Here is a 72,089-nt window from a genome sequence, read left to right on the forward strand (position 1 = left end):
CTGTAACATAACAAAATGTGGAAAAAGTGAACCGCTGTGAATACTTTCCAGATGCACTGTATATTGGTTGTGTAAAACCACTTTTGTAATAGTTCCCAGAGTTATTTTTTTGTCCTGTGCATTATTCACGCCAGGTGCAACAAAAGTTATCTCTGCTGAATACAAGTGACATAAAGTACACCAACTCTGCTCTGAGCTTCTCTGCATGTAAACACTTTTTCTCGGGGCATATGATATATGCCCCGCTGAAGCATTGAGACTGCAATCAATACTCTATGAGGGGTATTCAATATGAAACGTTAATTTCACTGTCGAAGTTAACGTTTCATATCGGAGTTTTTACCTGCGTTAAAGTATGGTGCGCGCTCCCGCTTATCCCCGTATTCAATATAAAATGAACGAAAACGGGAAACTCCGAAGTTGGATTTGCGTAAAGTTACGAATTTTTCCTTAAAATAATTGTAAGACCCCCCTAAAGTTGTAAAAACATGGGGGAACACTATGGGTACCCCCGTTTTAGCCTTTAATTGAAAGTCGGGGATTTAAATAGCCGCAGCAGGTGTTTTTTTCCCGACATTGAAGAAGTTTTGCAGAAGAGCACTTAGGTTATTGTTTTCGTTTTTTTAAGTGGTCCCATCAAATTTGGGGTACATGAAAATGGGTACTAGCATATATTGATGTCCCTAAAGTAAGTTTTTAAAAATTCTGCATTTGTGCACCTGCCGCTATAATTCTATTCTTCAAAACACCTGCCGCATACTTGCAGAATAGCCCTGAACCTATTTCCCTATTGTTAAACAATTTTTTCCCATTTTTTTTTTTCACCCCAATTTTTAAATTAATTTTTTGGGGTGTCCCTATTTTTTTTTAAACTTTTTTTGACACAGTTCTTTTTTAAATGTCAGTCCCAGGGGTGCAGGCAATTTTTTTTAAGCCTGCACCCCTAAACCCCAATTCTGCACTTTTTTTCGACACCAATTCAATGGTGAAAAGTTATCCCCGTTTTTTATCAAAGACTTTTCAAAACTGCGATAAGTCTTTGATATTGAATACAGTGTAAAACTAAAACCTGCGATAATGACGTCATAGCTCCGATATTAACGCAAAAACGATGTTATCGCACCCATATTGAATACCCCTGTATATGTGGTATTATCCATTGATGCCTGGATGCTGTAATAATATATCAGTTTTACCCTTTTCCAGCACTAATATAGCACACAAGTGCATTTAATTATACTTATTAAAGAAGGTATGATCTATAAGGATTTTCTCAAATATAGATCATATTTTTAAAAATTTAAATATACATATTTTTAATGATTGTCTCTCTTCTTAAAATCATGAAGTAATAGAAGAACTATTTTTTCTGTTATTCACAATTTACTGTATTAACAGGAAGAGCAGGTTCTATAGTCATAACAATTACTAGTACCGTAATGGAAATGTTTCCCAGTTTCAAGATGGCCACTGGAGCCTCGGAGGATTTCTTGCTGCACGAATTAAGAAAACTCCTAATACAACGTTATTGCACGATGAGCTACTTAGAAGACTTAAATTATGTTACAGCAATACCCGTTAGTATCTGAACTTTTAAAATGTAGTCAATGCCGTATAGTAGCAATAGAACTACATTTCCCAGAATACACTGGTTCAGGAAGTATTAAGAAAATAGAGAGCCAATCATCGCTGTTTATGTGACTTTTTTTGTCACATGACTCGCTAGATTTGACCCTTTCCCTCCTATTAGGTGCTGGCATTCTGCCCTCACACGTGATTATTCATTACACTTGAAGTTCTGGTTTATGCTGCTGTAATATGACGTTACTGCTGTCTACAAAGTGCTGACAGGCAATAGGTGAGTGTGTTTTATTTATTTTATCTTGATGCAATTTTAGCCAAATCAACCATATATGAGACTAAATTGAATGTTCTCTGCTATTATAGTATTATTCTTATTAATAGGAGACCTCTGATTACAGTTACACTACCAAAAACGTGGAAAATATCCACTTCAAGGATGGTTAAACAATATGTGGCAATCCACTATAAGTACCAGCATCTCTTCTTGTCCCAGGGATTCCTTGTAGCTCCACAATGGTCAGAGAGCCATCTATTGCCCACTTCTATGTACAACAGAGAGTTTCTATGTTCAAGATGACAGTCCTGTACCAGCCATATATATGCAGGGGATGTAGTTAAAATACCGGCAGAAGGGAATCCGGCTCCCGATATACTGACGCCAAAATCCTGTCCGCTGGCAAAATGCAGATGCTGCTATTCCGAATGGGAATAGGATAACTGTGTCGGCATACCCAGGGATACCCACCTGGGTCCACTTTGCAGTTTACAATTGGGAACAAAACAGTAGTAAAACAAGACAGACTCAGCAGGGATCACTATTCTGCTTCTACGCACGCAGCGCAGTTGCTAATATCAGCTTGATATGTAAATATTCTGCAGAGCAGCGGGTAAGCAGAGAGAGAATAGATGCCATGCGCATGCGGGGAGGAAGCCCGTGGGCAGCCCAGCATCTCGGAGATGCTAGGCACACCCATTAGTGATGTAAACGTGGGCGTATCGCTAGACCATTTTTTGAAAAAGGGGCTCACGGAAGTGCCGGGCTGTCAAAGACAAATATTGGGAGGTATGCATAAGGACGCCAACTTCCCCTTACATCCGTATACTTGGGCAACATAGCGAAACAGTCGGTAGCATCGGACCCATACGCACAGTTAAGGCAGATCAGACCTCACTCAGGAATTGCTTACTTCAGCGCACGCTATGAGGCCTCAGGCTGCTTATGGTATCGCAGTGGCTAATTTTATGCACGCCCGTGCAACGCCGTCCCAACGCACTGGCACGGCTACGTTCGGCTGACCACCCCCCGTCACCACCCACAAACGGCACTTCCTGTCATTCACTCTGAGATGGGTCTGCATAGCCTCTGCAGTCCCGATCGCGGCCTCTGGCTCGCATACGTGCACTTAGACGTGTACGCCGATTGCGTGCGTATAAGCAACTGCGATCCTTGGCTCTGAGTGATAACTGACAAAGAGGTAGGAGGGCCCCGAATGCCAAGACACACACTTCTGCATTATTCCACCTACCGTACATAACTGATGTCAGTATATATAGCTGCACGGCACCTTTCCGTTTTAAGAAGTGTCTCATGCAGTCTGCGTGCAAGCCTGTTGTGTGACTTGATGTGTGTATCATGTTACCATTCTTTTTGTGGTGTCTCTGGTTTTCAATGACCATTTTGTCACTAACATCTCTTGCTGGGCCGCTTGGTCATGCCTGCTGTGAACTCCCGTTGCAAACCAGCATAGTATCAGTCATGCTTGCCTACCTCCCGATTTGGTCGAGAGCCTCCCGAAAAACCGGGTGCCGCCCACAAGTGCCTGTCACCCGCCCAGCCACTCCCCCTTGTTCTGGCCACACACAACCCCGTCCTGCCGATCTGACTGCTCCCTCCCGGAAGGACCAGCCAGAAAGTCGGCAGGTATGATTCTAGCTGTATGACCACTAAGCTCTTGCACATGATTCCTGGGCATTATGTACTGCTGTATACACCTCTATTGCTGGTTTTATGCTACTAGCCCGCCCATCCCTACCCGCACCAGGTGTCACAAGAGGTAGGGACACCACTAGACATATTTGTGTAAACAAGATGAATGTCGACATGGTCACCATCAATAGTTTGACCTTGTTGACCTGATGACTGTCGACATGGTAACTCAACAAATCATCATGCCACACCTGTACTGATCAGCACTGCAAGGTAACTAGCAGAGCGCTGACTAGGGAATGCTGGGAAGCTGGCAGAGCACTAACTCGGGAATGCTGGCAGAGTGCAGGGCAGCACTCTAGATTGTAAAGGAGGCTACACCATACTTGCCTACCCTCCCGATTTGGTCGTGAGCCTCCCGAAACTCGGGTGCCACTCCCGACCTCCCGGGAAGGCAGGTAATCCTCCCGGCTGCCACCCACCCCTCCTATCCCCCCTGCAATAACCCCTGCAACCCCCACAGCGGAGGGGACCGGTGATGCGATTCGTGACATTTTGGCCCCGCCCCCTGCTTCACAATGCCTATATTATCGGCAATGTGTAGCTAGGGCTTGGCCAAACTGCCGCAATCGCGTGGCCCCGCCCCCACCCTGCCCACAAGTTCCTGTCACCCACCCGGCAACTCCCCCCCCCGTCCTGCCGGTCTGGCTGCTCCCTCCCGGAAGGAGCAGCCAGAATGTCGGCAGGTATGGGGTACCCACTGGAGCGATGTCGGGGCTATATGCCGTTTCGTAATGATTTATCGCCTATATCGCTCAGTGGGTGCGTATTTTTACACGGCCCCTAGCGACGGTAGCCACCTGCTGGATCTCAAACCTAGCATTATCACTAGCGGCCAGTGCATTGTTAAATAATGACGGAACAGTGATCATTCCGTCGTTCAGTGTGGGCGCACAATCACTGTTCACGGGCATTCGACATCCGTCGGTCTAGTGTGTACCCAGCTTAAACTCCAGTGGGGCAAGGACTGATATGAATGACAAATATTCTCTGTACAACATTGCGTAACTGGTGGCGCTTGTGTGTGATGAGTTGTGAGGCAGAATATATATATAATACATAAATACCATCAGTAGGCAATGATACAGTTTGATAAATAATTAGCACCAACAAATGAATAAATGGCCTGATTCAGCAGCGATCGCAAATGCAGATCGAGCGATTGTTAGCCATTGTGCATGCATAGCGATCGCACTGCGATTACAGACGCACAGAAGAATAAATTGCAGAGTGAGTGACTGGCTGTGAGCGTTTGGGGGTGGTGACGGGGGAGTGATGAGAAAAAGCACGCTTGGGCGTGCATAAATTAGCCACTGCGATTGCATACGCAGCTTGAGAGCCCACTGCATGTATCGAGACTTGTAGAGTCTGCGGCAGGTCAGACCTGTTTTATATGCTGCGTGAATGGTCGATGTGGGTCGATACTACCGATGTTTACACAGATGAGCCTCAGCGGACGGATATGAGAGAGCAGTAGTGGGCGTCTTTATGCCGGCTGAGCTTTGGCAAGCATTAGCATTATTTTCGCAGCTGCGTTGCGTTCTTTTACGCAACTGTGATCGCAATTGCAATCCGTACTGAATCAGGCCCAAAGTGACTAAAGTGCTTATTACTATCTGCCGTCATTAATGATCTCTGGTCCCCTGTCTCCTCTTACCAGTGTCCCGCAGTCAGCTGTCATTAGCAAAGGATCCCAGGTCTCCTTTTGTCTCGTCTCCCATGCTCTGCTCTGCTCTGTCCTCCATTGACTGCTAATGTGTATCAGGCTTCTTATATGTCCCTTCATATCAGAAATATATAAAATTAGAGAGACTACATTTTTTTTTTCCTAATATATCTCTTCCCCCACAATACCCACCATATACCAATCACCACTCACTGATTCCCATATGTCAATCATGCAGGAGAAGAGTGCCATATCAATCACAAGGCTCTATTCGCAAGGTAATTTGCATATATGCAAATTATCTTGCCCACAATGCATCTAGTTTGTTATTGATGCACTCTTTTCCTGTGTTGACATATAGAAATTAATAAACAGTGCTGTCGACTCTGAATATGAGATCCAAAGAGCTGTCACTATCAGTGAAGCAAGCCATCATTAGGCTGAAAAATCAAAACAAACCCATCAGAGAGATAGCAAAAACTTTAGGTGTGGCCAAATCAACTGTTTGGAACATTCTTAAAAAGAAAGAACGCACCGAAGAGCTCAGCAACACCAAAAGACCCGGAAGACCACAGAAAACAACTGTGGTGGATGACAGAAGAATTATTTCCCTGGTGAAGAAAAACCCCTTCACAACAGTTGGCCAAATCAAGAACACTCTCCAGGAGGTAGGTTTATATGTGTCAAAGTCAACAATCAAGAGAAGACTTCACAAGAGTGAATATAGAGGGTTCACCACAAGATGTAAACCATTGGTGAGCCACAAAAACAGGAAGACCAGATTAGAGTTTGCCAAACAACATCTAAAAAAGCCATTACAGTTCTGGAACAACATCCTATGGACAAATGAGACAAAGATCAACTTGTACCAGAGTGATGAGAAGAGAAGGAAAGGAACTGCTCATGATCCAAAACATACCACATCATCAGTGAAGCATGGTGGTGGTAGTGTCATGGCGTGGGCATGTATGGCTGCCAATGGAACTGGTTCCCTTGTATTTATTGATGATGTGACTGCTGACAAAAGCAGCAGAATGAATTCTGTTGTGTTTCGGGCAATATTATATGCTCATATTCAGTCAAATACTTCAGAACTCATTGGACGGCGCTTCACAGTGCAGATGGACAATGATCCGAAGCATACTGCAAAAGCAACCAATTCGTTTTTTAAGGCTAAAAAGTGGAATGTTATGCAGTGGCCAAGTCAATCCCCTGACCTGAATCCGATTGAGCATGCATTTCACTTGATGAAGGCAAAACTGAAGGGAAAATGCCCCAAGAACAAGCAGGAACTGAAGACATTTGCAGTAGAGGCCTGGCAGAGCATCACCAGGGATGAAACCCAGCGTCTGGTGATGTCTATGCATTCCAGACTTCAGGCTGTAATTGCCTGCAAAGGATTTGCAACAAAGTATTAAAAAGTGAAAGTTAGATTTAGGATTGTTTAGTTTGTCCCATTACTTATGACCCCTTAAAAAGTGGGAGGCACATATAGAAACCGTTGTAATTCCTACACCGTTCACCTGATTTGGATGTAATTACCCTCAAATTAAATCTGAAAGTCTGCAGGTAAAGCACATCTTGTTTGTTTCATTTCAAAGCCATTGTGGTGGTGAATAGAGGCCAAAATATGAAAATTCTGTCAATGTCCCAATATTTATGGACCTGACCATATTAAAAGGAGAAAAAGAAATATTCTCCCTATTTCTACAGGTGTATGAATTAAACTACCCCCAGTGTGAGTTAGTTTTTTTTTTTTGTACCAGTAGAAGCAGTCATTGGAGGGGGGTGCCAGTCCCTTGGTTTGCCAGTGGCGCTCGGACCCCTACATACAACCCTGTCTGTATAAACCACTTCACAAAACAGAGAGCATTCTAGTGACCACTACACAATACACAGAGCATTATAGCAATCAAATCACATTAGAATCTTTATCTCTCCCATCCAAACTTGCTTCTAGGGCTGTCACAGGAACTAGCACCACTTCTGTGTTGAATTTTGTTTGAGAGCCTGGGGTTGAAGCCTGGAAGAGTTTGTAGCCTTAACTCACTAAGTACAGCACTGTACAGTTTTGTCATTTGGTTCCGTAGGACTCACAAAAGGCATTTCATGGTTCATAGGAACCCTCCCTGAGATGCTGAGAGAACTTCTGGTGCCTCTCATTTTTGGTTCTTGGACACCAGACCGGAGGAGTGGCTGCTTAACACCACTGGGTCCTTTCTGGTTGTTGCAATGGCCTGCAATAGACACACTGGTAAAGTGCACACAGCAAGAATCTAATTATGTCAACAAGGCAGCGCACTGGGCTTGTTGCATAAATAGTTTCCCACATCATAAGAGTTTATGCGACAAGAGACCTCATCACCTTATATAGTATTGTGGTCACAGATTGGGATGGCAGTGCCTGAAAGTTAGTACAAAGTCACATTTAATGTTCCTTTTGGACTACCCCCTTATTTACAGTTTTTAGTTTACTCTTGTAAAATACTGTTCATTAAAGTATCGATTGTGCTACATAAATATTGAGACCAAGATACTACTGGGAGTGTATGACATGTTATTGGTTTTATTAAAGTGAGGACACACACACACAATGATGTCTTTATTGGCCATGTTTTCTTATTGAAAAACCTCTAAATACATTATTATTCCTACTTTTTCCGCAGTCTGGAGCTGCGAGTGAAAAGCTGCATAAAATTGAGATCCACGTTATCTTAACATGTATTTCTAATTGAATAGTGAAAAGTCACGTCCACTGGTTTTTAACCCGCATTGAGCATTTGCAGCAACTCTCAGCCATTAGTGTCTAAATAATTACTAACATTGTTATCAATTTTGTCTCCCAGTTGTTAAAAGCAACACATTGGCTCCTTCATTCATCTGCTTGGTCAATTCTCTGTACAAAGAAATGTTTTATGCTGGCTGTGTATAGCACAGAGGTGGGGAACCTTTTTTCTGCAGAGGGCCATTTTGATATATATAACATTATTTGCGGGCTTGGTGCAGGCCACACCCCCTCCATGTGATGTCACACGGGGGCGGGGCCACAGTCGACGGTGATTACACAATGCCCGGAGCATCCTAGGGATGCTCTGGGGAGCTGTAAGGGCAGCAGTGTGACCGTCTGAAGGGTCCTAAGGATGCTCCAGGCGGCACTGCTGCTTAGATTCTGGCTGCAGGGTGCCATTCTAGTCAGATGAGGCTAGCAGAAAAAAGCTCAGGGGGCCAGACCAAATGATTCCGGGGGCCTTATAGGGCCCCCGGGCCTGAGGTTCCCCATCCCTGGTATAGCACATAGTGTCGGCATTGAACCACAGTTACCCTACTCCCCAAATTAGCATTCATGGCAAGTACAGTATTACTCCTAGCTGGTATAGTTTGGGGTCTAAAAGCCTTGGAGAAAGATAAGATGGATGGAGATAAAGTACCAACCAATCAGCTCCTAGCTGTCATTTTTAAAACACAGCCTGTAAAGTTACAGGAGCTGATAGGTTGGTACTTTATCTCTCTCTCCAAGGCTTAGTACATAGAATCCACAACAGTCTCTTACCTTATTCCTAACCTAATACCTTGAAGCAATACCCATGGCTGTCAGTCTGTATTTGTTTTTAATATCTATTGTTAAATGGCCATATAGAAATAAAAGAGCTCTGTATTTTGCTACCTATAGGAACTATAGCAAAGCAGCCTTAGGCACGTGTGCACACTTTTACATCTGCAGTTTGTTCTTTTGATTGACATTCTATGGTCAAGTTGGTGTGTGACTGTGTCCGTCCTTTTATGCTGTGGCTGGACCCGATTAGTCAGGGCTGACCAGGACCAATCCCATGCCTGGTCAAAAATAAATATGTGAAGACATCGAAAGATACAAATATTTTAGAAGGACCATTAAGGCCATCAGCATATGGGTAAAGTCCCAGTAAGTCCTATGGCCACTCCACCCCTCAGCAGGATATCTGTGGAGAGGGGGCTGAGGGAGGTAGATATAGCTATATAGTAAGAGTTGTGGGCTTTTTAGGTTCACATTATAGTGAGGTAGGCAGGTTGAGGAGTTGTTTCTGGGAGAAGAGCCATGGTGTCAAACAACATTTTAAACTTAAAAAGTTTGAAAGTTTGGTACTTTTCCTAGGAAAACAGCATGTCTGCGAATATAGATCAGTGTCACTTTAAGTAGATTAAAATAACATTTAAAATATTTAATTCCAATATATTTAAAGAGAAAATATTTCTTTAAATTCTACAATAACATATGCAAACATACATTTTATTAACAGTTTCTTTATCCATTTTGTGCCTTATAAACCACTATAATGACATATCTACATTCATTGGTTAACTTTTATTTAACTTTTCCTATTTATGTATAGACAGGTAAATTCATGGTTCGGGCTAATTCATTTCCTTGCTTTTGTACGTGATAATGCTTCACGTGTGATAACGCAATGCATTTTTAGCTTTGTGATATTATATTCTCTACCTTTTCACGATATCCTGTCCAAAAAGGATTCTTCTTGCCTATGGGCCTGATTCAGAGTTGTTCGCAAACCCAACAGTTTGCGTACAACTCCAATGGTTCCCGATCGGCACATGCGCAGGATCTGTTTTGCCGAAGCCATTGACTGTGCCTTCCGTACTTTTCGTGTGGATCAAAAGGTCTACAGTATAAAGGTAGACAATGTTTAGGTAGACACCACAAATTTAGACAGGCAATAGGTCGACACACTAAATGTCAACATGTAAGAATGTCGATAGGTACAAATGTTCCACATGGTCAAAGGGTCGACTCACACATGGTCAACACAAAAATGGTTGACACCATTTTTTTTTCTAGCCCTAATCTTAATTCTAACCCTCCCCTTGGTGCCTAACTATAACTATCAGGGTAGGTGCCTAACCCCTAACCACCCCTCCTGGTGCCTAACCCTAACTGTCGGGGTAGGTGCATGACCCTAACCGTCCCTTCTAGTGCCTAACCCTAACCCTCCGGTAAGTGCCTAACCCTCCCTCCTGGTGCCTAACCCTAACCGTCGTGGTAAGTGCTTAACCCTAACCCTCCGGTAAGTGCCTAACCCTAACAATAAAAAAGTTTCGACCATTTTTGTGTCGACCATTAGTGTGTCGACCTATTGACCCTGTCGACCAAATGCCTGTCTAACTTGTGGTGTCTACCGAAACATTGTCTACCTTCTTAATGTAGATCTAAAGACCGGATACCGTGCATTTCACGGCCCTCCTGAGTAACGCGTGGGTTACTCAGATGGTCAGTGTTCACGCGTATGATGGAACGGTCCTCGGGCGCAGTTGCCAATCACAGATGCCTCCTGCGGCATCAACATATTATTGCACAGGCGCTGCGTACAAATTCGCAGCGTATGTACAATGTACATTCCCCCTACATTAGATGGGGAAAGAAAAGAGAATATTTAATTTAATAATAAATTGGTAAACAGGAGTTTGGTTAGTGTGTTTTATCTGTGCTTTATTTATTTTCCTTGGTGTAACTACATGTCCCAGTAAGCATTGGCAGCCATTAACTGGAACAATTTTACCAAGTTCGTGCTGGTCTTTTTGCTCATTCTAACTAGGGATGTGCAGGCTCGGATAGGTTCGAGTTTGCACGTGGAGTTCGGATTTTTCCCTCCAAAAAAACGGAACTCAGAACGAGGCAAAACGTCATCTTACATGGACGAACATCATCATTCCTGGACAAAAGACCAGGAATGATGATGTTCGTCCATGTAAGATGACGTTTTGCCTCGTTCTGAGTTCCGTTTTTTTGGAGGGAAAAATCCGAACTCCACGTGCAAACTCGAACCTATCCGAGCCTGCACATCCCTAATTCTAACACAGTAAATAAAATGTAACCAAAGTGGACATTTTTTTTTTTTTTGTATTGTGGTTCTTGCTTCAGTGTTAACTCACATTTCTGCAACCGTATGGGACTGACCATGGGTTGGAATGAGATAAAACCAGGTCAAAATCAGGATGATATTGACCTCCTAAGATTTCATGTAACTGCTAGACATACTTCAAATATTTCAGAGCAGTCCAAAGGTAACAGCAATCCTGCACCTACACCTACACCTACACTCCAGGTAGCCAGCAATATACCTATGCCCCTACACTACAGGTAACCAGCAATATGCCCCACAGGTAACAAGACTATGCCCCTGCACCTACACTCCAGGTAACCAGCAATATGCCCCACAGGTAACAAGACTATGCCCCTGCACCTACACTACAGGTAACCAGCAATATGCCCCACAGGTAACAAGACTATGTGCCCTTGCACCTACACTACAGGTAGCCAGCAATATGCCCCACAGGTAACAAGACTATGTGCCCCTGCACCTACACTACAGGTAGCCAGCAATATACCTATGCCCCTACACTACAGGTAACCAGCAATATGCCCCACAGGTAACAAGACTATGCCCCTGCACCTACACTACAGGTAACCAGCAATATGCCCCACAAGTAACAATACTATGCCCCTGCACCTACACTACAGGTAACCAGCAATATGCCCCACATGTAACAAGACTATGCCCCTGCACCTACACTACAGGTAACCAGCAATATGCCCCACAGGTAACAAGACTATGCCCCTGCACCTACACTACAGGTAACCAGCAATATGCCCCACAGGTAACAAGACTATGCCCCTGCACATACACTACAGGTAACCAGCAATATGCCCCACAGGTAACAAGACTATGCCCCTGCACCTACACTACAGGTAACCAGCAATATGCCCCACAGGTAACAAGACTATGCCCCTGCACCTACACTACAGGTAACCAGCAATATGCCCCACAGGTAACAAGACTATGCCCCTGCACCTACACTACAGGTAACCAGCAATATGCCCCACAGGTAACAAGACTATGCCCCTGCACCTACACTACATGTAACCAGCAATATGCCCCACAGGCAACAAGACTATGCCCCTGCACCTACACTACAGGTAGCCAGCAATATGCCCCACAGGTAACAAGACTATGGGCCTGATTCAGAGCCGGATGCAAGTGGCTGCTCGTTCGCTCCGAGCGATGTTTGCCCAACTGCGCATGCGTATGGATCATAATACGCATGCGCGAACCAGTCATTGCAGACGAAAATCGTTTGTTCGCTAAATTGCGAATGCCTGCTATTTTGAGTGACAGGAGGAGGCGTATGTGGTTGGTAACAGGGGAAAGTGCTTGAAAACGGGGAGTGGAGATCCGAACGCAGGCGTGCTTAAAGGTCAAAACGGGCGTTTTATGGGTGTGCATAATTAATACAGCAGCGTCATTGACCACGTCACTGGGTTGTTTTATAGTCAGAACTGCTCGCATGATTGTGGTAGGAAAAACCAACCACAAGAATAGCGAGCAGTTCATACGCTGGTCGATGTACTCGATTAATCTAATAAATAGCGGACATGACGTAGGATGTGAGCGGCCAGGGGGCGTAGTTATACAAAAAACGATCGCATGTTTTGTTCGCTCGTTCAGACATAGAGGCGTGAACAGACCGCAAAGAGCGAACGGTTCATTTGAATAGCCACCCCCTTTTCCTGAACGAACGTCCGTAAATTGCGTCCGGCTCTGAATCAGGCCCTATGCCCCTGTACCTACACTACAGGTAGCCAGCAATATACTTATGCCCCTACACTACAGGTAACCAGCAATATACCCCACAGGTAACAAGACTATGCCCCTGCACCTACACTCCAGGTAACCAGCAATATGCCCCACAGGTAACAAGACTATGCCCCTGCACCTACACTACAGGTAACCAGCAATATGCCCCACAGGTAACAAGACTATGCCCTGCCCCTGCACCTACACTACAGGTAACGAGCAATATGCCCCACAGGTAACAAGACTATGTGCTCTTGCACCTACACTACAGGTAACCAGCAATATGCCCCACAGGTAACAAGACTATGTGCCCCTGCACCTACACTACAGGTAGCCAGCAATATGCCCCACAGGTAACAAGACTATGCCCCTGCACCTACACTACAGGTAACCAGCAATATGCCCCACAGGTAACAAGACTATGCCCCTGCACCTACACTACAGGTAACCAGCAATATGCCCCACAGGTAACAGGACTATGCCCCTGCACCTACACTACAGGTAGCCAGCAATATACCTATGCCCCTACACTACAGGTAACCAGCAATATGCCCCACAGGTAACAAGACTATGCCCCTGCACCTACACTACAGGTAACCAGCAATATGCCCCACAGGTAACAAGACTATGCCCCTGCACCTACACTACAGGTAGCCAGCAATATGCCCCACAGTTAACAAGACTATTCCCCTGCACCTACACTACAGGTAACCAGCAATATGCCCCACAGGTAACAAGACTATGCCCCTGCACCTACACTACAGGTAACCAGCAATATGCCCCACAGTTAACAAGACTATGCCCCTGCACCTACACTACAGGTAACCAGCAATATGCCCCACAGGTAACAAGACTATGCCCCTGCACCTACACTACAGGTAGCCAGCAATATGCCCCACAGGTAACAAGACTATGCCCCTGCACCTACACTACAGGTAGCCAGCAATATGCCCCACAGGTAACAAGACTATGCCCCTGCACCTACACTACAGGTAGCCAGCAATATGCCCCACAGGTAACAAGACTATGCCCCTGCACCTACACTACAGGTAACCAGCAATATGCCCCACAGGTAACAAGACTATGTGCCCTTGCACCTACACTACAGGTAACCAGCAATATGCCCCACAGGTAACCAGACTATGCCCCTGCACATACACTACAGGTAGCCAGCAATATGCCCCACAGGTAACAGGACTATGCCCCTGCACCTACACTACAGGTAGCCAGCAATATACCTATGCCCCTACACTACAAGTAACCAGCAATATGCCCCACAGGTAACAAGACTATGCCCCTGCACCTACACTACAGGTAACCAGCAATATGCCCCACAGGTAACAAGACTATGCCCCTGCACCTACACTACAGGTTACCAGCAATATGCCCCTACACCTACACTACTGTACAGGTAACCAGCCAGCAATATGCCCCTCAGGTAACCAGACTATGCCCCTGCACCTACACTACAGGTAGCCACTAATAGGCGGTTCAAATCCGACAGCGGAAGCCCGGCAGAGGTGAAGATCCTGATCGCTAATAAGGTAAGTATAACTAACCAAATTTTACCCTCTAACCTTCCCTTAGGGGTGCCTAATCCTAACCTCCCCCCCAAGTGTCTAACCCTAACTCCCCTCTAAGTGCCTAAACCTAACCCCCCCTTCCCCGCAGCCTAACCCTAAGTCTCCCGTGGAGGGTGCCTAACCCTAACCTCCCCCAGGGGGGTGCCTAACCCTCCCTTCCCCTAGCCTAAACCTAACCCTGGGGGGGTGCCTAACCCTAAGTCCCCCCGGGAGCCATAAAACCTAACCCCCCTTCCCCTGGTGTCCGCGCCCAGCTTACTTTCGTTCGGTATGCCGGGTGTCGGGCTCCCAGCGTGGGTCTAATGACAGATACTATTCGACGCCTGTCATTAGTACCTTGCCGGGATTTGACAGTCGGGAAGCCGGCGGTCGGTGTTTAGACTGTCAGCTTCCTAACTACATCCCCCAGCAATATACCTATACACCTACACCACAGGTAACCAGCAATATGCCCCTACACCTATACTACAGGTAACCAGCAATATGCCCCTACACATATACGTACTTCAGGTAACTAGCAATGTACCCCACAGGTAACCAGCAATATGCTCCTGCACCTACACTACAGGTAACCAGCAATATGCTCCTGCACCTACACTACAGGTAACCAGTAATTTGTGCCTGCACCTACACTACAGGTAACCAACTATATGTGCCTGCACCTACATTACAGGTAACCAGTGATAGGTCCCCATGCCTACACTACAGGTAACCAGTGATAGGTCCCCATGCCTACACTGCAGGTAACCAGCAATATGTGCCTACACTACAGGTAAACAGTGATAGGTCCCCATGCCTACACTATGGGTAACCAGCAATATGTGCCTGCACCTACACTACAGGTAACCAGCAATATGCCCCTGCACCTACACTACAGGTAACCAGTGATAGGTCCCCATGCCTACACTACAGGTAACCAGTGATAGGTCCCCATGCCTACACTACAGGTAACCAGTGATAGGTCCCCATGCTTACACTACAGGTAACCAAGTCTCCATGCCTACACTATAGGTAACTAGCAATATGTGCCTGCACCTACACTACAGGTAACCAACAATTTGTCCCTGCACCTATACTACAGGTGACCAGTGATAGGTCCCAATGCCTACACTACAGGTAACCAGCAATATGTCCCTACACCTACACTACAGGTAACCAGTGATAGGTCCCCATGCCTACACTACAGGTAACCAGTGATAGGTCCCCATGCCTACACTACAGGTAACCAGGTCCCCATGCCTACACTACAGGTAACCAGCAATATGTCCCTACACTACAGGTAACCAGTGATAGGTCCCCAGGCCTACACTATAGGTAACCAGCAATATGTCCCTACACCTACACTACAGGTAACCAGTGATAGGTCCCCATGCCTACACTACAGGTAACCAGTGATAGGCCCCCATGCCTACACTACAGGTAACCAGTACCTACAGGTAACCAGTGATGGGTCCCCTTGCCTACACTACAGGTAACCAGTGATAGGCCCCCATGCCTACACTACAGGTAACCAGCGATAAGCCCCTGAAGCCCTGCCCCTACATTACAAGCAACCAGTGATAGGGACCTGCACATACATCACAGGTAAAAATAACCAACTTGAAAAGGATGAATTGTGCTGGTAAGAGATCTACGCAAACCCGATGGTCACTATGGTGGTCCGATGCTGCGTTTTTGGACGTATCACTTGGATCGCAGATGCTGGCAGGAGGCGTCTTTTTCCTACAGACGCCACCTGCTGCATTACCATATGTTACCAAATGTTGCTATCTGTGTCCATCTCTGAATCAGACCCGATGTTAGGTGCAAACCCTTCAGTCATAGCAATTTTAAATTTAATTATCCAGTTTTGGTCCACTCAATCGTTAACAACGCTTTTGACTTTTGTATCTAGCGCCAACAGATGGCAAGAGCTAAGAAGCAGATTTGCCGTGTTCTGCTGGAGTACTTTGATAAAACATACACAAAGGAACTTGGGGACCATTGGCGCACAGTTAAGTAAGTTTAATATTTAAATAATTTTGACATGGAGCCATTGTGTAAATGATATGTAGTCTTACTATGTTCTTTTGCTTCTTATATAGCACAGCATTCATTAAATAATTATTTATTATCATTAGGGAAGTGCTTACAACGCCGGACCTCTGGCAGTATGCAGTGTTGCTGAATAATTTCCAGAGCACCTCAGGATCTGAGCTGGAGAAGCGCCTCGTGGTGCATGGATACCATCAGCTGTCTCTTGAGACTCTTTCATCCTATCCAGAAACATTGAAGTGTTATATCCACCGGAAACCTAAAAAGTTTCCTTCTCAGCGCCACCAGCCTGGAAAGATTAAAGAGTACTACTTACTGAACGCCTCATCCCTGCTTCCGGTGCTAGCGTTAGATGTTAAGGATGGGGAGGCGGTCCTGGATATGTGTGCTGCCCCTGGGGGCAAGTCAATAGCAATGCTGCAGTGTGCATCACCAGGTAACTGATTTACATGAAATGTGAAACCAACCTTTGGCCTTCATAAGGTTTAAGTGTACTGTATATGTTTGTTTGGGGGTTTTTTTTGCTTTAAATTGATCATGTCCCACCTCTGTTCCTTTTCCCAACTAGAAAATTCTACATTCTATTTACAATTTCACAAGATTGTAAATGATGGTAGCTTGCCCAATTGGAAGCCATTTGAGACATCACCTGTCCAATCGGGAAAGTGTGGTACCTAGGGGTTAAACTTTGTTGGGGGAGGTAAAAATGTGATGTGTCCCCTTTTTTATTAATAAAATGTTATGTATATACATACATAGTAAAGCAAGATAGGCGTGACTGTGCATTCAGGATATAATTCACTGTACTATTTTCTTGCATCTTTATTGAACCCCTCTAATTCTCTCCCTTCCACCAGGCTCATGCAATTCCGCCCCTGTAATTAATCCTATATCTTTGGGTATGCAGCCACTCATGTAGCCATCAGTGTGCTGGAGAACAGCCACCATTTTCTTGTAGCACACATCCTCCTTATTCTTCTCCCTAGTGTCAACCCCCCCCATGGTGACCTAGACTCATCAGGGAGTCAGGGAGACTGCTTCTGTGGCTTTTGCATAATTTTGCACAGCAGCTGTGTGAATAGCGTCCATCTCTGAATCAGCCCCCATGTTTTTTTTTCTGCTGAGCAAACTCAATTTTGTACCATTCATTTGAATAGGTGGGAATGAGTGAGAGCCGAAAGCCTTTTGAAACGAATGGGAAACACTCAACCAAACACAATTAATTCTGGCTGCTTGTAAATGGCTGGGCTGGTGTTGTTTGAGAGCTATTTCAGATTCTTATGATTTCTGTGATCTCTTTGATAATGATGGTTATTACTGACTAGCTGGGATACCCTTCATTTTTTACATTGTTCTTGCCTATAACCACATTCCATTGATCTTTAAAAGGACCCTACTGTTTGCTAAGCTGGTTTAGCCCTGAAAAGGACCTATCTGTCCATTTATAGAATATTTAGACACAGTTACTTCAACACTGAGCTTCACTGCAGAACATAAATTAGTGCAGAACAGACATATTTGCTGAGCAGAAATCTCTGCAGACCAACATTGGAGACCATGCCATATGAAAATGTGCTTGTAGGAAATTAGTAACTGGCATTGCAGGTGCAGTGTGACAGTTGATTCAGGGCCGGTTCCAGGGCTAATGGCGCCCTGTGGCGGCCGAGGGCTATGCGCTCCTTATCGCATGCGAGTGAAATTGGAGGCGTGGCCTAATTACCATAGGCCACGCCTCCTTACGTGACGTTTTCTGAGCGGTGTGCCCACATGGCACGCCTCCTGCGCATGCACGCAGCATCCATTCAGACTCCAGGGTCCTGACACCGCCGCACAGCTGCGGCGGTGGGGGTCCCCAACCCCCCGATATGACCACCCACGGGCCACTTTCCCGCTGCAATTTGGATGCTGTGGAAGGAAGCACCCTCTATAGGTGGCCCCCTGTTCGACCACTCAGGTCGAACACCCCTAGATGCGGCCCTGAGTTAATCCTAAAACTCACTGTTCTTCTGTTGGACCTCTACCTGTTGCCTACTGGTACATATCAGCCTGGGGTTGGGTACGGGATGCTGCCGTTCGGCATCTCGGTGGTCAGAATCCTGACAGGGTTAGGATACCCACACTTGTCGGTCAGTATCCTGACCCTCTCTCTACCCCTAAACCTAGACTCCCCCTCTAGTGCTTAAACCTAACCTCCCCCTCCCAGCACCCTAAACCTAACCCTCCCCCCTTAGTGCCTAACCCCAGTACTTACCGTTGGGATGCCGGCGGTCTGGATGACGGTGTCGGGATTCTAACACCGGCATTCTAAGCGTCGGCATTCCGTCAGTATTTTGACCTGATCCCTCAGCCTGTGCCTTCAGATCAGTGCAGTTTTAAGCGCTGGAAGACATCCTGAGCGAACTTTCAAATTAGAGACTCCATGGCCTATTTTGTGGGCACTATGTAGACCTCCATGGCGATGGCGAACTTCAAACATAGCCAGAAACCGAATCCTGGTCAAACTACACCACCATGACAAATTTGGTGGCCGTGCATAAGGGACAAACAGACAGACACACACTTTCTCACTTAGTTATATACAGTGCCTTGCAAAAGTATTCACACCCCATTTGAATTTTTCATGTTTTGTTGCCTCACAACCTGGAATTAAAATGGATTGTTTGAAGCTGTGCATCATTTCATTCACAGAACATGCCTACAACTGTGAAGTTGTGTTTTTTTTATATTGTGAATCAAACAACATTTAGGACAACATAACAGAAAACTTCAGCGTGCATAACTATTCACCCCCCTAAAGTCAATACTTTGTCGAGCCACCTTTTGCAGCAATTATAGCTGCAAGTCGCTTTGGATAAGTCTTTATGAGCTTGCCACATCTTGCCCCTGGGATTTTTGCCCATTCCTCAAGGCAAAACTGCTCCAGCTCCTGCATGTTTGATGGTTTCCGCTTGTGAACAGCAATCTTCAAGTCTGACCACAGATTCTCAATTGGATTGAGATCTGGGCTTTGACTAGGCCATTCCAACACATTGAAATGTTTCCCCTTAAACCACTCGACTGTTGCTTTAGCAGTATGCTTCGGGTCATTGTCCTGCTGGAAGGTGAACCTCCGTCCCAGTCTCAAATCACAGGCAGACTGAAACAGGTTTTGCTCAAGAATATCCCTGTATTTAGCACCATACATCTTTCCCTCGACTCAAATCAGTTTCCCAGCCCCTGCTGCTGAAAAACATCCCCACAGCATGATGCTGCCACCACCATGTTTCATAGTGGGGATGGTGTTCTTGGTGTGATGGGATGTGTTGGGTTTGCGCCAGACATAGCGTTTTCCTTGGTGGCCGAAAAGTTCAATTTTAGTCTCATCTGACCAGAGCACCTTCCTCCATACATTTGGGGAGTCGCCCACATGCTTTTTGGCAAACTCAAATCGAGTCTTCTGATTTTTCTCAATAAAAGTAATGGCTTTTTTCTGTCCACTCTTCCATAAAGCCCAGCTCTATGGAGTGTACGGCTTATTGTGGTCACATGCACAGATACGCCAGTCTCTGCTGTGGAACTCTGCAGCTTTGGTCTCTGTGCTCCCTCTCTGATTAATGCCCTCCTTGCCCGGTCTGTGAGTTTGGTGGACGGCCCTGTCTTGGCAGGTTTGTTGTGGTACCATGTTCTTTCCATTTGATGATGATGGATTTGATGGTGCTCCGGGGGATCATCAAAGATTTGGATATTTTTTTTATAGCCCAACCCAAAATTGTACATCTCAACAACTTTGTCCCTGACTTGTTTGGAGAGCTCCTTGGTCTTCATGGTGTGATGCCTCTTGCTTAGTGGTGTTGCAGCCTCTGGGGCCTTTCAGAAAAGGTGTGTTTATACTGACAGATCATGTGACACTTAGATTTCACACAGGTGGACTTCATTTCATTAATTAATTATGTGTCTTCTGAAGGTAATTGGTTGCACCAGAACTTTTGAAGGGCTTCATAGCAAAGGGGGTGATTACATATGTACATGCCAATTTTCAGAATTTTATTTATAAAGATTCTTTTTTATATGTATTTTTCTCATTTCACTTCACCAAATTAGACTATTTTGTGCAGATCCATCACTAGTATGCCCGTGGCGAACATTTTGCCAAATTGAACCCAGAACATACGTACAGAAAATGCTTCGCTAGATAATGGTTAGATCATATGTTAATATGATGGAATCGGGTAATAAAAGATGTGTGTGAAACATAACCGGCTAAGCCACACCCTTGTATAGTTTTGGGGGATTTTTTTATTGTAACATTTCGCCAGTTTGTAAGTGCGATGATATATTTGGCCATGGACTCTGAAGCAAAATGGACCGTTTCCAGGGGGTATTGCAAGCTGAGCCCCTATAGATGCAAATGATACTCCGCCTCACCGTCTCCTAGCCTCCCGCCAATCAGCGGCTGCCGGCAGCTCTCGTGGAATGTAGAGAAAAGAGGCGTTGCTTTCAAGGCGCAAACCCGGTTCCGATTGGCTGGGAGATGCGAGCCTGGAATCGACGTGTTCATATATTTGGCCATGAACTCTGAAGCAAAATGGACTATTTCCAGGGGGTATTGCAAGCTGAGCCCCTATAGATGAAATTGATAATGCATGGTTACTCCGCCTCACCGTCACCCAGCCTCCCGCCTATCAGCGGGCTGCCGGCAGCTCTCGTGAAAAGCAGAGAAAAGAGGCGTTGCTTTTGAGCTTGCAAACCCGGTGCTGATTGGCTGCGATTTGCGAGCCTGGAATTGATGTGTTGGAGAAAGTAGGTGAGGGAAGAGCGCCCTCTACGGAAGCAGCCTCACGTGTTGTGCCGCCCGTGCCCCCTCGCTCATTATGTAATAGCTACATCACGCCACCAGGCGGCTAATCAGTAGCCGAACTGGACAGATTGTAAATAGTGTCCGCACATGGCTAGGGTGCCGGGTCCATGTGAGAGCACAGACCACCAGTAGTGCGTGAGAACAACAGCCACCAGCGGTCACCCCTATCCCGCTTCCCCCGGGTCACTGTGCCGACTCTGTGTTCTGGTCATTTTCTTGACATTTTAAGGTTAGTTATACCAAAGCATTTATTATGGTTTTTGTCGATTTGTTTTTTTTTCATCAAATGTTATACAGTTTTATTCCAAATTCTGTAATTTATTGCTGATTGACATCCGTCGCAAAAGAATCACATTAATATCTTAATTAGTCTTTGAGATATATAAATACCAAAGAGCGTTCCGGACAAAGGGACTAAGCAAATTTGATATTTCCGATTATTTATGTAGCAGCATCTTCAGAAACCCGGTAAAAGAGTGAGAACATAGAAAAACAAACATTTAGCCAATAGGTACATTAAAGCTGCTCATACACTGTATACAATCGGGAAGCCGGCTGCCGGAATCGACTGCTTTATCCCGGCGGTATAAATGACCAGCGCCTATATCTAGACGCCTGTCATTTCCCCGACGCCGGGAGACCGGCGCCCGGCATCCCAATCAAAGGGATGCCGGGCGCCGCGAGCGGACAGTCGTGGTGGGGGCGGGTTAGGTTTAGGGCACCCGGGGGGGGACTTAGGGTTAGGCACCCCCCCCCCCCCGGGAGGGTTAGGGTCAGGCTAGGGGGAGGGAGGGTTAGGGTTAGGCACTCCCAGGGGAGGACTTAGGGTTAGGCAGCGGGGAAGAGGGGGTTAGGTTTAGGCACTTAGAGGGGGGATTAGAGTTAGGCTCAGGGGGGAGGTTAGGGTTAGGCACCCCTAAGGAGGGTTAGGGGGGTTAGGTTAGATTAGTTGATACTTACCTGACCACGATCGGGATTTGCTGTTTTGTCGGGCTGCCGCTACCGGGATTCGAGCTCCCAGCCATGCGGCAGCCGGGATATCGTACCGATTCCCCATACACAGGCACAACCTAAGCCCAAACAACTATATCTGTTTTCAGTCTGTTCACACATGTGACTGACCAAACTGGATGGACTGGGTGTCTGCGCCAGTGACCGCACGCACTGGAAGATACTAATTATCCGCCACCAAGATTTTGAGGATGGCCAAGTTGACATTCTTCCAGAGGCTCTTTTGTTCCTCTTACGACCCCCATTTCACTAGAAGCTAGTAACACCAATTTGGGCCTCATGCCTCGGTGACATCACTGGTTCATAATGAATTTATGGGCTGCCTTTTGAATAAACTCACAAAATTTATTTATTTATTTATTACCAGTTATTTATATAGCGCACACATATTCCGCAGCGCTTTACAGAGAATGGCTGCCTCCACTGTGTGGAAGACAGGGGCACTGTAGAAGAACCGCATGTATATCTACAGCCAAGGTAATTTCGGAGTATGACAAAAGTAGTTAATTTTATGCATTTTATTTTAAAATCCATGTTGTTTTGTTAGATTAATGCACATTTTCAGTCATTTTGCTACACTATTTTGCAGAAATGTGAATATGACCAAAGTTTATCTGCCGCCTGTGTGGTTATACGGACATATCGCAATCTTAGAAATGACATTTTAGAGAGAGTGATAGTGGAGTCAGTCAGGCGCAGGGGAGACAATAGTCCTTATCTAGCTGCCAAGATCAACTAGCTGTCAGAATCATTGCTCTGTACTCTCACAGCCTCCTGATAACTGCATCTGAAGTGCCTCCTTCCTGCAGTGATTAATGTTACACACTGTCAGGCCAGAACTGCTTAGTAGGGTCTTAGGGGGAAATGAGCTGAAAGGAACATGACCACTTCCAGCATCCGCATCAGCACTTTCCATATTTTTACTGTGTAATTAATTAATGTCGTAGACGTTTACCTTTTGGTTAATTGTTTTGTTTCGTTTTTTTTTTTTTTTTTTGCTTCAAGGTGTATTGATATGTCTCGTGATGGCTCCAAGGTTCTTGGTTCCTAAAAGATGCAATGTCATCATAATTGTATTAAAAATATTTGTTACAGCTATAATCTTCATTATTATAACCATAAAGTGCTCCGTAGTCATTTTGGGTGCTAAATTAATATTCATTGCATTGCAGCCTATCAATTCATGACCTTGAGGCATAATGCACAGCGGAGGAGTTTTATCAAACCTTCTTTTCTAGATATTATTTTATATATTGAAATAGATGAAGGAATGCTAGAATCTGGTTGCTATAAGCAACCACGGTTTGATAAATTTCCCCCACTCCTTCTTTAGTGATGTCACTAGTAAAGTGATAAGTAGAATATTGTCCCCTAAAAAATGTCTGCCTCTAGTAAGTGTAGATAACCGATATACTTTAAGGTATAATAATAATGAAAAATATTTTTAGACTTGTAGGTGCTTTGTATAGCTTTTTTTTTTTTTTTTCTTTCTGTTGAGTGAACAAGAATAAACACATGCGGAAGATCTCTTATGCACAAATAAATCTCTGCTTTGTAAGTCCTATATTTTGTCTTGATAGACTGGACATTGGGGAGTATCTTCATAGCATATATAAGTGCCATGCCTTGCTAGGCAATTCAAACTTTTTGTCTTTTATTAGCAGCCTTTGAGTCCGAGGACAAGAAGAGAAACATAGGCAAACGCAGGGGGGCTTCCGTCTGCCTAGAAACCCCGTCCCCAGCACACACCATGACCACAATAGAAATAGTAATATAATAGAATGTTACTAGCGCTGCATGTTCTTCTCAGTATCACAAATGAAATGATTAGCACCACCTGTGTATCTTTTAAAATGTGTCAACCAATAATAAATATATTATACATGTGCACCAACTAGGATATGTGGAAAACATGCACTGTTAGGGTTGCACTGGTATAGATCATCAATAGGGTTAATTATTAATACTGTATAATAATACACTATCCAGTACATAAGGAGACCAATATGTACATATATATGTCCAGGGCAGTGCTAGGTTCTTCTGCCGCTCCCCCAGACTCCCGGACTTGCCCCGATGCTCTGGAATGATGCCCACATCTGAAGAAAAACATCCTGCTCAGACAGGATGGACCTTACTGCCACATCAAATGGATTACTGTGATCGCTGGTCCTGTATATGCTATAATTATGCAACACAATATACTTTGTATGTAACATATTAAAGCTGGATAAGTACTAATTCTGCCCACTTCATGGGCTGTCCACACTCACTCTAAAATCAAGCATTTGGAAACCCCCCTCTAGAAGTCCTGCGTTTGCCACTGAGAAATGTTTTCTTGTTTGTAATGTTCTCCGTTATACTTCACTTTATAACAAAATTGTAGTTTATTGAGGATGAAACTCAACAAAGCCCTTTAATACTTGAACTATATACTGTATATGATTATTTTTTTTATTTACTGTTATTAAAGGTTGGTGGGAACAGTTACATTGGGCCAAATGTAATAGGTGAGAGCTTATAAAATGTGAGAGTTTAGCAGTAAACTCTCATATTGGCCGAGTTTTATCTTCAAAATGGGAAAATGCCTGGACGAGAATTTAAATCGTGAGAGTTTTTTTTTAATCTAAAAACATGCGAGTTTGCAGGTTCTCGGACTCTATTACATTGGCCGAGTTTAAAAAGTGTGAGAGCTTACTGCTAAACTCACATTTTCTAAACTCTCACCCTATTACATTTGGCCCATAGTGATATATACATGAACACATGTTACAAATGGTCAAAACAGTGTTACAATCCAAAGCCACAAACAGCAAAAAGAACCAAACTCACTATAACACACAGATTAGTTAACGCGAATCAAGCAAACATGCATTGAGGAATAAGAGTAGGAGCCGTAAAGATCTAGATCCAATAGGGAAGGAAATAGTTATTCTTTGCATTAATATGTAACTAATCCCAACCCTTATTAATATATTCAAACTATTAAGAACAAATCGTATTAAAAATAACATCCGTCAGGAAAAATATAATGACAACATTGTGAAATATTTATGCTGCTGCCAGAAAGGTATAAATAAGCCTTATTTACTGATTGTGTTTAATTATGGAGTTGTTTTGCCCAGGGCTGCTTCATTGTAACGAGCCAGATATCAGTAGATCGCGGTGGCTGAAGCAGACATTGGAATCCTTTGTGCCATGGTCCCACATGGATGTCATCACTACCTCTGAAATGGACGGAAGGCTGGTAGGGAGGGTGCATGCCAATTCATACGACAAGGTTTGTATTGTTATGGGGCAGTTTTGTCTTACGTGAAAATGATGGATGCTGTGTTGCAAGCGCTTTAAACAAGCAGCACAATTTATTATCCATAAAAGAACATTGAGGGAACACAATACAAAGGGCCCCAATAGTAGCTCTTACTCCCACACATCGGCTCTTATGTAGGTCTCAAAGAGACATTCAATTGTTCACCTTATTACTGTGTACACAGCGGCTCACATTATGACTGTTCACACATCCTGAGCAGCTGTTGATAAGGTACAATTAGTCCTAGTCAGAACTGCCCTTTGTTCCCCATATCCAGCCTGTATCTAATCCTGTTACATACATCTAAGAAACATTTCCGCAATATGCACACATCACATACAAGACGATACAATAACTTTAATACATGCACTTATTATCTCCTGCATCAACTATTGCAATAGCCTCCTTATTGGTCATCCCCCAACCAGACCTTCATCCCTACAATCTAGAGTTGCTGATTTTCCTTATAAAAAGGTACAAAGCCATTAACAAAAATGTAACAACGTACATCTCTTCATTCGTCTCATGTTATCTCCCAACGCGACCCCTCCACTTTGTCCAAGATCTGCCCCTCTCATCCATGCTTCCGTCCCCGATTACAGGACTTTTCCTGGGCTGCACCCACTCTGTGGAATCTGCACCCTCGCGGAGCAAGACTTTTCTCCAACCCTTCACTGTACTAACCTCTGTAGGCTACGCTACACAATTACAGTTCACACAAACTTACACTTAGGGGTCAATTCAGTTAGCCGAGAGGGGGGGGGGGGGCGATTTGCCATTGTAATGGCGTGGAAACGTCGCCAACGGCACCTCAACTCGACCCTTTGTGGTCCGATCTCATCCCCTACGGCCTGCAAACAAAAATCTGCGAGTCCGGAGGTATCATAAGTGCGGCATATAGATGACCAGTTATTCTCCTTCTGTATTCAGAAACCCTCTGACCCCCGACTGGATGACATAGTCCCACGGAGCACCCTTCCCCATTGCTATGTCCTGGCAGCAGTATTCTACTGTGTATGTGGCAGTTCACCTCAAGTTTTAAACTCCTATTCCCCCATAGACTGTAAGCTAGCGAGCAGCACACTCTCCCCACCTAGTACGTTACTACCCAATCTTGTTTTATTACTGTGTTTGTCCCTAATTGTAAAGTACTACAGAGTATGCTGATGAATATGGCCTGTCTGTTATCACTATATTAGATAATTAATTTTTACTCTCTGGAAAAAACATGCATTATAAACTTATTATTTTATTAGAATTTTGGTCAGCATTGCCAAGTTATTATTTTTCCTTCATACATACAGCACATTGTGTACCAGTTGGAAATGTACCAGTGCCCCTGACAATATAACAGATAAAATGTTCTATATTCAGCCTCAGTAGGAAGCATTATAGGTCACATGTTTTATTACTGTATGTTTATATGTACACTGGGTTTATAATGCTTTCTGCTGCTTACCATACATTTCTTATGCCACAGGTGTTAGTAGATGCTCCTTGTTCCAATGACAGGAGTTGGCTGTTTTCCTCTGATTTTGAAAAGGCAACAGAACGAATATCCCAAAGGAAGGTACTCCCTGTTATACAAACGGAGTTACTCAGGTACACATTGACTGTTGCATTATAATACTTGTTTCGATATTTTTCACTTAGACAATTATGTTTTATCATTCATTTTGGAGTTTGGAGAGAGTTTTGGTCATTTATCCCACAACTTGTACATATGAGGATTCCAACATCTCCCCTGGGCTTTTACAGGACAACACAAGTGTTCTTGTCACATCCAAAACAACAAGGGTACAGCGCGGGTACAAAACTTCATGGTAGGGATTTATTAATCCCACTGCATATGCTGTGTACACAGGGCAATGGTATCTGCGGTACAAAGATAGTGTAAGGAAAATGATGAGGACACTTCATGTTGTGTCGGTGTGAGAGTCTGGGTTTGGACAGAGCAGACAGTCTGGTGGTTTAAATAACAAAGTAAACAATACACCTACTGATATTACACAGGAAGGCACAGTGGTTAGCATTGCTGCCACACAGCTCTGGGTCATAAGTTAATTTCCCAACCCTCGTACCTCTTTGTCCGTTATTACACAGTCTTCTTTTATTACTGTTCTTTTACTGTATTGTTCCCAATTATAAAGCACATGTTACCTCCATTGGGGCAGGTGCAGGGAATGCTATACATGATAATTATTCTCTGTGCAGTGCCGCTTAATTGGTGGTGCTATAAAATATATGATAATAGCAATAATAATGATTACAGACTTGTGTTATACAATGAAGGACGCTCCAGCATACATTTGCAGAGTGAACCAATACATTTCAGGGCTTTCTGCATACATTATATGATTTCAGTATAAGAACAGCAAATTGTTAATACTTTATGATTTCAGGTGTTAATTCATACGACATGCAAGTGACTCTGTTATCCTTTAAGCTGCATACACACACAACGATATCGTTTAATGATAATCGTTTGAAAAAATCGTTCACTTTCTGAGTCAAACGATGAACGATTATCGTTCATGCGCGTTCACGTTTGTAGTTCAGTCAGACTTGTCAACTGAACGATTTTCATTAAGGGAATATGCAAACATTGGCCCTCATTCAGAGCCGGACGCTATTTGCGGTCGTTCGTTTAAAAACAAGGGGTGGCTATTTAAATGATCCGTACGCACATTGCAGTGTGTTCACACCTCTAAGTCTGAACGAACGAGCAAAACATACGCTCGTTTATTTGTTAAAAACGCCCCCTGGCCGCACGCATCCTACGTCATGTCCGCTATTTATTAGATTAATCGAGTACATCGACCAGCGTATGAACTGCTCGCTATTCTTGTGGTTGGTGTTTGCTACCACAAATTTGCGTGCAGTTCTGGCTATAAAATAACCCAGTGACGTGGTCAATGACGCTGCTGTTTTAAATATACACACCCATAAAACGCCCGTTTTGACCTTTAAGCACGCCTGCGTTCGGATCTCCACTCCCCATTTTCAAGCACCTTCCCCTGTTACCACCCACATACGCCTCATTCTGTCACTCAAAATAGCAGGCACTCGCTATATAGCGTACAAAGGATTTTCGGCCGCACTGACTGGTTCGCGCATGCGTACTAAAAAGCGTACGCATGCGCAGATGTGCAAACATCGCTCGGAACGAGCGTACTGCCGCTAACGAGCGGCTCTGAATGAGGGCCATTGTTTGTAGTTCAAAAAAATCGTACATTACACTTTAAAAAAATCTGACAGATAATCGGTCATAAACTCGTTCATAAAATCGTTGGTAACAAAATAGTTGTGTGTGTATGCACTTTAAGGGTTGGATTGAGTTGCAATCTGCATGTCTGTTTTAAGTGTGTGATTGTTCTTTATCTAACCTGTGTTATTTTGTATAGTGTTGCTGCTAACCTCTCTCTCCTCTGCTCCCTTACATTTCCCAGCGTCTGGCAGCATCGCACACGGAGGCATGACCTCTGCTTCTAGCATTTGTCTCTCTTTGAATTATGCTTCCCTACCGGACTGTGCTAAATCCATTAACGTTTCTATGCCAGCCACTTCTCTGTCTCTCGCCTAGCCAGCGCAGCTAAACGTTAATAGGTATTTTCAGAAACTACTATATAGATGACAGCTTTGTGGTATTCCAGGATGGCAGTGTGGCATTCCAGGATGGCAGTGTGGCATTCCAGGATGGCACATTATGGCCATCGACTTGAATTAAATTGCCACCCAAAGAGTCTGCAGTTAACAAATCTCACATTCCCTGTAACGGAAAATAATAACAAGCAGAACCAATTGACAGGTAAAAAGGTGAATGGAAAATACCTATTTATATTAAATTAAATTTTTTCCCATTGCTTAATATGTGGAGTATGCTGGTTTTCTTAGCTCTCTGTGCTGGATTGCTACGGTGGCCTGCAGAAGTATTCAACCTCCTAGAAAGACACTTACACAAGGGTGGTTCATTAAATAAGGTACACAAGACATCTCATTGTGTACATTTATTTAATGTGTATCTTTTAATCAATAGTATGGCCTTGGTACAGATTATTTTTCCACATAGCCCCCATACTTGTCTAAGCATTTGTTCCAATGGGACACCAAGGCATCTATCCCGGCATAGAAGAAATCAGTGTCAAGTGCCTGAAGCCAGGACATAACGACTTGCTGAACTTCATCATCTGTTGTGAATTACCTTCTAGCCAGGTGCTTCTTCAATGGTCCAAAGAGATGGAAATCATTTGGTGCCAGGTCAGAGCTGTAGGAAGGCTGGTCCAGTCCATCCCAATGGTAGCGCGGTACCAACTCACTCGTGCGGTTGGCCTGATGTTATTATGAAGCAACCAAGGTTATTTTCGACTAATTGCCCTCCGCACCCGGATCAATGTGTCACAATAGCAGGTGGCATTCACATTATATCCCTTGGTGAGGAAATCAACAAGAAGCACGCCCTTGTGGTCCCAAAACACGGTCGCCATGACCTTCTTTGCTGATGGCGTAATTTTGTAAATTTCTTTGAAGGTGGTTTTGTAAGCTTCTGTGAGTTGCATTGGTACCCAGCGTTAACACTTTTTCCTGTGCCCTGTACCCCAGTTGCTCATGAAAAATGTTGTACACAGCACCCACTGAGATGTTCAATTCGTCAGCAAAATCACTAACTCTAGTGCGTCTGTCCTCCAGAGTCAGACCTTCATGCGACACAAATTGTCATCTGTGATGGACGTGCTTGGCTCATCTTATACGATTATCCTGCTGTTATCAAAGACATCGCACCACACCCAAACCTGTTTCCATAACATGATGTTATCACCGAACACCTCGACAAGCTGGCGATGAATTTCAGCTGCTGATGTGTCCTTTAGACGCAGAAATCTGATCACACTACGCACCTCAGTGTTTGGCCATGTTTCCGCAAACCCCACCATCTTACAGCTGATGTTGGCACAGTATGACTGATATGAGGCGCAGCGTAATGGCCATGAGGGGAAGCAGTGGTCTACCTGCTGTGGCCTGGCGGGGGATTAGAATGAGATAGAGAACATTACACATGAGAGAGAACTTGTTACCTTACTTATTGAACCACCGTCGTGTGTGTGTATTATTCAGGGGGACTTCATGTTCCCCTGTAAACAGATCATCTTTAAGCAGATGGGATATGCTTACAATAAATATGTTCTTAATAACACAGGGCCTGATTCAGCGACAGACGCAATGGTGATTTTGGCGCAGATCGAGCGATTGTTTGCCATTACGTACATACAGAGAACCCATTCACAAAGTGAGTGACAGGTAGTTAGCGTTTGGGGCAGGTAACATGGGGTGGTGGTCAGAAAACCACAGGTGTGTCTTACTGTGTAAACGCTGTTACATGGGCGTGCATAATTTAGCCATGGCGATTACATGCGCAGCACGAGAGCTCGCTGTATGTCACGAGAGCTGCAGTGTTTGCGGCTGGTCAGACCTGCTGCAAGGGCAAGAATCGCTGCTGGATGTGCGTCGGTTACCGATATTTACGCAGGTAAGCGACGTTGTACACATATGGAGAAGGCAGCGGTGAGCGTCCTTATGCTCTGGAAAGCTTTGGAGCTATTAGCATATTTTCGCAGCTGCATTCCCTGTGAAATTGCAGCTGTGATCACATCACCGTCCATCTCTGAACCAGGCCCATAGGAGCTGATGCTGAGCTGCATGCAGGCTGGCTGTAATTGTTCCTGCATTGTGTACACAGAACTGACGGCCTGATTCAGAGGCAGTGACGATGCCGCGCGCAGTTGGCCGGTGTTGTAAGTCCGCGCATGTGTCGCACAGCGCATGCGTGGCGATCGTTACTGCTCAGAGACGCAGTACTGGATCGGACGCAGGGAGTGCGGATATTAGTCTGCAAACCTGGGAGGTAACAGGAGGTGGCTAAGCCGACTGCACCCAAAAACGCACGGACGCTCACACAGGAGGCCATGGTCAGACGGAAAAACTGCACCTGCAATAGGGCTGGTGCAAGTTTCGATAGTGCGTCTCGAGGTGCTCCGAGACCTAAATGCATCAATGCAAGACGCTACAAGTGGGCATCTCAGTTTTGGAAAAATCGGGTGCGGCATTAACATAAGACGCGTCTGCGTCCTACTTAGAATAAATGCGGATATGAGCCCGTATACAGAATTGTACTCCTCTACGCGACCGCACCGCCCCAATCCGTACGCTTAGTTTCATAGCCGTCATCATCAGTGTGCACTTGCACCAGCCTTATCCCTGGTACAAGAGACCCGCCCATGGTTGGGTGAACCCAGCTCCGGGACGTACGTAGTGCGAAAACACGCAAGTGTCGCCTACAGAACTTCATCCCTGCATCGGCCCCATAGTACGATTATAAATCCAATCCCAGTGAAAATACCATATGTAGTTTACAACGTGAATATAACACCAATCTACCTACTTTGCCTTAAGAAAGTGAAAACATTCAGTAATTTTTCTACCAGAACAATCTGCTTGGTTTTTTTTTTTTTTTTAATGACAAAGAAATACTTCCTGCATTTCATATCTGTAAGTCATTAATGGGTGTCTTAAAGTGTTTTTTTTTTTTTTTTAATGATTTTGCTGTATGTAATTAATCTTTTTTTTTTTTTTTTTTGTACTTCACTGAATAGATCACATTTGCACATTATTCAGTTTGCAGAACATATTAACTCTGGCAATTTCTATTCCTTTTTTTTTTTTTTCTTGCAATTGTTTTGCAGCGCAAGAAAACATTTTCCAGTTATTTGTGCTGTGATTTAGACGTTGAAATTATTTCTGAAAACGCTACATAAAAGTCACTGCGGAATCTTGAAAAATGCTTATTCATTTTACTTTTTTTTACCCCTAAGAAACTGAAAAATGCGGAGTTTAAAGAACATTCTGATTGATCACTGAAATACTCGAGTGTCTTATTGGGGTAATGCATCATGTCATTTATTTTTTAGGGAGGAATCCATCAGAAACCTCAGCCCTCCTTTACAATTTTTTCACTCTACATTTGACATGAAAAATCAAATCTGTGAAGCAGCAGGGAACCCTGGTGCATACATCATTGTTACTTGTGCTAAACCCAAGCGTTCTGCCGATATGTCATTCTGACTGTCCCGGCATGCCTTCCACCAGAGAATAGCACTGATCATTAGCCCAGGTTAATAAGCCTTTGTGATGTAGGTGAAAATGGCATAAAATACACATTAGCAAATCTAAATATGTATAAATCTACAATTTCAATCAACCATTACTATACCAAGCATAATTGTATTTCAGGACTTTTTTTTATTTTATTCAGTGGTTCTATATATGTTACCTTTTGAAATAATAATGCAACACCTGAGCCTCTGATTTAAACCATCATTTTTAGTGACAGCACACTATAATACAATTTTATGATTTTTACCCTATTTGTGCTTTGTCCGGGAGCCTAGAACGACCCAATATGTGATCATTTTCGCTGGCTGCAAAGTTCTAACAGAGCAATAATTGGATACACGACTCAGTAAATAATGGATAGTCGGTCTTCATTAACCATTTCTTGTCACTAGGATTGCAGACAGTCATGCTTTGCTGTAAGGGTAGCGCTTTGTGCGAAGGCTACTTTCATGATGATCCTGACGTCCACCTTCAGAGTGTAAAGGTTTACATAGCTAGAAATGCATAAATGTATTAGACCAGTGGTTCCCAAACTGTGCGCCGTGGCACCCTGGGGGTGCCTCAGGTTGGTAGCACCAAATCAAAATATTTATGGTCAATGTAATGTAAATATGTGGACAAACAGAAGCGCAAACCTGTCCAACATCACATAACTGACCCTAAGGATGACAGGTCAGCACAATTTATTTCACTTTACTGCATTTTTTTCGAATCTCTCAATAGCAAACTTAAATGTAGGGGTCCCGTGAAACCAATGCTTATACTCTAGTACTTTGGGAACCATTCTATTAGACATTCATTATGAATTCAGCATAATTTAATGGCTTTTACTTATTACTAATCTGTATCCACTGGCGGCGGTTTACAAACTGGCAGATTGTAATCTACTGTGACAGGTCTACAGTGACAGGTCAAGTCGGTGTCCGAAACCTTGTCCCCTGTATAATGATATTTGTAAATGCTGACATTCCATAGCGTTTACACTAGGAATTGGTATGAAATATACGGCCGGCGGTTCGATTCCCGGCAGCACGACATCAGCAGAGATCCCGGCAGCGGAAGCCCGACAGCGCTGGAATCCCGATCGTGGATAGGTAAGTATTGTCTAACCTAACCCTCCTTAGGGGTGCCTAACCCTAACCTCCCCCGCAAGTGCCTAACCCTAATCCCCCCTCTAAGTGCCTAACCCTAACCACCCCCTTCCCCGCTGCCTAAACCTAAGTCCCCCGGGGGGGTGACTAACCCTAAGTCCCCCCCCAGGGTGCCTAACCCTAACCCTCCCTCCCCCTAGCCTAACCCTAACCCTCCCGGGGGGGTGCCTAACCCTAAGTCCCCCCCGGGAGCCCTAAACCTAACCCTCCCGCCCCCGCGGCTGTCCGCTCGCGGCGCCCGGCATCACTGCGATCGGGATGCTGGGCGCTGGTCTCCCGGCGTCGGGGAAATGCCGGGCGTCTACATCTAGACGCGCGGCATTTCACCCTTGCCAGGATATGACAGTCGGGAAGCCGGCTGCTGGTATTTAGGCAGTCGGCTTCCCTATTGCATACCTTTACACTATACCCCATTTTTTATAATACTTGCTCTGGATAGGTTGGGATACCTTCCCTGTGTCTAGCAGCTAAAGGTACTATATACACCCCGGTAGCGTGAACCTTAACGTAAGTTGATTTACACTTAATATTGGGCCATGTCACTTTTTTTTTTTTTTTTATTATATCACAGAGATTATTTTAGAAGATGAACTCCAGCTGTCAGTCATTACAGGTTTAAATTAGATATGAGTGAACCAACCCGTGTTTTCATTTAAATTTTGTTTTTGAAACTGTCCTTATGCTTTAGTGTCGGTTTTGGTTTACTGGCAAAAAAAATTAACATTTGGTAACATGGTAGAAAAAAACAAAAACTTTAGTATTTCGCATTAATTCGCAGTATATTGTGTTTGGGCCCCAACAAAGTCAAAAATGTTTCCAGCACATAAGCAGCAGTAACACCATGACAACTCTATAAGACACATAGAGACTGAGCTGGATTAACAGTAGGGCAGCCGGGGCGGTCGATCAAGGGCCTCCACGCACTGGGGGACCCCACGCAAAGCTACATCACCAGAGTGGGGGGCACTGTGGCATAATGTGAATGGGGGCACTTTATTGCGTTTAATACATTTGTGGTGCTGGGAGTATTCACACATTATACTTTTTAATATCGCCATCATATCTTATTGACCATTTTTTTCGGCAGGGACCCCCACAAGTTACTTGGCGAGGGGACCACACAAACCTTAATCCTGTATGGAGACAAATGTATGAAGTGGTGATAATCTATTTTTTCAGTATTTTTGCCCCCCCCCCCCCCCAAAAAAAATAAAATAAAAAATAAAGGGGGGTTAATTCAGCTTCTCCTAAATATATAAAGAGACAGAACTTGAGAGATATCTCCAGCGGCGCCTTCGTAGCTGGTGAAGTGTGACCGCTTAGCTCAGTGAGACTATAGCCAGTCTATCCAGTGGGATCTAAAAATACTTATTTCCCTCCCTGTATTCAAGTATTCTCCTATGTCATTGTCTCTATTATTATTATTATTATTATTAAAATAATCTAACACCGTTTGAGCCAGAGAGAGTGTTTCGGATCCAGGCGTCATAGAGGCTGCAGAATGTTTGGGCATCTCTTTTTAGGATCAGTCTTTTCTGGGTTTCTTATAGCACAAACCATGGCATTTCCCATAGATGCTTTCATGTTTACATTCCTTACCTCTGCGTCTAGTCGGATTAGATGATAAGACATTACATAAGCCGTTATCCTAGGATCAGGCATGGTTGCCTACAGATAGTGATAATTCATTATGCTGCAAACTATTGGGTCTTGGAGAAGTGAATTAAAGACTTTGGGCCTGCGGCTGTCCGCTCGCAAGTGGGTTGATGTTCTGGACTGAGCATGCGCATGACGGAGGGAGCTCCGTCGTGCGCATGCGCCAGACGCGACGAGCGAAGGAAAGTCCTTCGCTCGTTGTGTCTGATCAAAGGGGGCGTGCTGTCGATGTTGATTGACAGCACGCCCCCTTTGGTAGGCGTGCCGGGGGCGTGCCTCCCTGACGGGGGCGTTCCCACGGGAACGCCTCCCGTCAGAAGCCGGCCCACTGACATCACTAGTGATGTCAGTGGGAGTGATTTTGGCTCTGATAGAGCCAAAATCACTCCGGAGCTTGCGGTTGAAAACCTCAACCGCAGGCTCCGGCTCGCAATTTCGATGGTCGCGATGGTCAAGACCATCGCGGCCATCAAAATGCACGCTCGTATAGCCTGTGGGTGGTGACCCACAGCTATACGAGCGTCCAGGAGGACGCTCCATTTTCATGGAGGCCGGCCCTCATTCAGAGCGTGCGCTCTGCTCAGAGCGTACGGCTCTGAATGAGGGCCTTTGATCAAAATAATTAGGAAAATGTCTTATTTTCATGCCCTTCTCCAGCTACCTTCCTACCTGCTTAATGAGTGGTGCGGCTTGTTGCAGGCTGGTACTGTCTTTTACTTACTACTATTCAAAAGTTTTAAGTAGATAGCGTCAAATCAACCAGCTTGCTGGGGTGAGATAACCTGTTCCTCTGCTCCATACCAAATATCGCAAAGGCTAGTTGCTGTGTTCTAGATTATCTTTACTAGGTCTAATAAATACCCCCCTACAGTCATACATCTAGCCTCAATACGCCACGCAGTGTCACTTGCCTGGAGTGAGTGAGCTGCCAGGTCCTGTTCTACTCTGCTAGAGTTGGGCGTCTTTTTTTGCCATCACACCTGTATATCTATGTGCACCTGAGTCTGTAAATAAAGCACAACGGAACTTAGAATGAAAAAGCTGCGGCCACTACATTGTAGCACTGCGTATACAGATTCAGAGACTCAGTCACACAGAGATATACTGTACAAGTGCTGCATATCACATTAATAAGCACATAGGCAAACGCAGGGGGGGTTTCCGTCTGCCTTGAAACCCCCCTCCCCAGCACACACCATGACCACAATAGAAATAGTAATATAAAATAATGTTACTAGCGCTGCATGTTCTTCTCAGTATCACAAATTAAATGATTAGCACCGCCTGTGGATCTTTTAAAATGTGTCAGCTAATAATACATATACCTGTGCACCAACTAGGAGATGTGGAAAACATGCACTATTAGGGGTGCACTGCTATAGACCCTCAATAGGGTTAATAATTAATACTGTATAATAATACACTATCCAGTACATAAGGAGACCAATATGTACATATATATGTCCAGGGCAGTGCTAGGTTCTTCTGCCGCTCCCCCAGACTCCCAGACTTGCTCCAATGCTCTGGAATGGTGCCCACATCTGAAGAAAAACATTCAGCTCAGACAGGATGGACCTTACTGCCGCATCTAATGGCATACTGTGATCGCTGGTCCTCTATATGCTAGAATTATGACACACAATATACTTTGTATGTAACATATTAAAGCTGGATAAGTACTAATTATGCCCTCTTCATGGACTGGCCACATTCGCTCTGAAATCAAGCATTTGGAAACCCCCCTCTAGAAATCCTGCGTTTGCCACTGAAGCACGGTCTGCTGGTGCGTCCTAGTCACATCGCAATGCAATTTAGATGCAATTTCAGCAAACAAGATGCCCAGCACTAGTGTAATCCCACAGGACCTGGCATGCCGAGAAAGGCTTTTTGTCGTGACTAGAGCAAAGATGTGTACTAAGGACACATCTGTATGTATGTATGATTAAACTAAGCTGCAGTGTATGCTGGGACATGTAGTAGGCATGACCATTGATGGTAGAGCCGTTGCTGGTTTCATCAATAATAAACCATCAATCGTTGATGGTTAGGGTTGGGTACGGGATACCGGCATTCTGAGCGTCGGCATCACGACAGGTGAGATTGAAACTACATCCCGATGGTTAGCCTATGCGCAGGTGGCATCCGAGCATGCGCATAGCGGGGCCGGCACTCACTATCGAGTATCAGCCACCGATGTTTTACCACCGGTGGCCTCCGATCGATGGTTCCTCTCTGCAGTGTTCCCTCGTGCCGTCGTACATTGCAGTTTGATTTCCTTAGGGGCTGAACAGTCACGAGGGCTGTTGCAGAGTTAATTGTAGGCCCGTTTGCAAAGCATACCTTGTGTGCATTTGCACTGCGCATGGGGCATACATGGGCGCACACGCCAGTATGGGCAGCCAGAGTCATACGCATTCCGATTTGCATCTCGACTTGTGACTGAGGAGATGGAAGTGGGGTGTGATGGGGTGTTTTCTCTTATGCAGAGTTCAGTGAGGGCGCATTGAAGGTAATGTGGGTTATGCAGACCTGGTGGTAAAAAGAAATGACCCCTGTTATAAAGGTTTATCCTTTGTACTTAGTATGGGACAGGATGATGCCTAGCTGCAAACCAGGCACATGTGCTAGAGCCTCAGGCTCCGGCAGCGTTACTTCATCAGACATTCTGAGTAGCCAGATGGCAGATTTTCACGCAAGGGAACCGATGGATGCACAGCATTTAGCTATGTACGCCTAGGTTTATACATTCCCTAAAACTGTTGTCTAGAAAAAAGTACACAAGCTGATTTGTGACACCACTTTTAGATAACATACAGGTTGTCTTCTGTACACCAGTTACTAATAACCTTAACAAATATACCATGACAGGTCTTCTGATACATCTGCTGTGTAAAAAAGCTGTTATTTATTATCAGTCATTTTAGTGTTAAAGGGATTAGTTGCACTGTCCTTGAATATAGTAATTGTGACCTCTGTATAGAACAAAATGTTCTACTCATCAAAACTCTCAAATATTATCAGTTCTGATATATGCTTGTAACACTTACACAGGTGTTTGCGAATATTAGAAGCTCTTTTTACATAACACATCTTCTAGATTATGTGTTAAATACTTTATCACTGGCCCCACATGATAAAATGTTGCCACTTATTTACAGTCCTGTCACCTAATAATAATAATTACGTGAATCATCTTTTTTTTTGAATGGCCCCGGTATTAATAAAATTGGATTGTAAGCAAGAGTTATACACTTTATTTGCAATTACTTTACATTTTATGAAGATATTCTGCTGCCGTTAGAAGCACATTGTAATGTTTCTGTTGGAATAAATGAAAATGGCTCATTGAAAAGATTGTAACTTCGGCCGCGTGTTCATAAGCAAACAAAATAAAGCTGTTAAAATGAGCATTAACCAAATAATTGAAAGAAAGCCGTGAATTGCTGCAGAGATCAGCTTTTGTGGAAGATGCAGTATTTTGTGCAAGTTTATGAGGTATAGCTAACAGTTATACATTTCAGCTGTTTGCGAATGTAATGTGCACATTGGAACACTAGATGGCAGTGTTGACACACTCATTTTGCTATAACACAAGTTAGGAATAATCCAAAAAGACTTATTTCAACTTTCTTTTAACATTGAAAACGGTTAAATGATGGTATCATTAAATCTGACCCTTTTCTGGGGATGCAGCGTATCTATTCGCACATTAGAGTATACTGTATATTTAAGGTTCCAAAATGTTAAGGATGGAAACTACAGATTTTAGAAGTGAAAGAAAACTTTGTTTTATTTCTTCTTAGAAATCTTTCTCTGCAAGACATGTATAAAGCAGTTCTATTTTACTTGTGTCATTGGTTCAATGCGAGCGTGCATACTTATGTTAATGAGTAGACTATTGTAGGTGTATAAAAAAAAAGGTTAGGAAGAGGTCTATACATCAATACTTCGGGGAACCTTCTATAAATGTGTGCAATAGAAATGTTTTAATAGTCAGGCCGGGCCAACTTGTGGCTCTCCAGCTGTTGTGAAACTACAAGTCCCAGCATGCTTTACCAGCTGAACGGTGGGAGGGTATGCTGGGACTTGTAGTTTCACAACAGCTGGAGAGTCACAGGTTGGCCAGGCTTTGCATAAAGGGCAGACAGACAGACACAGACACTTTCTCACTAATTATATAGATTGACTGAGGTGCTAATTCAGTCAAGTGTGGTCAAGCATGGATATCCTTAAAACCTGGAACGTAATGGTGGAGTTTGGGAACCTCTGATCTGAGGGCTTGTTCCCACATAAGCGCTGGGAAGATCAGTAAAATACATGTAAACAAATGCAGGCTTTAGGGGCGTTTTAGCAGTATCCGACTGGGGCGAGAAGGGCTCACTGGGGAAATGCAGTGGTAGGGGCCCATACTTAAGGGGTGTGACCAGCCACCATAGAGGCTTGGCTAACCACTAGAGTCCATGTTCTGGGCCCCTTTTATAAATATATATATATATATATATATATATACAATAATTTTAGTAATATTGCTCTGTGAAAAAAAAATATATATTTTTTCCCCCACACTGGGGGCAGTACAAATTTATTGGGCGTTCATGGACGGTGAATGGGAGGTGGCAAAACAGATGTACAGGGAGGTTGCGTACAGATGCACATAACCGTTCACATAGTAGTCAGTATTCAGATGTATAATCTGCACCTGTCATATGGCCGATGCACGTTTCGATGGTGCAAACGATGGTGACGTCTAATAACGCGCCAAGCGCTATTTTATAGACTGTGCATGTATACCAGAGAAGAGCTTTGTAGCAGCTTAGCAGTTACAGATGCAACTATGGAAAACGATGCTAAGACGAGTGCGTCTGCCCTAGGTCAGCTCGTGTGCCCAGACCCAGGGCCGGATTATAGGACGGGGCGGACGCCCGGCCCACACACATTGGGGACACATTGCTGCAAACATTGGCCAGAATCTGGCCACTGTAGACTCTCCCTGGCCAGCTCCAGCCTCCCAGCAGCATCACTCAGCACACTCACTGAAGGTCCTGACCGTGGCATGACTATGGAAGCCCAGCCCCCTTTGCTGAAATAATGCCGCAATTTGCAGGTGTATGGGTAGGGGGCGGAGCCTAATGCTGTTGAGTGTCTGTCCCCATTAGAAAGCTGCTGCTGTAACAGGTAAAGTCCCATCCTCCCTCTATCTCTCTCTCCCCTTCCTTCCTTCCTTCTTTTCCTTTTCTCTCCCTGTCCCTTCCTCCCCCTCTTTCTCCCTTTCTTTCTCCCCTCCCTCCCTTTTTCATTCCCTGTCTCCTCCCTCTCCCCCTCCCTCTCCCCCTCTCTTATGTCTCTCCCTCCCTTCCCCCCTCTCTCCCTCCCTGTCCCTACCTCCCTTTCTCTCACTATGGGTGGGATGCGACGCATCCCGCTACCCTTCTCATGCATGCCGGCGTTAGCAACCCCGGTATGCATGACGAACACCGCAAAGGACAGCACTATCATTGTGACCCAGAAGCCTCTCTGGCGTCCTTCTGCACATGTGCCGCGGGGGGTGCTGGGAGGGTCCCGATTGGATCCCTCTCTCAGCATTCTCCCGACAGATGCCCATAGGCTTCTATAGGGTAATGCCATCAGAAATATAGCGTTGCCCATCGCAACAAAACCTCGGAGTGCATGGCTTTCCGGGGCTAGGTGCATATGAGAAATGCGGTCAAACCCGCATGTCCGATTTTGACCACATTTCTAGGTTTGCTGCACCCAGCCCTTCCCAGGAGGCTGGAAACAAAGATATACTAAATATTGCTTGTTGATGAGCAGATAGATTCATTCTATTTTACATGAATTTGTTAAGATAAAGAACAACCAGTCATTGACATTATCCATTGGCCTCTCCAGTGGTACCATAACTACTGCCTTCACTTCCCTGACATCAATTGATTATACCATGGTGGCATATAATAGTACATGTAAGAGGAAAAAAACTACACCTAAAAATTGTTCATGTATTCAGATTCATGTTTTTAATATCCATACTGCACACCAATGTTATTTAAATTATTTTATAGTAGGAGTTTCATGGATGTACAGTGACAGTTATATCTGCCTGTAAAACCAGTGGTTTAGATTATTATTGGTTACTCTGTAATTATGTATGTTAAAAGAAGTTAAACATAATCGTATTTTCAGGTTATATTTAAGAAAAACATAATATTTTTGCCTGCTTCCAGGTAACTTGTTGATTGCTGGAAGGTTTTTTAATATCAGACTCTGGCAGACTTCCGAGAGCACTGAAATAACCAAAGCTTGTTCATATAATGTTTCTGTATAACCTTGAACACTAAGGTTCAGCTAAATCCCAGTTATGTCAAGTTTCTTATTGGTTTTAAGTCTCATTGCAATTATTCCAGTTCCAGTGTAATAATAGCATCAAGCCTGGTGTGCAATGCTGCTGCTGCTGCTGCTTTGTAAAATACAGAGGGAGAACACAATGGATGGGGCTTGGTGACAACAGAATGGATCAGAGCAGGGATGACAGATTTATGAGTCTGGAACCCGATTTCAGCTCTAAGTATTTTAAACTATTATTTTATGTCTTTTGTGACTCCACAGTGTGGCTTCATGGTGGGTTCGGTCGGTGAGAGACAGAAATAGTATACTCTTAGTATTCCTGAGTTATTCAAAATATGTCATATTATTTTGTATCAACTAATGTATTTTATGTGCTTATTAAAATGTTTATATTGAATTAATAGTACAAATAAATTGTGAGATCAGTAAATTACATTTCACCTTTTTAAGGCTTTCTACAGCAGCAATTGGTCAGGTATTGGCTTCTGTAAGCAGGGGCGTATCTATAATGGGTGCAGGGTGCACACGGGCCGCTGAGTCCAGGGGGGCCCACACCGCACACCCCGCACCCACACTTTTTAATACTCACCTCTCTGAAGTCCCACGTCGGCTGGAGAAGCGTTACACAAAGTGCCTGGAAAATGGCCGTCGCTGCCATTTTCCCGGCGTTCTGCGCACGTGCAGTAGGGAAATCACCGGTAAATGGGGCGCCCGCCAGACGCAGTGGACTCAGGGCATAGACTAGTGACCGGAGTCTACTGAGGCTGTCAGTGTGCGGCGGCCGCTGGAGAGAGAGGAGGGGGCCCGTACGGGAGTGAACACGGGTCCCCTCCTCTCTTAATACGCCCCTGTCTGTAAGGCAGTGATTATGTTAATAAACAGGATCAATGAACAACACAGGCATGCAAGCCTTAAAATCCAGGTACATAGTGATATACTGATTAGAATAGAACTTATAGATCGGTTCTTCTCAGGCTCCACGGTGGTATGGAAGAACTCAGAGGGGACGTAATGCATTATCTCTTTCTCTATGAGTAAGATTTTGCCCAACGCACACCGACCAGAACGGCCAACTCAGTTCAGCTGTCACTCACCGCTGGGTCACTGCAGCATCTGTACGGGCGATGGGCAGTTGGCCCGTACACACAGGCAGATGCACCGATATATTTGCAAATATATGGCCCATCTGCTGTGCTGCACAGGCGATGCCCTATGTCTATTAACAACACAGTTCCCAGACATATAGGGGCTACACACCCGCCGGCGTGCTCGCAATAGATCACCACCAATATTGCGGCATTAATAGCTCCCTGCTATCAGACTTTCCATACGGTTATCTGCCAGCCACATTAACAGGCAAATCCTATCACACCCATGTGGGTCCTGCCTATGTGAATATTAGTTCATATACATTTGTGCATTTTGTTTTGTTTATTAGCCTTTGAAGTAACCCTTAGTCACATTTCACTACTAACCCTCCCTCTGCCGAGGACCAATTTATTTTTATTTGCATTCAATATTTAGATACATGGTTGTCCATAACTGGACATTCTGACCTAACACAAAGGGAGACGTGCTATTTAATTTTAATCACTGGGGTTTGTGCACTAAGGTGACCAGTATTTGTTTTCTAAACGATTTTGCTGACGATGTAACACTGGAAGCAAGGTCACTCAGTGCTGAGGCTAGAGTGCCACCATTACAGCTTTCATTTATATGTAAAATGGGCAAATGAGGGACTTTAGTCATTCTCCCTGACCTTGTGCGCAGGATAATCGCCTTTTAAAAAGCATTATTTTGTCTCTGCTGTTGTTTCTAATTACACACAGGTCTGCGATCCATGCCCTCAGTCCCGGAGGATCCCTGGTCTATTCTACATGCACACTCTCCAAGGCAGAAAACACTGATGTGATTGCCAATATCTTGCATGCCTGCGGTGATGTTATTCCTGTGGACCTAAGCGACATGGCCTGCAGGTTATCGCACGAGTTTGTCTTTGCAGCAGGGGTATCTCATGGACTCTTGGTTCTCCCAGAAAAAGGAAAAGCCTGGGGACCCTTGTTTGTATCAAAATTAATAAAGCTATAGTTAAAGTAATGGTTCTTGCTTTGTGATGCATCTGCATATTTGGCCTGATTCAGCGTTGTCTGATAATAATGCCACCACCGCTGCGGTGTATGTGTACGCAGCTGCTGTGCGAATATATGTAAATGTCGCAGCCGATGTAGTGCAACGCTCACCTGATTAGGCACCAGGAGGGAAGGTTAGGCACTTACCCCAACGGTTAGGGTTAGGCACCAGGAGGGAAGGTTAGGCACTTACCCCAACGGTTAGGGTTAGGCACCAGGAGGGAAGGTTAGGCACTTATGCCAACCGTTAGGGTTAGGCACCAGGAGGGAAGGTTAGGCACTTACGCCAACGGTTAGGGTTAGGCACCAGGAGGGATGGTTAGGCACTTACTGGAGGGTTAGGCACTAGAAGAAACAGTTAGGGTGAGGCACCTACCCCGACGGTTAGGCACCAGGAGGGAGAGTTAGGGTTAAGCACAGGGTTAGGGTGAAAATTAGGGTTAGAAAAAAAAACGTAAACCATTTTCATGTCGACCTTTTGACACTGTCCACCTTTGTCCCTGTCGACCTATTGCCTGTCTAACATCTGGTGTCTATCTAGACATTGTCTACCTTTTTTTACTGTAGATCTTTCAATCCATAACCATATAAACTATACTGAGGTTAGCGTTACATTGGCTGCAGTTTTCCATAGCGGGAAATTCCTGTTTATTGTCCTGAGCCAAAATCACAAGTCTAATATATCAAATGGTTGTTTTAAGGGATACATATGTTATTCTGATAGTTACAGGAACGCGAATGCCAACACCATTGTCCCGACACGGTTGTACTGCTACCTAAAGCGCACGCACAGCGGTACGCGCACGCACAGTGAGGCTACTGCCTTATTCCTCTGTCTAAAAATGACTGATCAGATATTTCTAAGGAAATGTGGGTGACCGATGCACACAGGAGAAATGTAGATAAGACCACAACTATTCTGACAGTGTTTCACAATAATTGTGCACCTCATTACTGCTTGTTATCATTATCTGAGGTTTTGCTGAGCACTATACTAACCCTAACCCAGAGCACTCACTACTATTTCATCTCAGGAAACTGAACTGACAACTGGACCTAAAATGGCTGACAGAGGGCCTGATTCAGTAAGGATCGCTATTACGATTGTATGCTCATTCATTGCGATCGCTATGCCGCCACAGCACTACATAAGGACGCCCACTTTACCTTACACACATCCGTAATGTTTAGCAAGACTGCGAAACCATCGGTACAATGGAGTACCATCGCAGCCTCACGCACACTTGTACAAGCTCTGACCTTACTCAGAAATTGCTAACTTCCACGCACGCTATCAGGCCTCAGGCTGCGTATGGCATCACAGTGGATCATTTATGCACGCCCAAGCAACAGCGTTTAAACGCCCTGGCACGCCTGCGTTCAGCCGACCACCCTTCCCGTCACCACCCACAAAAGGCACTTCCTGTCAGTCACTGCGTAGTCACCGATAGCAGTGGCCAGTTTGCGCACTGCGATGCATACGTATGTGCACAATGCAACAATTGGACGATTGCGTGCGTATTAGCAACTGCGATCCAAGCTGAATCAGGCCCAGAGTCCTTAGCACAGGTTCACTTCACCAAAGTACAACCTACAACAGCTAAAACTACGGCTAATGAACAACAAAAAATAGAAAGATGGGTAAAGGGATGCAAAGTAAATTGAAAGCAAGGGTCTGTACACAGGTACAGTACATTAATTAAGCAAATAACATTCCCTGATCAGGGTCATGTGTAATAATGCCCTAATTGCCTTTGATTATGGTCCTTTCTGGAGCAGGTTTCCCCAATTGAAGAGTCATTAATACTTTTTAAAGCCAGTGATTTCTTAAGTATTCGTCATAGGTCATTAACTCAATCACTATATATGATAGTGATACCCTGGTACTCAACGGCCAGGGGGTACAATGCATATTCATGCAGACCTTGTCATTTTCATTTATGGTCTTTGATGTGCAGGTTGCCCTTTAGTAAATTGCTCGGATTGCAAACCACATGCCGAGGCTCATGTAAACCTGCAGCCTTATGAAGCCGCAGTTTAGTACCTTTCCCCCCCCGACTGATGGCTCTTTAGTATAACTCTTGCATGAACAATAAGCATCCTTTCAGTTTAAATGCATAAAGATTTGTATTTTAATAGTGATGATTTAAATTCAGAAGCTGTCATAGGAAAGCCTAAAAAGCCTTATTTGCTGAGTTGTTTACTGGTAACAAGAGACTTGTGTTTACTGCAAAGGTCAGAGATTCTATTGACATTGCCTTTCATCTCTCCCAGATTAACTAAATAGAAATTGAAAGGTTAGACTATGTGGCAAAAGCAGCTTGAAGTTTCATCCTCTTGCTTTAAGTAGACAGTTCATACCAGCATGTAAATTGAATTACCAAAGATGATTAGTAACAATAATTGTTTAGTGGTTTCTTTCGGTCTTGCATATAAAACCCTCCAAGCATGAGAAACACTTTCGTAGTTACTGTCTTTTCTTTATTTTGTAATTAACTTTTTTTTTTCTAGTAACCTTATTCTGTATACATTGTACTCCCAGCTATAAATGATATAGACTAGAACAGAGCTGGGATTGATCTATGCATATACAATTAATATAAGATGCATCATTAATGTCACTAAATATGTGTACTGCATCTAAAATATACTACATTTCATATGAATTAATCAGCATTGGGGGAGATTTATCAAGCAGCAATGTGGCTGGTTTAGTGCACTCTTATTTTTCTTGCTTTTTTTTTTTTAACGAGTTACAAACAGTAGGTTGACAATCAACCAACCTACAGTCAGGTTAGACCTTCTGGGAAAGGTCAGTTTGCACTATACCTAGGGCATTCCAATAGCCATAGCGACCCATTTTGCCACTATTGGGTCTGAGGCACAAGAGAGATCCAGGTCCTTAACATATGGAACACTTGCACTTTTATACTGTGTTTTCCTGCACCTGACAGCTGCAGAGCTGGTACAAGACCTGTTGCCTTCCCCACGTATCACTCCACTCCCTCTCAGCATTCCAATAGCCATAGCAACCCATTTTGCCACTATTGGGCCTGGAGGCACAAGAGAGATCCAGGTCCTTAACATATGGAACATTTGCACTTTTGTACTGTGTTTTCCTGCACCTGGCAGCTGCAGAGCTGGTACAATATCTGTTGCCTTCCCCACGCATCACTCCACTCCCTCTCAGCATTCCATTCTATATGTGGCCAATCCCACTGTTTCTTGCCTTAGCATGCAGTAGGTGCTTCCAACATCTTTGCCACCATACTGGGACTTCTAGTTCCCAACAGCTGGAACATTTTTAAATCTGTTATCACTACATTATACATATTCGCCTACTCATCCAGGAGATTACTAAATTGTAGTAGGGCACTTCTGTACCCTGTGTTGGACACCACTGAGCCCACAGCAGAACATGTGATGCCATGACACCATGAAGAAGAGGCCGAGTACAGCCAGGTAGCTGGGTACAGAGTGCGTCCTAATGATGCACTGTTGAATGCCCCTCCATGCTGCTATTCCAGACACCCAACAAGCCATAAAAGGGTACCATTGGGGCTTATATAGTGCTGATTCCCCAGCCTTGCACACCCCTTTGTATGGCCCAGCAGTGTAGATCAACCTTGGAGCACCTTGGAGTCTCCCACTTCAGATTCTCCCAGGGGGCACTTGGGTAAAAAGTTCATTTCATTTTGTTCCAAACTTAAAATAAAGTGAGGATTTTCAAAGTTTAGTTTGTGTTTTTCAGGGTAGAATGTTGTGTTCTGTTGAAAACAAAAATACAATTAAACATAATTTAATTATTTCAGTCCATAATGAATGCAGGGAGACAAAACCTGTTGTGTCTGAAATAGATTCGCATTTTTCAGTATGAACAATTTTGTATGTCATTATCGTTATGTTTTCCTCACCAGTTTGTTAATAAGTCACTGCTGATCTTTCATTATGCAGGTTGTCTCAGGAATAAGATTAAGCTTTTACCACCAAATGACAGGCACTGTCCCTGCTAAATCACATTGTCCATTCCATGATACTGCCTGTAAATCATCATAAAAAAAACCCCATCTCATCACCATTAGCTAAGCCCTTCGCTAATTCCCACACTAGGCGATGAATCACGCAGTACACACCAGTCTTGGCTAAGCGTTCCTTTTAGCTCTGCCATTCTCAAATCCCAAATAATGACTTGCTCAACAACTGTCAGTGGAAATACTCTTAATAAGACACATGTATGTCCATATATTGCAAAGCATTTTGCAAACAACATTTAAAGCCATAAAGTCCCAAAAAATTCACAAAAACATAAAATAAAAAAATTACAAGTTGGTTCAAAGTAAGTTTGATAGATTTTTTGCATTTCTGTACTGAAAGTGATTTTATTTAATTTATTTGAAATTACAAAAGAAAGAAAGTTTTATAAAAAAAAAAATTATATATATATATATATATATATATATATATATATTAGGGGTGTGCATCGGCCACTTCTCGTGTTTTGGTTTTGGATCTGGATCTTTCTTCGTGTTTTGGATCTGGATTGGTTTTGCCAAAACCACCCTTCCGTGTTTTGGGTTCTGGGTTTTGTGTTTTGGATCTGTATTTTTTTTTAAAAAAGCATAAAAACAGCTAAAATCACAGAATTTGTAGGTTTTTCTGCTCCTATGCTATTATTAACCTCAATAACCTTAATTTCCACTCATTTCCAGTCTATTCTGAACACCTCACACCTCACAATAGTGTTTTTATGTCCAAAAGGTTGCACCGAGGTAGCTGGATGACTATGCTAAGCGACACGAGTGGGCGGCACAAACACGTGACCCATCTAGGCGTGAAACTGCAGTGGCAGACAGGATGGCAGTTTGAAAAACTAGGCCCCAAACTGTACATAATGCAAAGAAAAAAAAGAGGTGCAAGATGGAATTGTCCTTGGGCCCTCCCACCCACCCTTATGTTGTATAAACAGGACATGCACACTTTAACAAACCAATCATTTCAGCGCCAGGGTCTGCCACACAACTGTGGCTGAAATGATTGGTTCGTTTGGGCCCCCACAAAACAAGCTGGCAATGAATCTGTCCCTGCACAAACTGGCTCTACGGAGGCAAGATGTCATCCTCATCCACCGATTCCTCACCCTCTTCAGTGTGTACATCCTCATCCTCACAGAGTATTAATTCGTCCCTGCTGGAACCACAGGTCCCTCTGTACGTTCTGGAGGCTGGTCTCCCTGGAAGAGTTGATAATTCATTTTATGAACATCATCTTCTCCACATTTTGTGGAAGCAACCTCCTACGCCTTTCGCTGACAAGGTTCCCGGCTGCACTAAACACTCTTTCGGAGTACACACTGGAGGGGGGGCAACTCAGGTAAAATAGAGCCAGTTTGTACAGGGACCTCCAAATTGCTTCTTTTTCCTGCCAGTACAGGTACGGACTGTCTGACATGCCTACTTGGATGCTGTCACCGATGTAATCCTTTAACAGACAGACGCACGCTTGTCGCTGCTGCTTTGAGGATGCAAGTGCGGCTACAGCCCACACAATTCTCAAAGACAGAAAAAAAAAAAGAATATTTTTATTGTTTGTGGAGCGCACTTTGAGGGTTACACCACCCTTTAACAGACAGACGCACGCTTGTCGCTGCTGCTTTGAGGATGCAAGTGCGGCTACAGCCCACACAATTCACAAAGACAGAAAAAAGAAGAAGAATATTTTTATTGTTTGTGTAGCACACTTTGAGGGTGTCACCACCCTTTAACAGACAGACGCACACTTGTCGCTGCTGCTTTAAGGATGCAGGTGCGGCTACAGCCCACACATTTCACAAACACATTAAAAAAATAGTTTTTTATTTTTTGGAGCACTTTGAGAGTTACACCACCCTTTAACAGACAGACGCACGCTTGTCGCTGCTGCTTTAAGGATGCAGGTGTGGCTACAGCCCACACATTTCACAAAGACCGAAAAAAAAAGAATAATATTTTAATTGTTTGTGTAGCACACTTTGAGGGTGTCACCACCCTTTAACAGACAGACGCACGCTTGCTGCTGCTTTGAGGATGTAAGTGCGGCTACATCGCACACAAGTCACAAACACATTAAAAAAATAGTTTTTTATTTTTTGGAGCACTTTGAGAGTTACACCACCCTTTAACAGACAGACGCACGCTTGTCGCTGCTGCTTTGAGGATGCAGGTGGAATCTAGACGGGATTTGGAACCGAGGACACACTACCTCCATCAATTGTCTAAATCCCACTGCACTAATGGCGGATACCGGACGCACGTCTAACACCAACATAGCAGTCAAGGCCTCAGTTATACGTTTTGCTTCAGGATGACTGCTGTCGTACTTCATCCTCATCGCTAGGGACTGTTGGAGGGTCAATTGTTTAGTAAAAGTAGTGATGTTCCTACTTCCTCTCTGGGATGATGAACAACTCCCAGCAGCAGCAACAGCACTAGGAGGAAGTGGTTCTTGATCTTTCCCTATTTTATTTTTATCGGAGAAAGTTTGGTCCTCCATTTATGTTATATTGATATATACGTGCGGCTAAAGCGCACACAAACACAGAAAATATTTTTTTATTTTTGCTGGAGAGTAGTGCACTTTGTGGGTTACACCACCCTTTAAGAAATGAGCCAGCCGGCTCTTTACTTATGGGACACAGGCGCACGCTTGGCGCTGCTCCTTTGTTGATGCACGTGCAGCCACAGTGCACACAAGTCACAAACACAGAAAATATATATTTTTTTGGTTTGGAGTGTACTTTGGGGGTTACAGAACCCTTTAACGGTCAAGCCAGCCGGCCCATTACTTATGACACAGGCGCACGCTTGGCACTACTTTGTTGATGCACGTGCGGCTACTGCGCACACAATTCACAAACACAGAAAATTATTTTTTTTTTGGTTTGGACTGGAGTGTACTTTCGGGGGTTACAGCACCCTTTAACGGTCAAGCCAGCCGGCCCTTTACTTATGACACAGGCGCACGCTTGGCACTACTTTGTTGATGCACGTGCGGCTACTGCGCACACAATTCACAAACACAGAAAATAATTTTTTTTTTGGTTTGGACTGGAGTGTACTTTCGGGGGTTACAGCACCCTTTAACGGTCAAGCCAGCCGGCCCTTTACTTATGACACAGGCGCACGCTTGGCACTACTTTGTTGATGCACGTGCGGCTACTGCGCACACAATTCACAAACACAGAAAATAATTTTTTTTTTGGTTTGGACTGGAGTGTACTTTCGGGGGTTACAGCACCCTTTAACGGTCAAGCCAGCCGGCCCTTTACTTATGACACAGGCGCACGCTTGGCACTACTTTGTTGATGCACGTGCGGCTACTGCGCACACAATTCACAAACACAGAAAATAATTTTTTTTTGGTTTGGACTGGAGTGTACTTTCGGGGGTTACAGCACCCTTTAACGGTCAAGCCAGCCGGCCCTTTACTTATGACACAGGCGCACGCTTGGCACTACTTTGTTGATGCACGTGCGGCTACTGCGCACACAATTCACAAACACAGAAAATAATTATTTTTTTGGTTTGGACTGGAGTGTACTTTGGGGGTTACAGCACCCTTTAACGGTCAAGCCAGCCGGCCCTTTACTTATGACACAGGCGCACGCTTGGCACTACTTTGTTGATGCACGTGCGGCTACTGCGCACACAATTCACATACACAGAAAATATATTATTTTTTTAGCACTTGGGGGGAGCACCCCTGATGGACAGAGCACCCCCTGGACAACACTACAGCACCCCTTTAGGACTGGGACACTGCACAGGACTTTGGAGTGGACACAGCCCCTATGGAGAACTGACTGCACAACACAGTCCAGCCAGACCCTATGGACTTTGAAGTAGTGGACACAGCCCCTATTAACAACAGCAGCACAGCACAACACAGCCAGCCCCTATGGACTTTGAAGTAGTGGACAACAGCAGCACTACACTACACTACACTACACAGCCCTAACTCCCACCCTCCCTCTTCACTGTCCACAGCCGAGTGAGAAAATGGCGCCGACGCGGGTACCTTATATAGGATCCAAAACCCGCGAGACTCGGAAGGCGGGATGATGACGTTTTGCCTCGATTTCAGATCCGAGTCAGGCGGGAAAAGTCGAGCCTGACTCGGATCGGGCTCGGGGGGGTTCAGATTTCAGAAATCCGAACCCGCTCACCCCTAATAAATATATATATATATATATATATATATAATATTTCTAGCACTTACAATGTCCTAATAAGAACAGGGAGGAATATTTGATGACATATAGCAAAACGCATTAATGCACTCTGCACTTATCATATAAAGCCTATGACTGACATCATGCAGCCAATAGCTTTACAGAAAGTTCACTATTTTATTTTTTAAATAATAAAGGCAGTTCCCTAAATTGAAATGGGTATATATATACTTATGAATGGACTAGGAAGGCAAAAAGGGTTGACTACATATTCTGAGGTTCGTAAATGAGCCTCAATGAAATGGAATTTGGAAAGTCATTTTATAGACAAATGGCGGCTTACAGTGAGCAACTTGCGGCTGAATTTCCCTCTGTCAGATCTAAACCGATAAGCCGTTATACCTACTCTCCCGACGACAATTCCTGTCCCACTGAGATGAGGATGATACAGTGAGTTTAAAAATGAATAACAATATACAACAACCACCTAACTTCTGAGGACAAGCGGCTGTCCACAAATGTTCCAAGACTGCTGAGAATACTGTAGACGCAACAGCAGAGAAGTGAGCACTGCAGCATTGAGACTTTATAATTAACCTCCATTCTGGGAGCAGGGAGCATTCACACCCACTATACTTTGAAGGAGAATCTGCACCTGGCATGGGGCTGATTCAAGTTTCGATGGTGCATCCGATGGTTGCGTCAAGCGGGATTGTTTCATATAAAGACACTCAAAAGGGAGTCCCAGTCCTTGCACATTCAGACGCACAGTGGTACACCCGGGGAAGGGCTTTTACTAGCATTAGCATAAAGTCGCAGGCACGACTAAGACAAGAGACGACAATACGGTCGCAGCAGCGTGAAACGGAATCAGCCCCTAAACCAGACAGCTGCGTACCAGGCCAGCATACTGCTGCAGTTGCTATTTCAGGACTATACTGGAAATGGCTGCACTTACCCACTACAGTGAATGGGTTAAAGCACAAAGATTATTTTTAGATGCAGTAGTCTCAGGAATCTCAGTGGTTTGCAAAAGTCTGTTGTTTGCTTCATTTTGCCCATCGCTCGGCTTTTGAGGCCTGTGATGCTCAGCAAAACTACGCAATTTGACGGCGTGCTGTGAATTTCTCCCCACAAAATCCTAATCTTCCGACTGCTTGCTGGGATTCCCTTTTCTGTGTTGTGGGTAGAGACATCATTTCTGAAAGCTATGTATTGGCCTGAGTCCCAGAAAATGATTGCTAATGTCCAACTGAGACAGAATGGCACCTCCAGCTATAAAGGTTCTGTATCTCTCTCATCCTTGCCAAATTGTCTACAGCTAAATCCTAAACAAATCTATAAAAGTGAAAATGTGATAAATGCTTCTTTACAGTGGAGTAATATGCTAATGAAATAAAGCCTCCTTGTTTTCACCCTCGTGTTGTCTGCTACTGAGCGTATCCACACACTTGAGTCAGCAAAGACGACAAGGGGCATTTCTGTATATCCGTATACCAGGAATATGATTAAACTGTCTCAGATTACACTTGTCAGTAGAATTGGTGTATTATTCACTGTTAAATATATCATTGTCTTTGGCACTTTTTTCACAGCACAAATTTCCAAGATAAGTATTCTGGGCCTGATTCAGACCCGGTCGCAAGCGTTGAGCGCTCGCAACCGGGTCGATGGTGGCCCAGAGCGCATGCGCACGATGGAGCCGGCTCCATCGTGCGCATGCGCGAGACCCGGATAGCGACGGGCAATCCGTCGCTCAGGGTCTCGTACCAAAGGGGGCGTGCTGTCGATGTTGAGTGACAACACGCCCCCTTTGGTGGGCGGGCTGGGGTATTGGCTGCCCAAACGGAGGCGTTCCCATGTGAACGCCTCCGTTTTGGTGCGGCCCAACTGACATCACGAGTGATGTCAGTGGGAGAGATTTCGGCTCTGTTAGAGCCGAAATCTCTCTGGGGCTTGCGGCAACGAGACCCTACCATAAGGGTCTTCCTGGCCGCTCGCTATAGCTGTGAGTGGTCACAGGGAGTGCTTTCGGCTCTGTTAGAGGTGAAAGCACTCTGGGGCTTGCGGCAACGAGACCCTACCACAAGGGTCTCGTCGCAAGCCCGATGGTCGCGATGGTCTTGACCATCGCGACCATCTTCCTGGCCTCTCTCTATAGCTGTGGGTGGTCGCTCTAAAAAACAAGAAGGCCAGCCCTGATTCAGAGCAAGCGCTCTGTCAGAGCGTCCGGCTCTGAATCAGGCTCACAGTGCATGATTTATTGATTAAGTGGGCAAAAAAAAAATAACTTATTGGGGCAAAATTACCAGCTTAAGGCGAAATCATATTAACATCATTTAATAACAAGTTATATTCTTGTTATCACTTGTTACTAATCTTAAATGGTGCTCCAACCAATCAATATGGAGAACCATTTAAGATTAGTAACAAGTGATAACAAGAATATCACTTGTTATTAAATGGGGCCCTAAGAGAGTAATAATGTTTTACCATCAGTGATTTGAATAAGATGCATATTCGGTACCAAACTGTGTGGCAAGACTCATGACGTGGTTTAGTCACAAAGTCTGTGATTAGAGGATAGGTGTATGGGGAAGGGTTGGGTATGGAATGCCGATGGTCAGATTACCAACAGTGGCGTCCCGACGGTCAACATCCTGATGGATTGTAACCCTAACCCACCCCTCCCGCAGCCTAACCCTAAATATCCCCTCCCGCTGCCTAACACTAACCCTCCCACAGCCTAACCCTTACCGTCCCCTCCCGCTGCCTAACCCTTACCGTCCCCTCCCGCTGCCTAACACTATCCATCCCCTCCCACAGCCTAACCCTAACTGTCCCCTCCCGCTGCCTAACCCTTACCGTCCCCTCCCGCTGCCTAACCCTTACCATCCCCTCTCGCTGCCTAACACTATCTATCACCTTCCACAGCCTAACCCTTACCGTCCCCTCCCGCAGCCTAACCATAACCGTTCCCTCCCGCAGCCTAACCATAACTGTCCCCTCCCGCTGTCTAACCCTACTGCCTAACACTATCTATCCCCTCCCACAGCCTAACCCTAACTGTCCCCTCCCGCTGCCTAACCCTTACCGTCCCCTCCCGCTGCCTAACCCTTACCGTCCCCTCTCGCTGCCTAACACTATCTATCACCTTCCACAGCCTAACCCTTACCGTCCCCTCCCGCAGCCTAACCCTTACCGTCCCCTCCCGCAGCCTAACCATAACTGTCCCCTCCCGCTGCCTAACCCTAACTGTCCCCTCCCGCTGCCTAACCCTTACCATCCCCTCCCGCTGCCTAACCCTTACCGTCCCCTCCCACTGCCTAACCCTTCCGTCCCCTCCCAAAGCCTAACCCTTACCGTCCCCTCCCAAAGCCTAACCCTTACCGTCCCCTCCCACAGCCTAACCCTTACCGTCCCCTCCTGCAGCCTAACCCTTATCGTTCCCTCCCATTGCATAACACTAACTGTCCCCTCCCACAGCCTAACCCTTATCGTCCCCTCCCACAGCCTAACCCTTACTGTCCCCTCTTGCTGCTTAACCTTAACCGTCCCCTCCTACAGTCTAACCATAACCATCCCCTACTGCAGCCTAACCCTAACCGTCCTCTCCCACTGCCTGACCTTAATCGTCCCCTCTCACTGCCTCACCCTAACTGCCCCCTCCCACTGCCTAACCCTGTGCCCTCTTGCTGCTTAACCTTAACCGTCCCCTCCTGCAGTCTAACCCTAAATCTAATCCTAATACTCAACATCGAAATCTGTCGGGATTGTAACCGTCGGGATGCAGCTGTCAGTATTGCGACTGTCTGCATTCTGACCGTTGGGATCCTGACTACATCCCTATGGGAACATATCTGTACAGTTTAAAAATGTTTTCAGTTTAGTTCCTTTTTTTATATATTAGAATGTGTAAGTTCTGGAACTGAATGGAAGCTATTATAAGATATGATGATCGCGATGAACGGTATAAAGTGCCTGATGCAGCGTTGCACACAAGTCTGTTTTGCGGACGCATTCCGCTAATTTAGCAACTGTGCATGCATCGGAGAGACGGAGACTGCCTATGCAACTCTGAGTAACTTTGACATTCGGAGTTGCATGCATCTGAAACTGCGGCTGATTGGTTGTAACTGCCGCGGCAACTGGGCGATTGTATGTAGGCTAAGTGTCATGGGCATTCAGACAGAATTAAGGACTATTCAGAGATATGAGTATGCAGAGACCGTCTGAGACGGATTTCACCAAGGATCAGGCTGGTGCAAATATGCGGCGATAGTGATAATGGCTACTTTCACTCACTGATGCGTTGCGGCCACAGATGCGAGCGATTCTGAATACTGGCGGAGATCTACGTATATATTTCTGAGCACGCAATACAACTGAATTACGACTGAATCAGAACCAGCGTATGACCATTTCTTAATATATTCCTGGTTTGAACATTTAATTAATGTTTCATAAACTTTATTTTGGTGGGATAATGACAAGCTGGAAGCTTGTGGGTTGCAAGCTTTTCCCCGTGTTTGCGGACATAGGGGCATATGTATCAAAGCTTGATGTGAGATAAAATTGTGAGATGTATATCACCAACCAATCAGCTTCTAACTTACATTTTGCAGGCTGTGTTTAAGAAATGATAGTTTGGAGCTGATTGGTTGGTGATCTATATTTTACAATTTTATCTCACATCAAGCTTTGATACATATGCCCCCTAGAGTACAGTCACATACAATTAGGGATTCACTAATGTTGAGCTAAAACTGTAACAGTCAAAAGAAAAGTAATATATCTTTCCACACAGGCCATGTGCATAAAAGCGTATCTTTTATCTGTCTCTACTACATGACATCTTTTGACAGGTGAACAGAAGGGAAATCATTGATCTCTATTGAGTGCTGTGAATACAGTGTGCGTAGTCGCTGACAGAATAGAAAGGAGATGAGCTATGTTTTGTCCCTTGTCTATCGTATTGAAAAATCTAAACTGCATTTGCATTGCCCCATAGGTGCTCTCATATTATTGATCTCTATCTACCCCCTCACTAGAACTGCCAAAAATCATATTGGAGGGATGTTGATCTAATAGACACCAGCAGGTCCGCTGAGGCTAACGACGGGCCCTGGTGCTGGAGGAGGCAGGGTCACACCCACTCTTTAAAACTTTGACTTAAAGTACTATGCTGCGCAGTAGCGCTCACCTAGAAGTGGATAGTCCACCTCCTCCAATGGCTTGGACCCCTTCCAGGTACCCCAAATGAGCCTGAGTTATCAGTACCTTCTCCATCCCTCCTTCAGCGCCGATGGACACCTGTGTACACAACGTCTTATGCTGGGTACACACTACACGATTTATCGCGCGACATTGGTACCTGCAAGCACACTGCACGTTGGATGAATTTTGTGGTTACATCTTCCCATCTGATTTGCTGCACATCTAATGGGACGATACGATGTACGATGCGGTAGCGTTCACCGCACACAATATATCATTTAATGGTACAGTGGACCGCACAGTGCGTACGTGGACACAGTATATTGGCGTATTGTATTGTGCGGTCGGTAGATCTTATGATCTTTCAAGTGTGTACCCAGCAGGTTGTTCAGACAGTAATAAAACAAGCATCTGAGTGCCACCCTGCCCAATTATATTATATGATACAAATTAGGACAAGTTAGGATTTTTAACTTAATTATGTAAATAATAAAATTTGGAGGTGTTGGCCCGTCACCAATGTTGTTCTTAGAGACGTCCTGACCCCAAAATCTGCCCCTGCACAAATTTCTGTATTATAAAGAATTCCTGTAGAAATAGGTCCAGCCTGTGATCACATGAATTCTATTTACAGCAGTTGCGCTGATAATAGCACAGAATGAAGCCAGCCCCTCTCACTATTTTGCACTGAAGAGTGGGTCAGAAAATAATTGCCTGCAGGCCCCTTTGTCCAGCCTCTTCTGTTAATGAACCCAAGGAAAACTGAATTTACCCAGGAACCTGAATAGCCATGAATACATTCTCGCTGCTCTAGGCTGGCCTCTGACAGGGATGGATAAACTATGGTAATTATGATTCAATAATGACTCCAGCCCTCTCAAGCCTTAAACAAACCATAATCTCACATTAATAATACATTCTTACAGAGAATCATTTTCCTTGTTGTTTTAGTACAGTATATTATTTCATGTGTGCTAAAAGATTTAAAAGATAAATCTGTATGTTTATTGTCTTGGATTTCAGTATCATTTTATCTCTTTGCTATCAGGGAAGGTGGAAAACGCATTGAGACTTATTCCATTACCTGAGTAAATATTATCGCTACTTTTTATCTTGAAAAATTCCAGTTGTAGCCTAAAGGGACATTTCTAGACTAAAATTAGTGATAAACATTTTACAGGTAATAGAATAAGAGCCAACAGAGACAGACAGAGTGCCAATGCAAGCTAATGTTTATGTTAACAGCACAAAGAGCGCGACGCGTTTCTCCGGAAGATGGATGAGAAAATCTAAGATTCTCGCTCTGCTGCTCTGACACTTCTGTGTACAATCAGATTTAGGAAGAGCTAATACAAATAAAAAAGTGTCTGGTGCCAGCTGCTACGGTTCATTTTAGCAGTTTGATATTTTTATGCCTTAAAGCTTTTGTCTTAGACAAAATGACTGTTTTGGCATTTGAAGAGCACTAGTGATGCTCCTCACATGTATCTATTTTGTACCATGCTGTCAAAGAGATCCTTTACTGGTCATAGGATATATAGTTTATTTTGAAATCAGTGTTCTTTTATGGTAGAATTAACGTCCTTCTTTTGCAGAGAGCTATCTAAGCAAAATGTTATTGAAATGTCAATCATCTCAGTCTAGGAAATGATGGGCCCAACTTCATCATGAACGAGACTGGTGCGAACGGCAGTTCTGCTTATGGAAAAAAAGTTTGTCTAACTCTATTACGGCATGCAATAAAGTCAGTGACATTCATATAGATGCTAATACACAGAAGCCATAACCCCTGCCTGTGTTTTAATGAATGTTTAATAAAAATGCTAATTATAAGAATAATAGTTTTTATAATGAAAATGATATGCATTCTTTTTCTTTTCTTATGATCCTTTTTATCTTCCATGTGCCGTGCGGTGCTGATAAAGAATGTACCTACAGGGGTGCCAAGAGATCGGCCGGGCAGGAGTGCCATATTATACTGTCCAGCTGCTGAAGACGCTGGCGGTGTGGCAGAAGGTAAGTCTTAAAGCCGCCAGCCTAGAACTGGGCGTCCTAGGCACCACCTTTGTGTACAGTACTCTAATGTGTAATGTATACATCAAGAACAGAGCTCAGGGTATGCAATCAGAATGACGACATTCTTAAAGTCGATGCAAGAATGTCAACATTTATTATGTTGACGTAGTTAAAATGTCGAAACCTGGAAATTGTCGACACGGACAGAAAGCTGACTTTACTGTATGAAATGTCGACATTAGGGATAGGGTCAGATTTAGGGGTTAGGATTAAGGATAGATTTATACTTTAAAACCACATTGTCAACATTCTGTCTACATTTCATCAGTGTTGATTTGCTGACTGCCGACATAGTCAATATCGACATGAAGAACATGTCAACGTAATGACCGTGACGACATGATGAATTGACCTAATATACTGAACCCAAGCTTGGTTGTGGTCATAATATCCCAGCAATAGACATTTGGTTGGCAATAAAGAGACCCATGACCGATGCCCTCTATCAGATGCAGTTGGCATACTGTCTACAATGCTTATATAAATAAACATTACATAGAATAGCGACAACATTTGAATGCATCAAGCAATATGCATCTTTCCTCACTGCTGGGAAAGACAGTCAGAAATAGATTTGTTCTACTAAATCTTGCCTTTTTCAAGGAAGTATCTATTGACTATCTACAGGCTAAGTTCCAGCTTGCCCGACTGTTGTGGAGAACATTGATTTAGCATTCCCAATGATACGTTTAGAAAAGATTTAGCTGGTTATACTGGAGGATGGCTCCATAATGCTTGAAAATAAATCAGGACTTGCAGCAGATGTCAAGAGTCTTGAAATGAATCTATTCTCTCCCTGCTAGCAGATGTCACAGTGTGGTGGAAATTTATAGGAAACTATAGGGATTCTGTTAGCGATTCAAATTAGCAGCAGTGAAATATGTCAACAAAAGGAAAAATGTTACTCAAATACCTTGAGTCAACATCCTAGCGCAGACATATGCTTATTTGTATTCATTTCTTACTCTTTTTTTTTTTCTTTTTTGCATAATAAAGAGTTTAAACTCCACTAAAAGGGACAAGAACATACACCTTGCTGCGATTGTGATGGGAATTCTAACCGAGGAGAGATACATTCAATCTTCTTGCCTTGCTTCAACACTTGTACCTCTCATGATACAATGCTGAAATGACTTATGCTAGTGGGATGTAGGGATACCAGTTAGCACATTTAGGCCCCGATACGTTTCTGCGGTTGTCAGGAGTAATGTCATTGGTGGAGAAATGACAGTCACTGTGTACCCACTGCTATTTGTTCCATTCAAGTCAATAAAAAGAGTTAAAACCCCATGCTTTGTGTAATTCTTATATAGATTATGTGTATTGGGAACTTCAGGGACATATAGTGCATACACACGTAACGATTTTTTTAACGATTTAACTATAACGACGTCGTTATCGTTCAATTGTTCAAAAAATCGTTCGGTTTCCGAGTTATAACAATGAACGAAAATCGTTCAAGCGCGCTCCCGTTTGTAGTTCATTTCAGACTGTCCAACATAACGTCTTTCATTAAGGGAAGGAACATTTTTCGTTCATCATTGTAAAAATCATTCATTACACTTCAAAAAATCGTTCACTTGTCTGACAGATAATCGTTGGTTACAAAATCGTTACGTGTGTGTGCACCTTTAGAAATAGCAATACATTCTAAGCATCAGTACTTTTTCAGGTTAGGATCAATTAGTGTGAAAACAAAATGTACAATTTCATGTGAACTAAATGGTATTACATTGCTTTAAAATATTCAGAGCCTGATAAAATATATATAGTGGAGGAAAATACAAATATCTCTACACAGTAGTCATTTGTCTCGACATTAAAAGTGATGAACAGTTTGTTGCAGGTGTGAAGCTTTTTATTACCTCTTATTCTGCTAGAGAGGCACTTATCTGCTGAAATGTAAATTAAAAATCAATTATAGTCAATACCAGCCCCATGGTGGCCAAGGTGCCTCTATGGAATAGGGCACAAAGCTACCAGCTCCACACTTAAAATATCTGGGGCTCTTCCCAGCTCACTGATAAGGGGCCAGGGCTATTGGCAAGACTGAAAGTCCAGGATTGGCCACTTTGAATTTATTTGTCCCAGTGTAATGCGCAGCAGTAACTAAGTCCCTCTGCTTATTAATCCATACACAGTAAAAAAAAAACAGCACCTTCGTTAATATACTCCTTATTCTGTTTTGTAAAGCAGAGAATTGGTCTCATTGGCAGCAGCTGGGTGGGACAAGCTCAGAGTATCACCTGACCCTAGCACAGGCACCATTGGTTGACATCTACTCTTCTAAAGAATTATTATTTTTTTTTTTATCATGATTTGGTTTAATTCTATTATATATGTCAATCTTGTAAACCTTTTAAGTGAATTCTATTTTTAAAAGTCAGTAAACTGTTGGGGAACTGGACAAAAATGGCAAACCAACGGGATAAGCAGAACAATGTAAAATAAAAGTGACTATCCCGACAAAAATGGGACGTATGGTCACCCTTTCAACATCTCCGTATTTTACCAATAGCACAATTATACTTTTAAGTTTTAACCAAGTTTACACATACAGTAAAACTATCTGTATTCCTTGCTTAAATAAACAGGATTACCAGCAACACCTTGCTTACTTTGTACCAGTAACGTTGTTTAGTAACTCAAATTAACTTAGGGGTATATTTACTAAAGTGCGGGTTTATAGAAGTGGAGATGTTGCCCATAGCAACCAGATTCTACTTATTTATTTTGCACCTTCTAGAAGATAATAGCTAGAATCTGATTGGTTGCTATTGGCAACAACTCCACGTCTATAAAGCTGCACATTAGTAAATATACCCCTTATAGTGCTGCATGCAGTGTTTATTGAAAGTGTAAACACAGGTATGGATCTAGTTTATGCTGAACTGAGTAATATTTTTCTCTTCTGATTGTCCTGCAGCACCGTCTATTGTACACTCCACAAGCAATGACCCCAAGTGTTTTTAATCATGCGATAAACATGAATCCTCCTTTCCTGAGGTTGTAATGGTTTGTAGTGAGCAGGGGCGTTTCTAGAGACGAGGGGGTCCGTGTGCAGTTTCCGTCATGGGCCCCCTCCTCTCAGGCCAGCAGCGCACTGAGCGCACCGCAGCCAGCGATGAACTGATAGCTTCTGGGCACTGTACTGCGAATGCGCAAAACGATGGGAAAAGGGCCACAGCTGCCATTTTCCAGGCATTTTTACAGCGCTGATGTGGGATTCCGGAGAGGAAAGTATAATTATGGGTGCAGGGTGTGCGATACAGGCCCCCCTGGACCCAGGGGCCCGTGTGTACCGCACACGATGCACCCATTATAAATACGCCCCTGTGTGTCAGTGCATCAGCGTTAGATTGACAGCAGGAATGAAGGTTGCTTTTAGCCGGGTTAAGAGCACAATTAGGAGCTTATTCATCATCACTTAACTTATTTCTGCAATTGCAGGTGAAAATTTTCATTTTCACCTGTTTTTGTAGAAATTATCGGGCCATTCATCAAGAAGGTAAAGCAGAATATATCACAGATATCTCCTACTTACCTTCCTCTGGCGGAATGGCCCGCTGTCCCCATACACTAGTATCACAGATATCTCCTACTTACCTTTCTCTGGCAGAATGGCCCGCTGTCCCCATACACTAGTATCACAGATATCTCCTACTTACCTTCTTTTTGCGGAATGGCCCTCTGTCCCCATACACTAGTATCACAGATATCTCCTACTTACCTTTCTCTGGTGGAATGGCCCGCTGTCCCCATACACTAGTATCACAGATATCTCCTATTACCTTTCTCTGGCAGAATGGCCCACTGTCCCCATACACTAGTATCACAGATATCTCCTACTTACCTTTCTCTGGCAGAATGGCCCGCTGTCCCCATACACTAGTATCACAGATATCTCCTACTTACCTTCTTTTTGCGGAATGGCCCTCTGTCCCCATACACTAGTATCACAGATATCTCCTACTTACCTTTCTCTGGCGGAATGGCCCGCTGTCCCCATACACTAGTATCACAGATATCTCCTGCTTACCGTCCTCTGGCGGAATGGCCCGTTGTTCCCATACACTAGTATCACAGATATCTCCTGCTTACCTTCCTCTGGCGGAATGGCCCGCTGTCCCCATACACTAGTATGGGGACAGAATTCATCAAGCTCCGAAAATGCAATATTTTCGGATCTTGATTGCGGAAGCATTCGCCATCTTCAGATTGCTCCTGCTCCTGCTACCCGCTCCTTCCCTATAGTAAGGAGTCCCCGGTCCGGCTCCTTCTGCCGGACGCCGTGGCTCTTGTGCGCATGCGTGACCTGAAGATCACGATTGCACACTAGTGTCACTGCTCCAAATTAATTCACTGCTATGGAAGGAGCAGTGAAGCCGCTCGCAGGGACAGCTGATTTTCGGATCAGCTGTCTCCGTGCCGGAGCAATGATGAATTGCTCCGGCGTCCGCAGTGAGTTACAATGTTAATGATCGGGGTCATTCAAAACTAGTAAGACGAAGTAATTAGCTGGCTTTGTAACAGCAGGCTTTTATCCATGCCTTCTGTTTTCAGCTTGATTTGGAATAAGACAAACAATTGACTCAATAAAGTAAAATTTCTCAAATTCTTAACTTTATACCAAACATCCCCCCGTGCCCCCCTTCCCATTTCCCTCTCTTAGGGCCTGGATTCAGAGGTAGACGGATTCTCCTTAACATTTAACTAGCACATTCTAGAGGTAATAGCTAGAATCCGATTGGTTGCTATGGGCAACATCTCCACTTCTAAAAGCCTGCACTTTAGTAAATATACCCATAAATCTTTTTTAATCATTATTCTCAAACACCAAACAATTCGCAAACCAGTGTATCATTATTCTTTGCAAGGTGAAAAATAATGCCACATTTTCACCTTACGCTGGAATTAGCCATCTGTAAACCTGCTATTGACGAATTTAATATCTATCCCTTAATTACAGTCCAGTCCACACAGTGACATGTGGCGTGACCCTACTGATAAAGCTAATTGAAAAAAAAATTGCTGAAAAAACGACAGTGGCGGTGAGCTGAAATAGGGAGTTAATGCGCCCTGCCACATCCTATTTCCCTCTAATCAAATTACCTTGCATTTGGAGAATTGGACTTGAATAGAAGCAGGTAATGAAGGAGCTGAGTACCAAATAAATGGGTGCAGTTGGCATTTCCATTTAATGCACTGAGGCCATTATTACTTTCATCACTATAACTGCAAAGATTAACTCAGGCATGCGCCAGTATTGACAGATGGTGCAAGTTAAATTAAAGTGTTTCATATCTGCTTTTTTCAAACGTATTCTGGCAGATCTAAGTGTGCTTCCCAAAAAATGTGTATTTTATTGAAGCTATCAAGATCTCATTACATTAGGCAAACAATGTGCTATCAGAGCCATATAACATGTAAGTAAGCCTAATATTATTCATGATTTCTTTTTTTTGTCTTCTGCACAAGATAGAAAATATGATACAAATTCCCTCCTACAGATGACCTTGTCCAGGACATTTCTTTTCTTTGTATTCAAAGATACATAAAACATTTTAGAAAATGCCAGTTTGTGAGAACATCTGAGAGTAACAAGCGTCTGTCAGATGGATCAGATTTTATATATTTATAACTATGTTTACATCCTCATTTCAGTTTAGATATTTAAGATACTGTAGACTGCTACTTGCGTATAGTACATACTGCCTGCCAATGGTTATTTAATACATTGCTGTATTTTACTTGTCTATTTGTTTTGTAGCACTTTGATATAACACAAAAGTTATCCGGATACAATGCTATCCAATCCGCAGAATTGAGCTGTATTGAATATATGAGCAATGAAAATAAGCAACTCTGATAGTTAAAGAAAAACTTTTGGTGAAAAAACTTAGAATGGAATAAGAAAACAATCTCTGAAGTTGGGTGCTGTAATGATAAGCAGGGCTTTGGAAGATATAGTAATGACTGGCCAGTGGAGTTAACTGTTTTGTTCTATGCAGCTTTGTGACTGCCTGGTTTACCCCCTTCTACTTTATGCTACTGTACCTTATTCATTTGTATAGCACCACCATAATATACCAAATATCACTTTCCAGATATTGAACCATTCACATCCTTACCTGCATTGGTAGGTGCATGCAGGTGTGAGGGGAGCAGTGGTAGATGGATGCAGGAGTGAGGGGAGCAGTGGTAGGTGCATGCAGGTGTGAGGGGAGCAGTGGTAGGTGCATGCAGGTGTGAGGGGAGCAGTGGTAGGTGCATGCAGGTGTGAGGGGAGCAGTGGTAGGTGCATGCAGGTGTGAGGGGAGCAGTGGTAGGTGCATGCAGGTGTGAGGGGAGCAGTGGTAGATGGATGCAGGAGTGAGGGGAGCAGTGGAAGGTGCATGCAGGTGTGAGGGGAGCAGTGGTAGGTGCATGCAGGTGTGAGGGGCGCAGTGGTAGGTGCATGCAGGTGTGAGGGGAGCAGTGGTAGGTGGATGCAGGTGTGAGGGGAGCAGTGGTAGGTGCATCCAGGAGTGAGGGAAGCAGTGGTAGGTGCATCCAGGAGTGAGGGAAGCAGTGGTAGGTGCATGCAGGTGTGAGGGGAGCAGTGGTAGGTGCATGCAGGTGTGAGGGGAGCAGTGGTAGGTGGATGCAGGAGTGAGGGGAGCAGTGGTAGGTGCAGGCAGGTGTGAGGGGAGCAGTGGTAGGTGCATCCAGGAGTGAGGGGAGCAGTGGTAGGTGCATGCAGGTGTGAAGGGAGCAGTGGTAGGTGCATGCAGGTGTGAGGGGAGCAGTGGTAGTTCCATGCAGTTGTGAGGGGAGCAGTGGTAGGTGCATGCAGGTGTGAGGGGAGCAGTGGTAGGTACATGCAGGTGTGAGGGGAGCAGTGGTAGGTACATGCAGGTGTGAGGGGTGCAGTGGTAGGTGCATTCAGCTGTGAGGGGAGCAGTGGTAGGTGCATGCAGGTGTGAGGGGTGCAGTGGTAGGTGCATTCAGCTGTGAGGGGAGCAGTGGTAGGTGCATGCAGGTTTGAGGGGAGCAGTGGTAGGTACATGCAGTTGTGAGGGGAGCAGTGGTAGGTGCATCCAGGTGTGAGGGGAGCAGTGGTAGGTGCATGCAGGTGTGAGGGGAGCAGTGACGGGAACATGCAGGAGTGAGGGGAGCAGTGACGGGAACATGGAGCAGTGGTAGGTACATGCAGGAGTGAGGGGAGCAGTGACGGGAACATGCAGGAGTGAAAGAGCAGTGACGGGAACATGCAGGAGTGAGGTGAGCAGTGACGGGAACATGCAGGAGTGAGGGGAGCAGTGACGGGAACATGCAGGAGTGAGTGGAGCAGTTACGGGAACATGCAGGAGTGAGGGGAGCAGTGACGGGAACATGCAGGAGTGAGTGGAGCAGTGACGGGTACATGCAGGAGTGAGGGGAGCAGTGACGGAAACATGCAGGAGTGAGGGAGCAGTGACGGGAACATGCAGGAGTGAGGGGAGCAGTGATGGGAACATGCAGGAGTGATGGGAGCAGTGGTAGGTACATGCAGGAGTGAGGAAAACAGTGATGGGAACATGCAGGAGTGAGGGGAGCAGTGGTAGGTACATGCAGGAGTGAGGGGAGCAGTGATGGGAACATGCAGGAGTGAGGGGAGCAGTGAAGGGAACATGCAGGAGTGAGGGGAGCAGTGACGCGAACATGCAGGAGTGAGGGGAGCAGTGACGGGAACATGCAGGAGTGAGAGAAGCAGTGGTAGGTACATGCAGGAGTGAGGGAAACAGTGATGGGAACATGCAGGAGTGAGGGGAGCAGTGGTAGGTACATGCAGGAGTGAGGGGAGCAGTGATGGGAAAATGCAGGAGTGAGGGGAGCAGTGAAGGGAACATGCAGGAGTGAGGGGAGCAGTGACGCGAACATGCAGGAGTGAGTGGAGCAGTGACAGGAACATGCAGGTGTGAGGGTAGCAGTGATGGGAACATGCAGGAGTGAGGGGAGCAGTGATGTGAACATGCAGGAGTGAGGGGAGCAGTGATGGGAACATGCAGGAGTGAGGGGAGCAGTGACGGGAACATGCAGGAGTGAGGGGAGCAGTGGTAGGTACATGCAGGAGTGAGGGGAACAGTGAAGAAAACATGCAGGAGTGAGGGGAGCAGTGGTAGGTACATGCAGGAGTGAGGGGAGCAGTGACGGGAAAATGCAGGAGTGACGGGAGCAGTGACAGGAACATGCAGGAGTGAGGGAGCAGTGACAGGAACATGCAGGAGTGAGGGAAGCAGTGACGGGAACATGCAGGTGTGGGGGGAGCAGTGACGGGAACATGCAGGAGTGAGGGGAGCAGTGATGCGAACATGCAGGAGTGAGGGGAGCAGTTATGGGAACATGCAGGTGTAAGGGGAGCAGTGGCGGGAACATGCAGGAGTGAGGGGAGCAGTGGTAGGTACATGCAAGAGTCTGGAGCAGTGACGGGAACATGCAGGAGTGAGGGGAGCAGTGGTAGGTTCATGCAGGAGTGAGCAGAGCAGTGACAGGAACATGCAGGAGTGAGGGAAGCAGTGACGGGTACATGCAGGAGTGAGGGGAGCAGTTACGGGAACATGCAGGAGTGAGGGGAGCAGTGGGAGGTACATGCAGGAGTGAGGGAAACAGTGATAGGAACATGGAGGAGTGAGGGGAGCAGTGGTAGGTACATGCAGGAGTGAGGGGAGCAGTGATGGGAACATGCAAGAGTGAGGGGAGCAGTGAAAGGAACATGCAGGAGTGAGGGGAGCAGTGACGGGAACATGCAGGAGTGAGTGGAGCAGTGACTGGAACATGCAGGTGTGAGGGGAGCAGTGACGGGAACATGCAGGAGTGAGGGAAGAAGTGACAGGAACATGCAGGAGTGAGGGGAGCAGTGACGGGAACATGCAGGAGTGAGGGGAGCAGTGATGGGAGCATGCAGGAGTGAGGGGAGCAGTGGTAGATACATTCAGGTGTGAGGGGAGCAGTGACGAGAACATGCAGGAGTGAGGGGAGCAGTGACGGGAACATGCAGGAGTGAGGTGAGCAGTGATGGGAACATGCAGGAGTGAGGGGAGCAGTGATGGGAACATGCAGGACTGAGGGGAGCAGTGATGGGAACATGCAGGAGTGAGGGGAGCAGTGATGGGAACATGCAGGAGTGAGGGGAGCAGTGACGGGAACATGCAGGAGTGAGGGGAGCAGTGGTAGGTACATGCAGGAGTGAGGGAAACAGTGAAGGGAACATGCAGGAGTGAGGGGAGCAGTGGTAGGTACATGCAGGAATGAGGGGAGCAGTGATGGGAACATGCAGGAGTGAGGGGAGCAGTGAAGGGAACATGCAGGAGTGAGGGGAGCAGTGACGCGAACATGAAGGAGTGAGTGGAGCAGTGACAGGAACATGCAGGTGTGAGGGGAGCAGTGACGGGAACTTGCAGGTGTGAGGGGAGCAGTGATGGGAACATGCAGGAGTGAGGGGAGCAGTGATGGGAATATGCAGGAGTGAGGGGAGCAGTGATGGGAACATGCAGGAGTGAGGGGAGCAGTGATGGGAACATGCAGGAGTGATGGGAGCAGTGGTAGGTACATGCAGGAGTGAGGGGAGCAGTAACGGGAACATGCAGGAGTGAGGGAAGCAGTGGTAGGTACATGCAGGAGTGAGGGGAGCATAGGTAAGTACATGCAGGAGTGAGGGGAGCAGTAACGGGAACATGCAGGAGTGAGGGGAGCAGTGACAGGAACATGCTGGAGTGAGGGGAGCAGTGGTAGGAACATGCAGTAGTGAGGGGAGCAGTGACGGGAACATGCAGGAGTGAGGGAGCAGTGACGGGAACATGCAGGAGTGAGGGGAGCAGTGATGGGACCATGCAGGAGTGAGGGGAGCAGTGACGGGAACAGACAGGAGCGAGGTTAGCAGTGACGGGAACATGCAGGAGTGAGGGGAGCAGTGACGGGAACATGCAGTAGTGAGGGGAGCAGTGACGGGAACATGCCGGAGTGAGGGGAGCAGTGGTAGGTACATGCAGGAGTGAGGGGAGCAGTGATGGGAACATGCAGGAGTGAGTGGAGCAGTGAAAGGAACATGCAGGAGTGAGGGGAGCAGTGACGCGAACATGCAGTAGTGAGTGGAGCAGTGACAGGAACATGCAGGTGTGAGGGGAGCAGTGATGGGAACATGCAGGAGTGAGGGGAGCAGTGATGCGAACATGCAGGAGTGAGGGGAGCAGTGATGGGAACATGCAGGTGTGAGGGGAGTTGTGGTAGGTACATGCAGGAGTGTGGGGAGCAGTGATGGGAACATGCAGGAGTGAGGGGAGCAGTGAAGGGAACATGCAGGAGTGAGGGGAGCAGTGACGCGAACATGCAGGAGTGAGTGGAGCAGTGACAGGAACATGCAGGTGTGAGGGTAGCAGTGATGGGAACATGCAGGAGTGAGGGGAGCAGTGGTAGGTACATGCAGGAGTCTGGAGCAGTGACAGGAACATGCACGAGTGAGGGGAGCAGTGGTAGGTTTATGCAGGAGTGAGGGGAGCAGTGACAGGAACATGCAGGAGTGAGGGAAGCAGTGACGGGTACATGCAGGAGAGAGGGGAGCAGTGACGGGAACATGCAGGAGTGAGGGGAGCAGTGGTAGGTACATGCAGGAGTGAGGGAAACAGTGATGGGAACATGCAGGAGTGAGGGGAGTTGTGGTAGGTACATGCAGGAGTGTGGGGAGCAGTGATGGGAACATGCAGGAGTGAGGGGAGCAGTGAAGGGAACATGCAGGAGTGAGGGGAGCAGTGACGCGAACATGCAGGAGTGAGTGGAGCAGTGACAGGAACATGCAGGTGTGAGGGTAGCAGTGATGGGAACATGCAGGAGTGAGGGGAGCAGTGATGTGAACATGCAGGAGTGAGGGGAGCAGTGATGTGAACATGCAGGAGTGAGGGGAGCAGTGATGGGAACATGCAGGAATGAGGGGAGCAGTGATGGGAACATGCAGGAGTGAGGGGAGCAGTGACGGGAACATGCAGGAGTGAGGGGAGCAGTGGTAGGTACATGCAGGAGTGAGGGAAACAGTGAAGGGAACATGCAGGAGTGAGGGGAGCAGTGGTAGGTACATGCAGGAGTGAGGGGAGCAGTGACGGGAAAATGCAGGAGTGACGGGAGCAGTGACGGGAACATGCAGGAGTGAGGGAGCAGTGACAGGAACATGCAGGAGTGAGGGAAGCAGTGACGGGAACATGCAGGTGTAGGGGGAGCAGTGACGGGAACATGCAGGAGTGAGGGGAGCAGTGATGCGAACATGCAGGAGTGAGGTGAGCAGTTATGGGAACATGCAGGTGTAAGGGGAGCAGTGGCGGGAACATGCAGGAGTGAGGGGAGCAGTGGTAGGTACATGCAGGAGTCTGGAGCAGTGACGGGAACATGCAGGAGTGAGGGGAGCAGTGGTAGGTTCATGCAGGAGTGAGCAGAGCAGTGACAGGAACATGCAGGAGTGAGGGAAGCAGTGACGGGTACATGCAGGAGTGAGGGGAGCAGTGACGGGAACATGCAGGAGTGAGGGGAGCAGTGGTAGGTACATGCAGGAGTAAGGGAAACAGTGATAGGAACATGGAGAAGTGAGGGGAGCAGTGGTAGGTACATGCAGGAGTGAGGGGAGCAGTGATGGGAACATGCAAGAGTGAGGGGAGCAGTGAAGGGAACATGCAGGAGTGAGGGGAGCAGTGACGGGAACATGCAGGAGTGAGTGGAGCAGTGACTGGAACATGCAGGTGTGAGGGTAGCAGTGACGGGAACATGCAGGAGTGAGGGAAGAAGTGACAGGAACATGCAGGAGTGAGGGGAGCAGTGACGGGAACATGCAGGAGGGAGGGGAGCAGTGATGGGAGCATGCAGGAGTGAGGGGAGCAGTGGTAGATACATTCAGGTGTGAGGGGAGCAGTGACGAGAACATGCAGGAGTGAGGGGAGCAGTGACGGGAACATGCAGGAGTGAGGTGAGCAGTGATGGGAACATGCAAGAGTGAGGGGAGCAGTGATGGGAACATGCAGGACTGAGGGGAGCAGTGATGGGAACATGCAGGAGTGAGGGGAGCAGTGATGGGAACATGCCGGAGTGAGGGGAGCAGTGACGGGAACATGCAGGAGTGAGGGGAGCAGTGGTAGGTACATGCAGGAGTGAGGGAAACAGTGAAGGGAACATGCAGGAGTGAGGGGAGCAGTGGTAGGTACATGCAGGAATGAGGGGAGCAGTGATGGGAACATGCAGGAGTGAGGGGAGCAGTGAAGGGAACATGCAGGAGTGAGGGGAGCAGTGACGCGAACATGAAGGAGTGAGTGGAGCAGTGACAGGAACATGCAGGTGTGAGGGGAGCAGTGACGGGAACATGCAGGTGTGAGGGGAGCAGTGATGGGAACATGCAGGAGTGAGGGGAGCAGTGATGGGAACATGCAGGAGTGAGGGGAGCAGTGATGGGAACATGCAGGAGTGAGGGGAGCAGTGACGGGAACATGCAGGAGTGAGGGGAGCAGTGGTAGGT

General features: G+C 45.3%; 1 protein-coding gene across 1 annotated transcript; it reads left to right on the forward strand.

The window, feature by feature from the left end:
- Positions 1–1,751: 1,751 nt before the first annotated feature.
- On the forward strand, positions 1,752–44,064 carry NSUN3 (NOP2/Sun RNA methyltransferase 3). Its single transcript, XM_088442054.1, has 6 exons — positions 1,752–1,858; positions 16,340–16,443; positions 16,566–16,915; positions 25,453–25,607; positions 27,118–27,239; positions 43,783–44,064. Exons 2-6 carry the CDS (start codon positions 16,349–16,351, stop codon positions 44,039–44,041), a joined length of 981 nt encoding a protein of 326 aa, XP_088298180.1. The 5' UTR covers positions 1,752–1,858; positions 16,340–16,348; the 3' UTR covers positions 44,042–44,064.
- The last annotated feature ends 28,025 nt before the right edge of the window (positions 44,065–72,089 follow it).

The sequence above is a fragment of the Taudactylus pleione genome, unplaced genomic scaffold, assembly GCF_031769625.1.
Source record: "Taudactylus pleione unplaced genomic scaffold, aTauple2 ptg000303l, whole genome shotgun sequence".
Classification (NCBI taxonomy): domain Eukaryota; kingdom Metazoa; phylum Chordata; class Amphibia; order Anura; family Myobatrachidae; genus Taudactylus; species Taudactylus pleione.

Bases quoted from the DNA above. Each gene is read 5' to 3' on its own strand.
- NSUN3 (XM_088442054.1), top strand. From the start codon at position 16,349: ATGGCAAGAGCTAAGAAGCAGATTTGCCGTGTTCTGCTGGAGTACTTT. The intron at 16,916-25,452 runs GTAACTGATTTA...TGTTTTGCCCAG, and splicing joins GCTGCAGTGTGCATCACCAG to GGCTGCTTCATTGTAACGAG. The intron at 25,608-27,117 runs GTTTGTATTGTT...CTTATGCCACAG, and splicing joins ATGCCAATTCATACGACAAG to GTGTTAGTAGATGCTCCTTG.